We start from the raw sequence: 72,089 nt of genomic DNA, 5'->3' as shown, positions 1-72,089 counted from the left end.
ATCAAGCTAAACTATATTCTCCCACCTGTTATGTCCAAATGAGCACATTTTGTCAAACACATCCAACTAAAGCAGGAAGTGATTTCAGGTTCTTAACTCAAGCAGCAAGATTCCTTGATCAAATTCCCAACTGCCATGCTTTTATAAACTGTGCTGGATCTTTCATTATGAGCCAACCAAAGCACAATTTCTACTGGCCTCAGATAAAATAGGGCAAAAATAGTTGACTTATATTATAGAATTTCAGCTGCAGCTATCCAAGCAGTTATTTTGCCCAACACTGAAGTTTTTATAGAACAGGGTTCTTCAAACTTGGCCCTTTTATGACTTGTGGACTTCAATTCCTAGAATTCCTTAGCCAGGCACGCTGGCTGAGGAATTCTGGGAGTTGAAGTCCACAAGTCATAAAAGGGCCAAGTTTGAAGAACCCTGTTATAGAACATTGTTACACATCCTCCTGTTTCAATATTTTCTTATTTTAAACAGAGATGTTTAAAATTATCTGATGATAATTATTCAATGATGCCGATGATGATGATGATGGCATTCCAACTTTCCACCCAGACACACAAGATGAAGTATATAATTAGCCTCTGTTTCACAATTCTTCCTTACAATAATGAAATATATTCCACTGAATGGTAGTATTAATTTTCATACCAACCTACTAAACTTTAGGTCTTAAGTAGAATTTCAATTCAAATCTCTTCTCTTCAGTTCCATGCCACCCTGCCCCCTACATCTGAAAGAGAAACTATTTTTGTAAACAAGCATAATACAATAGGCCTTGTTATTGTATTTCAAAGTCATACTTACTAAAGATGATATTCAATATTCCAAAAGCAAAACCCAGAAATCTGAGTTCTAAATTCTTTCCTCAAGCCATTTCTTTTTTAAGCAATACGAGTTATGGGCCTGTGGCATAAAAATGGCCCTGGTGCTGGTATATTAATGGTCATTGCCATTTGTGCACTAGCTGGCCTCCAAATCAATAAGCATTCTTAGTTGCCTGTCATTAAAATTGATCTGCACTACCCTTCCAATTGACGTCACATTCAACTGTAAATATCACCAAATAAGCTGTCACCTCATTTCCCTTATCTGTGTTTTTTTCCTTTCAAAAAGATAGATTTCTTCTGTAAGGCTGAACAGTAGAATTCTTCTTAATTATTTTTGACACTTCACCAATGCCATCTTCTGGCTTTTTCCTCGGAGGGAGAAATGTCTGGCCTTTGTCCTGTAAAGGCAAAGGAAAACAAAAACAAAAGGAAAGCAACAACAAAATTTGTGATTGGTTTTTTTTAAAGAAGCATGAATGAACATGAAACAAGAATTATCATAATTAAATAAATATAGAATCATTATAGACTTTGTAATAGCTGTATGTAAATGTTTTTGGAATGACATGTTTGCTCATAGCTGATCCACATCTCTATTTGTATTTAATGACAGAAGAGAAGTGGTTGTGTGAATTGGCCCTTGGCTATCTCCAGGCCAGATAAGGGAAACGCTGCAACTTTGCATGAGAGGAGTCTCAAAGATGCATAAAAAATGAAACATTTTGAATAGCCTGAAACATTTTGAAGATAGTTTTTCCTCAGGGGCGCTGAAGCACACAGCAATAGGGCCTGTGCCAGGTTCCACATAAGAAAATGCCTTTGAGGAGAAATATCTGAGAAATATTTGGGCCATATGAGGCTTATTTTTCTTTGTCTTTTGAATCTCCATTTCTCCCTTTTTCCTTCATAAATTTAGAACGCTATTCAAATATTTTATTTTCTAGATGAGATTAAACTGCTAATCCATTAAAGATTTCAGAGGCTGTCTAGAGGCAAGGCACAGCTCAGTGTAGATTATTAGATACACAAATTTTGTTTTTGTCTCCCATTTTAAAAAATTTTAAGAGATTTCCCTCCCATTTCTGTTTCAACTTTAAATGAAAATGTCTATATGAAAATCTGCAGACATGTCTCGTGGATTTCCCCAAATACATTCATTTTTGCATGGATTCTTTAGAATATGCAGGTTTAATGCAAATTTCTTCAGAGTTCTACATGCTCAGGATGTTTCCTCAAATAGAAATCTTTTGGAAACTATGGACAAAAAAGAGAGAACCTTTCACTTTTAACTCAGGGTAGGTTATTATTAATTCCTGTCAGAGTGACTTAATGAGAATTAATTTTTAAGGTTATTTTCATCCTGTTTTTGTTATTTTTTTTAAAAAAAATTCAAGATGGTGAACATGCCTAATACTCCTTCTTTCTCCTGTTTTCCATACAACAGCAACCCTGTGAGTTGAATTGGGCTGAGCATTAATGCTGGCCTGAAGTCACCCAGCCAGCTTTCATGCCTAAAATAGAACTCAGAATCTCCTGATTTCTAGCCTGGTGCCTTAACTGCTATACTAAACTGGCTTCATGAGAGAGTCTTCTATAAAGACTATTTGTATTGGTCACAATATTATGCTCCAGAACAAGCATGTTATGCCAAAATGCAACTTTTCCTAATTGTATGCCTCTTCCATATTTGCAGTACAATAAAGAAAAATGTTTATATCCTTTTATCTTCTATCTCACTTTTCCTCCAGGGTTTCAAAGAGATATAAATATTTCTTTCTCTAGTTTTCTTTCCAACAACTCTGTGAGGTGATTTGATAAGACAGTAACTGGCCCAAAGTCACCTGGTGATCTTCTGTGGACTACCACCTGGGTGATTTCAATGTTAGTTTAGCACTTTTATTAAACATACTCTGGCTTTCTAGTATACTTTATTCTTTACACCATTGGCCTTTTCCATAGACAGGAAAGCTAGGGAAGCCTTATTTATCTGAGAAAAAATTAAGAATGCAGCTTTGCAGGTACCCGGCAAATGCAGAAATATTATCCACTTTCCCATTGTGAGATCAGCATACCAGCAATTATATGTCTGCTATCTCTTTTGCATAAATGGTCCATTGTTCTTGAATATTTTGTATTTTGCCCATAAATGTGTCAATATTTATATAACTGCAATTACTTGTTTCCAGGGATTTGATAATATTTCTTCTAAAATTATTGCATCATACCTTTGGCACAGCTGCCAATAGAAACTGCTGTTTAAAAAAAAGTAATTGTACAAAGAATCTCTTTTTCTTGTCATGTAAAACAACCCTGCCTAATTTCCTCTAATTTACACAAACCAGTGTAAAGTAATTTATCAAGAGGAAGAGGTGGACATGATGTGTTATTCCAGTACTGTCCAAAATGAAATGCAGACTGTTCTTGCCATAGTAAACTGACAGTCAAAAGAAAAAAGGGCACATATCCACACGCTCCATTCACCAGACATAGATAAAGCTGTCCTGTGGCTTTTTGTAGAGGCAGAATATGGATTCTGTCTGGTTCTTTACTTAGTGCGAGATATATATGCATTATCAAATAGTTAATCTGATGATGAAATAAAGGAAAAAAGAGAAGAAAGAGGTAATTAAGATATGAGCATGGGCCGGAGATTACTATAACAAAAATAAAGTTTGTTTTGTGTTTCTTTTAAAAAAAAAAAGCTGTCTGGAAGATTCAGCCTAACAATGAAATGCATCCACTTAACTTAGTGTTTCATCACACAAGTGATTAATTTGAGCTAATTCATAAGCATATATACTTGCTAGAGCCATAGGACCAGTTCATATAGATATTGTATATAAGATTCAATTTTGTCCTCTGCTTTTCTAATTAAAAATTACCCTGATTCATTTTTAATATTAACTGATAATAAGAGGGCAGCAATGTTGTAACCCCAACACTTGTATCAAATTCAAGCCTAGTGGAAATTTAAACTCCTAAATGTTTAATATCCAAATAAATATTTTGGTCCCTATAGAAAAGGGTGTAAGTCCCGTAATCTGGCTGGATTCTTTGCAGCAACAATGACAATTTCTAAGCTAGCTTCTGAAAAGAGTATTTTTGCAGGATCCAATTTGGGTCGGTCACTGGGACCAGAGGTTTAGTCTTCAAAGTTTTCATTCTCAGGGAATTTCTCTCAACCAGAATGTGCAAGAGTGACCGGGAATGTGTCCCATTGACAGACCCAGATTTGATCCTGCAACATTATCCTGGGACACATATATTTGCCTTCATTCAAGAGTATTTTTATTCAGTGTTGTGTATACAAGCACAGGAAAAAGTTTACTACCAATCTAAATATAATTGGAAATATACTATTCTGCTAAGTCTTACACTTCTGAATAGTTGTTTTTTCTCTTATGAAGGAAGGTAAAGTTCTGAATTTTATATTTTTAGCAACTGTGGGAATTTCAGGGCAGAGGATGTAATATCTCTTGACCAAGCCAACATAAGAATCAACAGTAAAATCAATAAATGGCTTGTTGGAATTAAGAAGCGTGCTTAAGTTACAGAAGAGGAACACATGTGAAATGTTTATATTCCAGATGACAAATTTATTTATGTTTTAAAACAGTGTTTGTCAACTTTGGCATCTTTAAGATGTGTGGACTTCAACTTTCAGAATTCCCCACCTAGCATGCTGGTTGGGCAATTCTGAGAGTTAATGTCCACATACCTTAAGGTTGAGAAACTGTATTTTAAAAATGAATCCATAAAATTACTTTGTTTACTAGATGGTCAGCAATAAAGTCCAAGCTATTCAATTGTAGCAGAACAACAATAATAAATCATCTCCACTAAATTGATAGATGATGGAGATAAAAAAGAGGCATCATCTTAATTCCTCTGCAGCCACAATGAAAACTGAGCAGAGGTATAGGTGGAAGACAGAGAACTGAAATCTGCAGCTCTTTGTTGTTAGCCCACTCATTCATTTCATGGTATTGGTCTAATCAATTGAGGCCACCTTGTTAAATGCAAGGCTGTGCCATCTTATAATAGAAAATAGGATCTCTAAAACTGATCACAAGATGCAAATTATTTCATTTAAATGAGCAGATATTTCAAAAAAATGAATCAGGGCGTTCAAAGCTAGTGCCAGGGCTTTTTTTGTCACAGAACGCTCAGAACAGAGTTCCGGCACCTTTTTTGGATGGAACGTTGTAGGGTAGGCAAGGCAGGTTGTATGACATGTGTGAGTTCTGGCACCTTTTTCTTTTACAAAAAAAGCACTGGCTAGTGCTATAAATTTAAATTATATAAAGAGATGATGGTTGAGATGTGATGATCAACCATCCTCAACTGCTTCCCTAGGTAGAATGCAAGAGGTAGAGTTGTGCTTTGTTTGCTCTTAGGAACACAAATAAATTGAGACAAGTGGATGGGTCAGAATCAGGTAGCATCCCATTACAGAAACTACAATCTGTTCCTCCCCAGTTTTGGAGAACAAAAATGTGCTTTTTCTGACACATTCTTTCTGAAAACACAACCTGAGGCAAAATAATAAAAGGTCCATGGGAGGATTGATTTCCAGCAATGCAAAGAATGAATGAGCTGAAGGCTTCTCTCCCCCCCCCCCCACCCCACAACAACTCAGTAATTTGTATGAGAAAAGAGAATGAAAATCGGAAGCTCCTGTCCATTGTATTTTTATGTAGCTTAGTCTCTGCACACAAAGACAGCAAAACAAGGCAAGGGTTTTTTTAAAAAAAAAAATCAGCTCACTGTGGACTGACTTCAGCAGTCTGAAAGAAGCTATAATTGATTTCAATATTTAATTCCTGCTGACTAAAATAATGTCACACTGTTTATGCATACCTCCCCAAGACCCAGTTAAAAAGAACTTTGAGTCAGGAATGCATAACAGCAACATTACTTTGGGGAACAGAACTCCCCTAACATACTGCAGATTTGGGAAGGGCTTTTTTTGAAAAGGCTCCAGGCTATATAAAAGTTTAGTTATGCTTTCCCATATTGCCTCATGAAAACTCTCTGAATCAAGTTCACAGATTCTAAAAAGCTAAGCTGAAGAAGTAGAACTAGTGCTGACAGCAGAAAAGTCTCATGGTATATCAGTTTGGCTGGAGGAAAAAAGAACTGATGTGAATTTTCAAGGCCTACAAATATGTTTGAAGATCTACAAACACCTGTCCAGAAGTTAGTCCTATTAACGGGATTTACTCAAAAGTTAATGGAAATTTAAAAAGAATTTAATTGCTTAGGTTTTTGTCTGGCAGCAATTTATGCCCTCTCACCAAAAAGTTCAGCTGCCATACTCCAGCAGGTAGAGACAACCATCTATGGAGGTGCCATTATCACTACACAAGCCAATGGTTTACATTCTTGCATTACATTTATTTATTTACTTTATTTATTTAGAGAATTTACTGTATATAGCTGCCCACTCACTCTCAGTAATCTGGGCAGATTACAAAAAATAAAAACCCAATATAGAAACAGTAAAAACAATAATCCTCTACTATCACCTCTGGCAACAACAATCAATCAAACAAGCCACTTGATGGGGCTCCATCCCACTCTGGGTTCCCCAGGCCTGTTGGCAAAACCAGGTCTTCAGGGCCTCATGAAAGAATGTCAAAGTGATATTCTTTGTGACATCACAGGGATGATGTTCCAAAGGGAAGGAGCAACCACAGATAAGGCCCTTCTTCTGGGTCCTGCCAGATGTTCCTCCTTAAGAGTTGAGAGCTGCAACATTTCCTGCCTCCCTACTCTGGTGGATCTGGTAGATGTAACTGGAAAGAGATGGTCCTATAGATAACCTGATCCAAAGCCAGGCAGGGCTTTAAAGGTGACAACAATTTGAATTGTACCTGGAAGTAAATTGGCAGCCAACGCAGTTCCACATGAGAGGTGATATTACATATTATCACACAAGTAGATAAGAGCATGGTTTATGTCATAATTCAATTTGTCTCTATGGTATTTCTTTTGTCATGGACCTATCTGCACATGCATTGTGGGAAGGAAATGATATTATATGTGATTGTATTGATCCTGTGTGGAAAAGCTGGCAGGATCCGTGCCTAATGCAAGAGGCATTCCATCTACAGGAAAGCTGCTAAACATATTGCTTTGTGATAGAAGAAGACTAGAGATTTTTTTTATTATCATTTTTCTAACCCACTGCCTTATAACTGGCTTTATAACTTCCAGAGCTCCTAACTAGCATGAATAAAGGTAATGCTGACTGAGAATGTTGTGGTCCCAACAAAGGTGGAAAGGAGGAAAATAAGGAAGGCAAAAGGCAAGACTTGTTGCCCTGGTGTCCCGTGCATGTAACACATGCTAAAAGACAGCCATAAAAATCATTCCCAAATCTTCACAAGCAAGACATTTGTTTTGAGAATTGACAAATTGAGCACTCTATATAGCACATCTTACATGCAGCTACACCCAAACCTTTTAAAGACTGCATTTAGATGACAAATCAAGTTTCTAAATTGGGTGATACAGTACAATGGTCAACAACATCAACAAAAGAGGATTTTTTTAAGAAAACGCTTGATTTTATGTGTGGGGAAGAAATGTGAAATTGGACCAAAATTGCATGTTTAGGGACATTTGTGACTGTTCCTTATTTTAATGTGGTAATGGTCATACAAACCAATTACTGGATGAATTTGCAATTTTAAAAAATCAACTATTTGTAAGTTGTCCAGAGTTAGTGAAAGTGAATGGGCAACCATATAAAAATAAAATAAAAATAAAACCAACCACTGAATTCTGATTTCAAACATAGCTATCAACAAAGAATGTTGGAGAAAAATATTACATGATCATAAGTGAAATAAAAAGTAAGCAGGAACTTCAAAATAGACCCAGTAAACTACAGACCAATCAGCCTAACATCTATACCTGGAAAGACACTAGAAAAAATAATCAAAAAACAGATCTGCGAACTTCTAAAAACAAAGTTATAATTAAAAGCCAGCATGTGTTTGTTAAAAACAGACCATGCCAAACCAATCTTATTTCATTCTTTGGAAAAGTGACTAAATTAGTAGACCAGCTAAATGCTGTAGACATAATATACTTAGACTTCAGCAAAAGCATTCGACAAAATAGACCACAACCTACTTTTTGATAAGCTACAAAAATGTAGGATAGACAGATTCACCACCAGATGGATTTGCAACTGGCTGACAACCCATACTCAATGAGCTGTCCTTAATGGTACTACATCTACATGGAGGGAAGTAAGCAGTGGGGTGTTACAGGGTTCCGTCTTAGGCCCAGTACTCTTCAGTATCTTCATAAATGACTTAGATGAGGGAATAGAAGGGGAAGTCATGAAATTTGCAGATGACACTAAGCTGGAAGGAATAGCCAATGCCTCAGAAGACAAGCTCAGGATCCAAAAAGATCTCAACAGACTTGAACAATGGGCCCTATCCAACAATATGAAATTTAATCAGGGAGAAAAACAAGGTCTTAGGCAGGAAAAATCAAAGCTACAAGTACAGATTAGGCAAAACGTGGCTCAAAAACATTAACTGTGAGAGGGATCTTGGAGATCACTTAATTATGAGCCAGCAGTGTGCAGCAGCCATCAAAAAAGCTAATATAATCCTTAGTTATATAAACAGGGGCATAGAATCAAAATCAGGTGAAGTATTAGTACCACTTTATAAAGGCTTATAAAGCCTTACTGCATCCAGTTTTGGCTACCACATTTCAAAAAAGATGTTGAGACTTTGGAAAAAGTGTAAAGAGCAACTAAGATGATTAAGACCCTGGAGGCTAAAACATGAACAGTTGCAGGATTTGGGTTTGGCTAGTCTAGAGAAAAGAAGGACTAGGGGTGACATGATAGCAGTATTCCAATATTTGAGAGGTTGCCACAAAGAGGAGGTGATCAATTTATTTACTAAAGCACCTGAAGGCAGGACAAGAAACAATGGATGGAAAGTAATCAAAGAAAGAAGCAACCTGGAACTAAGGAGAAACATCCTAACAGTGAGGACAATTAGCCAGTGGAATAGCTTGCCATCAGAAGTTGTAGGTGCTTCACCACTGGAGTTTATTAAGAAGAGACTAGACAGCCACTTGTCTGAAATGGTGTAGAGTCTCCTGCTTGAGCAGGGGGTTGGAGTAGAAGACTTTCAAAGTTCCTTCCAGCTCTATTCTGATTAAAGTTTAAAGAATATGATAAGTGCATACATTTTATTCAGCTATTTATTAAAGGCTGATGTTCAATTTATATATTTCTCAAAGAGACATTAGTTATGTTCACTTATAAATGGTTGAAAGATTGGAAAACCTGGTATAGCTTGAAACTAATTTTTGCTCATTTATGGATCATAGATTTTATTTGATATAGTTCAAGTATCAACACAGTACATGAACTTAGAAAAATGCTCCTTCTGCTGTTTATCAGCACACAGCTATTCTCTTTACTTGGAGAAACCTATGTGCCCCTTGGAGGGAGGTCTGGATAAGAGTTTAGTAAGTATCCTAGAATTCTCCATTCCCAGCATAATCTCTTCCACTCTACAAGCGAGGGGGCTCATCGGAAGCAATGCTCTGTCTATTCGCATTGAATGTAGCAGGGAAGGACACAAGGGATTCTCTCCTTTAATTGACAACCATTCTACATCCCTGAAAACACTGAACTCCTGAGCAGCTATTGCATGATTTGGCTTATCTCCAAGGAGTGAGCAGCAAAGACAGGCAAATGCCCAGAAGATCTGGTGAAGTTCAGAAGAGCAGGAGAGGGAAGACCCATTCAGAAATTACTAGTTACTAGTCAAGCATTAAGCCAGATACAAGTGAAGTGGACTGTTGTCCTTTCAGAGAGCTGATTTACCCCGGCTACCTGTATAGTGGGAGAATGCCTTCCCTGACACTTTCTTTAGCTTGATACACTTCAAAGGCATTGGGACTGTAGCCTAAGTAACTGACAGACAGCTTGATGTCATGGCCTTTTATTCCCACTGCTTTGAGTTAACTTTGTCCCTGGGGCACATGTGAGTGCAACATTGTCAGGAAGATTTAGGCTTTCTCTTTTATTTCCTTACTTTATTTTATAAAAGCAAAGACAGCAAAACATTTTTCAGCGCCACTCCTCCCACAAATTCAAGATCAGCACAAGGGATTTGTCTCCAATGTTTACAGACAAGGATATCATTATTTTGAACCCAAACTAAGAGTAATAGATAAGAATAACTAAATAAAAAGAACTCAAAACAATCTTAGCTATCAAACTCTTTCGATTACACAAATACAGTTATGTAAACTCTGACTAGTGTGGTGTCAGAAAACTTTGTTCTGATCATTAGTTGAACCGGTCCAGAGGAAAAGTTGCTTCAGTACTCTGCCATTTATTTAAACAAAGAACCTATAGTTTATATATTCTGCAGAGTTTAATGTAACAAAGAAGATTGAAGAGATAAATTTCCTATTATATGCTTTTTAATGTTCTATGAGTTTCAAATCCAATACAAACTTTTATGCCTTTCAAAAATTACATCGCTTCTTCATATCCTTTAATTTTTTGCAATCTTTCCATTAGAGATTCTTTTTTTATTGTGTCAAATAATGGATCCTTTGTGTTCTAAACTTCACTTTTCTCCACACTTTAGCTTCCATACTCACCCTCCCCACAGTCCCACCAAGCCTGTGTTTATTGCAAGTGGCTAGGCGACTGTGATGCTTACCAAGTTTATGAAATAAAATAGAGATTGGCCCCCACTCCTTATAAGGATTTGGTATTAAGAACATGCCACAAAATGTTGACCTTGTCTGACTCCATTCGTCCCATGATGGTGAAGTTCCTGTTAGAAAGAACAGAATAAAAGCTTGACTAGACCAGATGTTTTTCCTATTAAATGGACTAACTCAGCCCAAACCTAAAATTAAGAAAACATACTTTTTCTGATTTACTATCAGTCTATGCACTGTGACTGCAGAGGAAGCGATGGCTTGTCTTAAGCAGTCAACTAGCAATTTATTAAGAAGAGCAAGGGAATTCTGTATCCTCACCCCTGACTGCTCTAAAAATGCTGAACGGAGGACTTTAGCCTGGTGATGAAAGCTGCTGTTTGACCATAAAAGCCGAATAAGAGCAGCGTTGAAATCATTTATAGAAGAACGGGAAATGTCTATTTTTCTCTACGGTTGGGGAGCAAAAATACTTAGTCTCCCACAAAATGGGCCTGTTTCCAAATGGGCCTTAAAAATATAATTTCACTGCCAGTTTATGGCACTTTCTTTCCCAATGGATTTCTTTTTTAAAAAAAGTTTACTTGTGGGTTGTTCTTTTTTGGGGGGGGGTGAGCTAAGAAACAGTAAATTAAATCTCTTTTTTAAAGTAAATATATAAATGAATAAATTCGGCCATATAGGATAATCATTTGTTTTTGTAAGTACCCACCTCAGTTAACCACCCAAGAAAGCCAAACTCTTGAAACAGGCATTGTCTCAAAAGGAAACTTTTATTTGGGGCTAGTGACAGTAGGGAAGTCAAGGCGAGATCTGGGGAAAATCCCACTCAAATGGTATAGTTAAACCAGCAATACTCCTCCTCCCACCAGAGTCATAATGTCCATTTGAAATCCAGCCAATCCAAAGGTGGCACAATGAGTAGGTAACTGGCACAGTTGGCGCACATCTCAAGGTCTTCTCCAGCTTTCATTTCTCCGAAACCATCTCCCTGATAAGGGAGACACATTCCTTTCTCAAGTGGATGAGGTGGAAGAAGGAAAGCAGAAAGTGAAAGTTATCCCAAGAGTAAGCAAATATCCCCACTCTCCCCCACCCCCCGCTAAATGGCTGGCCCCAAAGCAAGGCACAAGAATATATATGGAAGGGAGACAATAAGGATTTGGGGACCTGACAGTTTTATTCAAATATGATTTTTCTTTATTACACTCCCATCTATAGATAGCTGGCAAAGGAAACAGTATAGTTTCCATTCTGAAATAATTAATAATTCTAAAATAATTCTGAAATAATTAATAGACTTAGGACCAAGCAGATTCATTTCCTAACTGCGTAGCCATTTGTGCCACAATATAAGCAGAGCCCCTCTGAATGTTCTCACAAATCTGAGGAAGTGTTTACAGTGCTTCTTCGAATTGTCATAACTGTTTTATAAAGAAGCATATGGAGAAGACATGCAGGGTAGTTAATAATAAACAAAATCCACACGGTAATGGACTGGGTCTCATAAATGAAACCCAAAATCTAGCAAAGAAGCAGATTTCTGTGGCATATTGGCACTGACAAGCACTATTGCTCCATTCCTTCACCTCCATCCCTCTATCACCTTGCATTTTTCACACATTACTACATCCTTTCCCAACTTGGCTGGATGAGGAGAGCTATCTTCTCATGCAGCCTTTCCCTCCATCCACCTCAGCACCTCAGGAAGACACGACACTGCAATGAAATCAAAAGCCCTTTCCTGAACATCTTCAGGCAACAGAGCAAGCTCAGCAGAGTCACCATTTATACAACTCTGGGACTGAAAAATGCTCTCAGGTCTTCAAAAGAGGAGTCAGCTATTTATGGGAGTTTAGTGTTGTTAAAATGTCAGTCCTTTTCTGACAGTGGAAGGAATACTCAAATTGAGGCTCCTTAGTGACTTGATAATCATTACTTGGACAAGACCATCTCATGAAAAATAGGTATTTTGTAAGACCCATAACAAATATTAAATATACTTAGAATAAATAAATCCCAGCTCTGATTCAGCTCCCAAGAACCATTTCCCAGCTACTGTGAGTGGGGAAAAAATGTAATTAAAAAGATTCAGGATTTCCAACAGTAAAATTCCACTCATGGGACATCTTGTAAATATTACATTATATAAACTGTACCCTTAACAGATTCCAAGTTACTAATTTCTAGGGATTTGGTTAAGCTGTAATGTTTTTCTACCTTATACAGTTATAACATTTTTTGAGCAGAATTAAGTGGAAGAAACTCCACTACATAAAGTATTGGTCTCTATCACCAAAATTCAGAGAATGAAGTACCCATTAAGCTTTCGAGAATTTTTAATCCTATTAATATCATTTCTTTTCAGATCTCTCAGTTTTGCATTTAAACAGAGATAAGAACCATTTTCTCTAAGAATGTTTTATCAAAGTTCATTTAGGAAGATTTGCTGGCTGTTAAAGTCCTATTTCCACATCAGAGGAAGACACAAAGTGCCACTCTCAGCTGCGTGAATTTGGCCAGGATCCAAAGCAGCGAAGGCTGACTTAGATCTCTGTGGGTGGTGACCATTATGCATTTGGGAAAAGCTGTTCAAATCTGGCAGGAGAATGTGTTGTAACATACAGAAGGGTAGAGTACAGATACTACAGTCATCTAGTGTCATCAGCCTTCCCTGCTGTGGGTTAGTATATCAAAATTGGGCTCTAAGAAAAAATTGCCGTGCATGAGGATATCAAACAAAGCAAATTGGAGGTAATAGGTTGCTGTTAACATCAGAGAAACCACAGAAAGTACAGGCAAGAAGAAGGGATTATGAAGGACTTCCACTGAGAACAAGCATTTGGTTAAACAATTATACAATTTTCTCTCTCTCTTCTCTCTCTCTCTCTCTCTCTCTCTCTCTCTCTCTCTCTCTCTCTCTCTCTCTCTCTCTCTCTCTCTCTCTCCCCACCTTCCAGACACCCAGCCAAAGTATTTGCCCTCTACAAGGATAAAGAATCATGAATATTTTGATGAACGGTGAAAAGCTAGTAGCATTTTATCTCATACAAGTTTTGAAACTGTAGTAAAACATGTTTCTTTAGAGGGGCAAAATACAATTTCAGGCAATAGGCAAAAACCTACAAATTTAAATTCAAATGATACCTGAAGTTACCTTTTAATAGCAGAAACGGGAGTCTTCATACTTAGATGGAACTAGAGAAGAGTCTCCACAGACACTGAAGCAAAGAGAAAAATACATCAGAGCAATCAGTCTTAATTCTGACTGGCATAGAACATAAAATAATAGGATTGGAAGTGACCTTGCAGATCTTCTAGAACAGGGGTTACCAACCTGAGATGCTCACATGCCTGGGGATGCAAGATGATATTCCAGGGGGTGCAAAAACTTGGCTTTTCAAAATTATAGTGTATATGCATAATTCGTTGCCATTATTTCGAACTTTTGTAAGGGGTGCAAGCAGGGCTTTTTTGTCATAGAACGCTCAGAACAGAGTTCCGGCACCTTTTTTGGATGGAACCTTGTAGGGTAGGCAAGGCGGGCTGTATGACATGTGTGAGTTCCGGCACCTTTTTCTTTTACAAAAACAGCACTGGGTACAAGAATATATCAGAAGCATTCTAGGGGTACGGGGTATAGAAAAGGTTGGGAGCCACTGTTCTAGAACAAGCCCCTGCTCAAGCAGGACACCCTATACCAGACATGTCAAACACAAGGCCCGGGGGCCGGATCTGGCCCGTGAAGTGGTTTCATGCGGCCCGTGAAGCCATCCTGGAAACAGTGAGGGAACAGCCCCCACTGCCATGGCCCTGGGCCAGAGACCCTCCTCCTGCCAGAGACCCTCAGATCTATCCCATTCCTGACCAGGCCCCCATAGGCACCCTTGATGTGAATGATGTAGAGCTGGCCAGGCCCACCCAGTAGGCTACACCCACTCTAGCCACGCCCACCCAGTAGGCCACGCCCACCCTGGCCATACCCACCCGGCCCCCTGAGGGCAACCGCAATGCTGATGCGGCCCTCAATGAAATTGAGTTTGACACCCCTGCCCTATACCGTTCTGGACAGATGGCTGTCCAGTCTCTTCTTGAAATCTTTCAGTGATGGAACACGCAACAACTTCCAAGATAAGCCGTTCCACTGATTATCTGTTCTCACTGTCAGGAAATTTGTTCTTAGTTCTAGATCAGATTACTTTTTAAATGATCTTCCCCCCATTATTTCTTGTCTTATCCTCTGGTGCTTTGGAGAATAAGTTGACCCCCTCTTCTCTATGACAGCCTCTCAAGTACTGGAAGACTGCTATCAATTTCAAGCAACAGGAAACAAGGTGGATATTTAAATTCAAAGGATATCTGAAGTCATCTTTTAATTGCCAGCAGCAAAGAAAGGTGGGCAGGGACAGACACCATTGTTACAAATCTTATACAAATCTTAAGCTCCAGCTAATTGTTCTACACCCCTATTTCTTCTCAGTGTTAAACTAGACATACTGAGTTCCCTCAGTTGTTATCACCTCTGTTGCTCTACTCTTTCTCTTTGTTGCTCTTCTTCTCATAAATGTAAACTTCCAGTTGAATAAAGAGAATATAATGCTGACAATTGACAAAAATAAAAATAACATTACCACACTGCGATAATTTAAAACGTGGCAATGGCAATGCAAGGTCAGTATTTTTTTTAATTATGCCAATATACAAAAACAGTCTAGCAAGTAGCACAGAAAACTAGAGAGGATAAATGAACATCAGAATTCATCCAGAGCACAGCGTATTAAAAATGAAATGGCTGTCATGTGCTTCAATTGTAAAATTAAATTTAACTTCTACAATCAGTCTCAAGTGAAGCCACTAGCAAAATTCTAATGGCGTATAAAAACTTATTCATTTTAGGAATATGTGAACTATTGGGAAAGGAAATTTCATGTTTGCGTAGGTTGAAGAGCAGCCCAGAAGTGGTCAAATTAATATATAATATGTCTCTAAAATAGAATGGAGAAGATATTGTTAAAGAATTTGATGAGGTGTTTAATGAGCTTGGATACATTATAGTTATAATACATCATGTAATATAGATTCAAATGTGCTGGCAAAAATGCATATGCCATGTAAGCCTCATTAACAGTCAGGGGCGGGGGGGGGGGGAGGAGAGGATGAAATCAACTGAAAGCTAAAATTACATGTCACTGAAAAATCTCCACTGTCTAGTTTATTTCTTAAATCATCTTCAGGGAGGAACAATAGTATTTAATTAATGCTTTCAGTTCTTGAGTGTAAGAAAATTATGGAACTTTCCTTCTCACCACGAATGAAAATTCACAGATATGGATGAAAATACCACTGTTCAGTGTTGGTGAATAGGAAGATGCTGCTATATATTCCATTTATCTCGTTCAAGGTATTTCAACTTAATATCTCATTTCTTATGATACATGCAAAAGATAAATGTTCTGATGTTGTCTCCAAAATCACCTTAGGTAACATTTTGAGGTCTTCACTTTTGCTGTTGTTGTTATGTTGTTCTCAAGTAGCAAACAATTTAAGTCAAATATGGAAGCTATGGAAAGGGACAAAATTATACCGTAAGAGTGGCATAGACCTGCTCTATTTAGTAGCCATGTTATTCTGAAAAGCACAGAAGATATTCCACCACAAAATATACCATAATCTAAACTGGAATTTAAGGAGAAGTTAATTTCATATAGTAAGGCCCAACATCTGAACATGTAATTACTGTCCCATGTTGAAATCCAGAAGCAGACATCAACCAAAGGAGAGACTGCAGAAGCGCACACTATGCATATACATAGGAGATGTCTGAAAATCAATTGTATGGATAATGTGTTCCACATAGCAAGCCACAGGTAGCAGGCTAGGGGTTACAGCCTCTCACTCTACTTTCTGTCCTAGGGCTCCACCCAGAGGAGATAAAGGGAAGTATCATGTTTAACTAAATATAAAAATTGTCCTTACTGTTATTTAACTCTACAAAACTTTGATTCCTATTTCTTTTGGGACCCATCTTTATAAAATAGATACATTTTTTTAATCTGTCCCAGTAGATTTTTTTCCCCCATCTTTACACAATGTGGTGGTAATGGAGTTGATATTTAAAAAGCTAGTTGTGTCTGACAGAAGTTCTACTGTGTTCATTCGGATTCACCACCACCAAAGCCTATGTATATTAATGTTAATATTAGTAATGTTACTTCCATTAACTTTAATGAAACATACTTCTGAGTAAATGAATTCAATATGGCTATTAGAAATAATTTTATACCAAATCAGACTTGGCTTGGAACACTTCAACACACATGAAGGTTGCAGACCACTACGAAGAAATCAGGAAGACGTGATCTGTAATGCTGTGACATTTGTTTTGTTTTAGTTTTCTATTCAATTAAAATAAATCTCCACCATGAGAGCACTGGAAGAAAAACATTTAGATCAGCTGAAATGTTTGTTTAGGTCTTTGCAATATTTGGAGGCATGGCAAGAGGAGTAAGAGTGCTAAAAATCCTTCTGCAAAACTTAGATCCTACTGCCTGCTTAATTCTTGCCATTTTTTGTAAAGGAATAGGAAACTGACTTTGGCTCCCAGAAGATAAATCCCTCTTCCAAAAGTAGCTTTGGCCTCCAAAAGTAGAATCCTCCTCTACATCAGATCTACTATGATCCTTTTGATCAGAGGTGTCAAACTCAATTTCATTGAGGGCCGCATCAGCATTGCGGTTGCCCTCAGGGGGCCGGGTGGGTATGGCCAGGGTGGGCGTGGCCTACTGGGTGGGCGTGGCTAGAGTGGGTGTAGCCTACTGGGTGGGCCTGGCCAGCTCTACATCATTCACATCAAGGGTGCCTATGGGGGCCTGGGCAGGAGTGGGACAGATCTGAGGGTCTCTGGCAGGAGGAGGGTCTCTGGGCCAGGGCCATGGCAGTGGGGGCTGTTCCCTCACTGTTTCCAGGATGGCTTCGCGGGCCGCATGAAACCACTTCACGGGCCAGATCCGGCCCCCGGGCCTTGTGTTTGACATGTCTGCTTTTGATTGATAAAAATGCAAACAAACCACGTGTCTATGATTTTAGGAGAAAAATAACAATTATCTACAAGAGCTAAGTATGAATGTAAATGAAGAGAAGTGACTTGGATTCTGAGTTGCTCTTCTGCAAAGTACATGGATTTTTTCCCCTGATATGGAAGTGATTTTTATCAGTTTGTTTTTCTATATCTAATATCAGGGAAATGATCTTGTACTACTGAAATCAAGTTTTGAAGGATATAGGCTTTTAGCACAGTGTGATTGTACTTGACAAGCTTTATTTGGTTCAGACCGAATGTGCAGAATTAACGCAATAGAAATTGTTTTTAAACTGAGATTTCTGGAAAGTCATGGAACAGAAGACCCTCAAGAGTCACACAGTGTACATTGCAAAAGAAATGGCATGTTATTCACCAACTCCTTTGGTTCTACCATAGTGCTACGCAAACTCATACAGAGAGTACTCACTTAGTGTGTGCCTGGATGACTCCTGTTTTTGTATATTTAAAACGCTACACTCAAATAAATTCTAAGTTTGTTTCACTGTGTGTTGCCCTACTCTTCTTAGTCAACAAGCTTTTGCCCTTTAGCACATGTTTGGAAACATGTTATGAGTGCAATTATAGAAGATGCAGACAGTTTTAGCTTATCACAATCTTATATTTCTTCAGATTGTCCCAAAGGTGCTTTTTCAAAAGGCAACTGGACTTTGTTTTTTCTTGAAGATGTTTCATCCAAGAAGCTTCTTCAGTTCTTCAGCTTCTTGGATGAGAAGCAAAATGTCCTCAAGGAAAAACAAAGTCCAACTGCCTTTTGAAAAAGCACCTTTGGGACAACCATGACCTGGATGACTGAGAGTCTCCATAGACATTTCCTCAGATTACAATTATTAAGAAAACTCTCTTGACTTGTAGGCAAGGCAAATGAATAAAATCTATAATTATTTGTTTCTACTGAAACATTCAGTATATTAAATTACAATAATAATACCCAGTGTTATTTCATTTTTATACTCTATATACCTTGACTTTCATAGCTAGATTAGTCAAAAAACAAATAATGTTTTTAATAACATATATTCCATAAATACTATGAGTCATTCCTGTTGCTAAAAACCAGCAAGGCAATGGATCCTTGGTCTGAAGTGCCATGTATGTGTAACTAGTATATTCCTCTTACCTTCCCTACATGATGTTTAAATACTACTTGAACAAATTATGCTTATTTTTTATGGTTGTTGCCCATGCATCTTGGCACATTGCACCTTTATGGATCTTCCAAAGAAGATGCAATGGCCAAATATTTATGATTATTATATTTCTTTATGTTTTGTTTAGTTCATTTTTTAAAAAATTAAAAGCATAAACATTCTGTTTAAAAATCTGTTCTCTACATCCAAGCGACACAGAGCAAAATGCTTTTGGCACTGTTTATACACTGTGCAAAGTGTGTGTTTGTATGTGTTGCTACAGTTGCATCCATAATATATATTAAAACTCTTTGTTTTACTACCTATAGTAAAATTATAAAATGTGCAGTCCCTGTAATTACATTGCCCTTTGCCGTCTGTCTAAAAAAAAAAGACTGCGTTCAAATTTTTCCCCTGTTTTATTTGCACCCTATTAACAACTGTTACTGGAGCTTTAATTATGCCCCTGTGATTGCAGAGATGCGGCTGACTTGTGTCATTTTCTCCCAGGGGATGCTTTATAATTACCAGCATCCATCGTGGCTGCCTGTAAGCTGATGCTTTTTTATTACCAGTTCAATAATCACTGCATCCTTGTGAACATCTGCTCTGCAAGCCATGCATCGGAGGTCCCTGCGCCTGTCACTCGATGCTCCCTTGCTGTGGTGACCCTTTTGCCCTCACCTTCAATTTATATGTAATTTGCTTAGCAGAAGCTCAGTCCAGATTGCCAACGCAGGAATGCAATTAATGCTTTGCATTTGCAAACAAAGAAGTGTGTGTGTGTGTGTGCGCGCGCGCGTGCTTGTTTGTGTGTGTGTGTGTGTGTGTTGATTCCCCCTTTTTCCCCTTTTTGTTTTATTATCATTGTCAAGCCCCATAACTCACATTCACAGCAGGATCGATCAAATCCTGAGGTGAAGAAAAATTATTTTGCCAGGGTTTTAGACAAATAATGAAAAATATGCAGGCTTGGCCGAGAGCGAGGGGGGATGTGGGAGTGGCTTTCATCTGAAAATGCATAAGTTTAAATTAATACTTGTGCATGCAAATTTATTTAAAACAGGGAGATTCCATATTTGTTTGATAGCCTGCATACATGTACTAACAAAGATATTAGCTGTTCCTTGCAAAAGCCATCTACAGCAGACATGTCAAACACAAGGCCTGGGGGCCGGATCCGGCCCGCGAAGTGGTTTCATGCGGCCCGCAAAGCCATCCTGGAAACAGTGAGGGAACGGCCCCCACTGCCTTGGCCCTGGCCCAGAGACCCTCCTTCGGCCAGAGACCCTCAGATCTGTCCCACTCCTGCCCAGGCCCCCATAGGCACCCTTGATGCGAATGATGTACAGCTGGCCACGCCCACCCAGTAGGCCATACACACTCTAGCCACGCCCACCCAGTAGGCCACGCCCACCCAGGCCATACCCACCCGGCCCCCTGAGGGCAACCGCAATGCTGATGCGGCCCTCAATGAAATTGAGTTTGACACCCCTGATCTACAGTATTCCATTCTTCAGAAGACCTTGGGCTCTACTGCAGTTGTTTCTAATCAGGAAAGCTCCACGCTACCACAATGCCAACTCAATCTTTTTGGTGGATTGCTGTGGCTGGCTTCTGATTTTACAGATTACCCAAGGATGGCCATAAAGTCATGCCCTGCATCAGTCTGATTTAAAATTAACAGCATGCTGGACATCCTCTGCTGCCATTCATTCATCCCAGACAATCTTGCAAAAAGAAGAAAATGCTTGTTTGCCCTCCTTGTCCATGGAATTAATTTTCCCCAGCTTAGTTGCTTCAGCACTTCTACAGTGGGAGAAACAAACTTCCCAAACGTAGTCCATTGTTAGGGTAGGAGGCAATCATTACAGGTGGCAGAAGCTGGGAGGGGCCAGGGAAATAATAGAAAAAAATAGTGGTGGGTCTAGAATTGGCTTGACTGCTTTGCTGCAGTGAGGAAAGCTATTTTATTATCAGTGTTTAAGATTCATCTGAAAGTCTAGTTGGCCTCTGTAAACTGAATATGAAGAACCATATCTTTATGCTTCCAAGTACTAACCCAGTGGTGGTGAACCTATGGCATGGGTGCCAGAGGCGGCACTCAGAGCCCTCTCTGTGGACACCCACGCCATGCCCCGGAGGTGGAAACTGTCCCTCTTCAACCAGCCACCTGCTAATTTGCTGAGGTCCCACATGGCTGAATGCATCCCGGCACGGCTGGTTTCCCTCCCCGCCATCCTGTCCATCCTGGCCTCGCATGCTCTCCTTTTCCCAGGCACGACCCACTGCATCACCTCCTCAGCTGTTGGCTGACCATCCATCTCGGAGGCGGCTTCTTTGAACTGCTGGTGATGGGCTGCGGAGCCCCAGAGTGTGCCTGTCGAGGGGCCAGCAGGCTGTGGCTACTGGCAGACACCGTTGGCCCCCATGCGCTCTCTGGCCTCTGTGTGCGGGGGCTGATGGTGTCAGGCAGCAGCTGCCCCAGACCTTGCCTTGCCCCATGGCAATGGCACCCCTGCCCTGCCTCACCTCTCCCCACAGGTCTCCTGCCTACCACCCCACCTGCCAGAGACTTCCTGCAGCTCCCCCAACCCTACACCCCCCACAGGTGTCCCTCCCCACAAGCAACATTGAGGTGACCACACCCACCCAATCTTCCATGACCACCAGAGCCACATCCACCCAGTGGTCCATGCCCACCTGGCACCAAGCAATAAATAAGTGGGTTTTGGGTTGCAGTTTGGGCACTTGGTCTCTAAAAAGTTTGCCACCACTGTACTAACCCAATGCTTGTTGAGTTGCCTTTAATTAAAGATAAATGTTTTCCCTGTTCAGTCATATCCAACTCTAGGCGCAGTGCTCATTCTACATTTCTTAGACAAGGAAGCCAGCATCGTCTAAAGACATTTCCATGGTCATGTGGCCAATATGACTATATGCTGAGGCACAGGGCATGCTGCAAACTTTCCACCGAAGTGATACCTATTTATCTACTCACATTTGTATGCTTTCAAACTGCTAGTTGGGCAGGAGCTGGAACTCACCCCATTGCATGGCACTTGGGTCTCAAACCCAGGCTGTCAGTTTTCCAGCTGACAAGCTAGGCGTCTTTAACCACTGAGTCACCACGCCCCTTTAATTACTCTAATATGAATAATGTGATAGTGAAAATGCAATTTCATACTAAAAACCTAAAAAAAAGATTTTAGGTTTTTGGACCATGATTTAATCCACAAAAATTGGTTTGCTCCCAGGCAGATGTATGCAGATGGTTTAACAATATAAAAATATGCAGTGTGGTTTATCAGATGAGTAGGCAAGACAAGAAGTCATTTATTTTATATGTAACAGAAGATTGGCCAGTCTAATACCATGGCTTGGCTTCTTGAGTAACAACCTGGTAATAGTTGGACAAATTGGAATTTAATTTATTTAATTTAAGACAACTATTATGATCACTGCTTATATATGTATAATGTTCCCCTCTGACACATGAAACATTACAATTTTTTAACAACATGGAGGAATTCTGAGGGTTGCTCAGAACATAGCTCAAATCTGTATTAGGGATGAAATGGGAATTAACTCACATCCCAATCTGCAAATCTGTTCTTTTCAAGCTATTGTAGCAACTTTAGCAAAAAGCTGATATTAAAAAATTCATATTTATTAGTAACCTCTAAAATATAAGAGGAATACCAGGAGTTAGTTTCATCATCATCATCATCATCATCACACATCTTTGCTTTTCTAGTTGAGATTAATCTTCCTGATCGACAATAATAACAATATTTTGCTATCTGAGTTTCTCTTCAGTGGTTTGGATAATAAGTAGGAGAAAGTACACATTTTCATGTGCATAGAATACCGTTCTTTTTTTCAATATTGCAACAATAGCAGACATAAAGACATTCAAGGCACTTTTCTGAGCTGGGCTATACTGACTGGTCAGATGAAACTTTATGGCCATTTTGGGTTAAATAAAGCATATGGAGGAAAATATAAATTCATTTACTTACTTAGCTTGTGAGACATTTAATACTTTTATAGACTCTTAAATACAGGGTTTTGCCAGCTGCTTACTATAGTAGAATGGTTTTTCATCTGCAGATACAATCTGGAATACTTACTATATAGATAATGCATTTTGCTTTTCAGTTTTCATATATCACTGCCTGATATATACATGTTTAAGTAATCTACTACTACTTGCTCTGGATAGCCATTTACAAAGAGGATCATTGTTTTAAAAGCAAAGATGTTAATAATGGAAGTCAAAACATTAATCATTGTTGCAAAGCCATGCAAAAGAAAGGGATGCATATAATCAGGATTGCAAAATTAATCATTATTTTTAAATTATTAAAGTATATATATATATACACCGCCTCATCCTAAGAAGCTATTATGTATAACACAATGTACTGAAATAAAAATGAACATTAAAAAGTAGGAATAACAGAAATTTAATAATAAATAGACCCCCGCCCCTTTTTAAAAAACAACAACAGCAGCAACAAAGCACTATTCTACTTTTTTATCTGGGATTTCATAACCATGGAGTAAACTGTCATATCATTGCCTGGTGCCAATTGTGGAACTTCAAGAAAAAGAAATTCTAAAGTGAAATACTTCTCTTGCATTCCTACATAAAGCATCTTCAAATCTAAATGTCTGAGTAGATAAAAACTAGAAGAGCTTCATCATTGGGTATTATGCTCCTAAATCTTTCCTCTGGGAAGTTGGTAGTTGTGTAACCAGCAGAATAAAGAATATAACCAATGCCTCCTTGGAAGAGGAGTCATGTCTGCTGCCTTGGAAGTGTGCCCCGTTTTAAAGACCTGCTTTCTAGAGCCAGCCATGTTAGACCACAGTGATCATCCAGGCTGCAATCTTCCTTTGGTAAGGGAAATTGTTGAGAGAGTGATGGGGCTCCAATTGCAGAGGGTTCTGATGATACACATAATTTATCACATGCACTATTAAGCACTTGGATGTTGATAATTGATTTGCATAGCTTTGGATTAATTTTGAATCATTAACATGGAGGACTTAAAACAATGATGATGAATTTGAACACCGTTCAAGTTTTTAAGCCAATAAAAGTTGTTTAACACGTTAACTCAATTAACTTAGCAAGAGTGACTGGCAATTATGCAAATTTAGGCATTAAGGGAAAAACAAATATGAAAGACGAGATCAAAAATCTACCAGAAGGGACCAGAGGTGATGGACTGGACAGAGAGCAGTTGCTCAACAAAAAGGAAAGTCTAGTGTTTTTAACAGAATAGACAAAATAGCAATTCTGGAAAATACTGATGGTCTGAGGGAAAATAGCAATTCACAAGCCAAAATCAAAATAATGGACATTGTACTTTGTGTACCTTGACCTTTATAAACTAGCAGGATAACTTAAGTTTCTCGACCAATCAGGATAAGGTAGGATGCACCAGATTAGAATAATAAAAATATATACAAGATCCAACTTCCCCAAAATTAGGCCTCTGAAAGGATCACTGCTGCTGAATCCAAATTCAGTTCTCTCACTATTTTATCTGTCTCACCAATGTTCAGTTCTCTTGGTATATCACCTTCTAGTTACATCAGTGGTCCTCAGACTCTTCAAATCATTGACCCATCATTAAGTTTTGCATGGTTTATCAAATCACAAACATTTATTACCGTATTTTCTGGCGTATAAGACGACCCAGCATATAAGACGACCCCCTACTTTTTCTGTTAAATTATAGGGTTTGGGCTAATAACTCAATATTTCACTTCCTGGCACACAATCTGCATATTAACAACTCGTTTAGCGTTAGTACCCTTTTTTTATAAGTGCCATGATGTTGCTAAAATAAAAGAGGTAAACTTCGTGACCCTCCCAGCCCGTGCATAAAACAGAAATGAAAAGTCTTAAGCCTTTCCGTACCCAAATACCAAGGTTTCCCCCGAGTTTTGCACGGTTAAACAAACGGCATTTGCGTATTAATGTTTCTCCATGGAGCACAAAATTTGCCCGAATTAAGGAAAGTGGGGAGCTAAAGAATCTGGGGCTACAGGGAATACCTCTGGCACGACAGGCAACCCTGGGAAACATGAGGACTGTAGCGGCACCCTCAGTTTGCACAATCCGATCCAAAAAGCGCCCGGAGGCTCCTTCGTTACTTCTAACAGAATGTCTCCACATCCCGCCCGCCTCGCCTTTTAAATCCTGCCCCCTTTTCCCCTGTAACGTTTCCCTGCTCTGCCTGCTCTGTGATTTGCCCAGCTTTGCTCCTTCCCCGCCAAATGGGCGCCTCACCTTCTTTCCTCTGAGCTCTCTCGCTTGGTGCGCTGCTGCTCTCAGTTCCGCACTCCGTGACCGGGCAAGCGATTCTTCTGGTCGGTGCAGGTCAGGCGGTGCCTCAGCGGGAGCAAAGGTGCTCTCTTCCTACTGTTGAGCGGCGCGCCTCTGGCGACTGCCTGCCCCTCCTCTCGTCGGGGACCTGACAGCCAGCATTGGAAGCGCCAGCATGGCCAGTCCTAGAGAGAGCAATGGCGGAGGCTGCAGCAGCCGCTCCATGATCTGATGAGAGTTTGCCCTCCATCACCCATTCGCTGTTGGCCGCTTAACCACGGGTCGCCATCGCCTACCTCCATTCACCCAGCGATCCTGCCGTCCAGCAGAAAAGATCAGAGAGGTGAATAGTATTTTCTGGTGTATAAGACGACTCGGCATATAAGACGACCCCCAACTTTTGAGAAGATTTTCATGGGTTAAAAAGTCATCTTATACGCCGGAAAATACAGTATATGAAAATAATTTAATTAATACTTTTAGTAGTATGGATAACAACAACAACAACAAATTACCCTTGGGTAGTTCCAATAATCTTTGGGGGTCAGTATAGACCACTGGGAAAGCCCTGAGCTAGATCCTTATATCAACTGGATAAAAATAATTGTCAAAACAAAGGAAAGCTTTTCTGAAATAGAAAAAAAAGAGTAAATATTCGGACTAACCTGGGAAATGATAAACTCTGCCTTTAATAATTTAAGTAGGCAGCACTCAATCAAGCTTAATGCCTGATAACGGATGGACAAAGATTTATCAGCATGTCCAGCCCCTAGCAATATCTCATACCTCTTCAAAGGAATGCCTTTAATCTTGCCAATCCACTTTAGGTATTGTCTTCTCCTTCTTTAGTTTCTTAAAGCTTGGCAGGTATAATCTTTTTTCTAGGCCATACATCCTCAAGCACAAAAAATATGAGTTTCTGCTTGCTTCTTAAGGGAGCAGTCAGCTTTCATTTTGTCTGCGACTGACTGGTTTTTCTTGCTGTGCATAGTAGTTTTAGTAACCATCAGACAACCTATAATCTGAAGGCACTATCTTGCTACTGTCAATTTTTCTCTCTATGTCCAGCTTTCAAAGATCATTGTGTTATTTATTCTATCTGTATTGTCATTGAAGTGTTCTTATCCTTCATGAAGTTGTCTACATCTCTCATTCTTTTCAACCTAAGATTAATATCTTCTTTGTTTCTCAAGCACTCTGCTCTTCTTTATATCTACTTGAGACCAAAAACAGCAAAATTACTTACCATTTCCGTTCTGTTTCTTCATTTTCATTTTGTATTAAATAGTATCGCATGGATGATATTTGTGCTAAATCTGGGCTACAAAATTCTGGTCTGGTGTGTTCATGTGACCCACCCATATTTTTATGTGGCAGTCTGGATACTTTACTTGTTTTTTAAAAAATAGCAGAATTGAAACCTTTGAAAAGCAGAGTTTTATTTTCCCCCTTTTTTACAGAGGCTAAGCTAACAATTAAATATTATTAAGAATAAAAAAAACTTTACAAAAATAACTTTGGACTACATACGAGAAATTTGGAATGGAGAACTGGAGTATCCTATTTTTAAAAAATGGTCCCAGGTGTTAATGAACATCACATTTGCTTCCTTTGATGTGAAAACTAGGTTAATTTAACAAGAAATCTATTTCAACTTTACTGGAGTTCTGAAAAAGATGTTTAAAAAGAGTTGATTATTATCCTTTCTCCATTCAAGATATAATATATTTGAAGACACTTTACATTTGGTTTTGTGTATTATAGTTCCTTTTTAGTCATTAAAACTATGCTGAGCCAAGTTCTTGGAAGAAAATTAAGTATTAACAATGCTAATATTTTGTTAAATTATATCCCAAGACATGAAATTAGCCTGTATATAAAAGTTGGCTTTATCTACATGAAAGTTGGCTTTATTAAATTATGTGTATGAAAGTTGGCTTAATTAAATTTATAAACTTTTAGCCTTTGAATTGACTTTATAATGAAAGAAAGGAAAAATTGACCAATATGGTTCTATAGTCTAGATTTAACTTGTTTAAAGTTTAGTTCTATTGCCTTGTATTAATATAGTAACATAGTATAATTTTATTACTAGTATATTTTTATGTTATTTTCCTAACTTTAATTTTGTATTAGTAAAATTACTAATTTTATTAATTTGTCTATTTAATATTTTCCTCTTTTTTTAAATTTGGGGGCAGAGAGAAGGTTTAAGAATAAAGTGAACACTTTAAATACTTTAAATCTTGTAGGTAAAGTTCAACTCCTATAGCAGGGGTATCAAACTGCCAGCCCATGGGCCGGTTGCATCATACAGAGGCTGCGCCCACCCCAACTCCGACAATGCAAAAAAGTTGCGATACATCATGACACGTCACATGATGTGGCAAGTTTGACACCTGTGTCCTATAGTCTTCAACATGATGAACAAAGCGTAGGTCTTACAGAATTGTGCAGCTCTGCTTTAAATAAATCTGGAAATGAAGACATTTAACAGTGAAAAAAATCTTTCCTCACACCCATCTACCGACTCTCAATTATTTAAGCTAGCAAAATTTCTGAGAATTTTTCTTAACCTTTCAATCAATATAAAACATTTTTTAACTTTATGGCATGAAATGAAATAGGAAGAGCAAGGGACAGACTTTGTAAATGCATTCCTTCTTGTAAAATAAATGTTTGTAGTCTTAATTCTGAAGGATAAATATGAAAGCATAATCAACACAATCAGCTATTCAAAAATCAAATCAGCAAAAGTTACAATAGTATGTACAGAATGACTACAGAAGAAGTTGGTAAACAAATAGATGGGAACAGAATGCTTTATATTATACAGGCAAGCTGGCTTATCATACCTTCTAGTTCAGAGGTCCCCGACCTTTAGGGCACCAGGGACTGGTTCTGTGGAGTTTTTTTCACAGACCAGAGGGGGCGTGGTTTTGCATGCTGCCTGCATCCCACAGATGGGGCTTTGCTTGTTTGCATGGACCAGTTTCTGGCATGCCACAGAGCGGTGCCAGTCCATGGATTTGGGGTTGGGGGACCCTTGTTCTCGTTGATCACTGTGAGGGAGGTAGTTGAACATTTGGTCCAATCTGGCAAATATATTATATCGTTACTTAGGGTTTAACACATAAACAAAATAGATTAGATAGCTACTAATCTATTTAGCTGGCTTCACACAATATGCTAAGCTGAACTTAAAAGCACAATATTGCTCAGTGTAATGTGGATACCTAGAGAAGTGTAGTTGCTTGTTTTGGTTGACTTAATGTGAAGTATGGACTCAGACAATTTTGATTTATTCAATATGCCATAGATAAATAAGTTATGATTTCATATGTTGTGCGAACCAAGTATTTATAAAAAGCATATCCATCTATCACTTATAAGTGTTACTCATTAAATCACAGTCTTTTGTTTCAGCTGTTATTTTGGAGTCACTAAACCAAAGTCATGGTTTATAACAGTGGTGGTTAACCTATGGCATGGGTGCCAGAGGCGGCACTCAGAGCCCTCTCTGTGGACACCTGCGCCATGCCCTGGAGGTGGCAACTGTCCCTCTTCAACCAGCCACCTGCTAATTTGCTGAGGTCCCACGTGGCTGAATACATCCTGGCACGGCTGGTTTCCCTCCCCGCCATCCTGTCCATCCTGGCCTCGCATGCTCTCCTTTTCCCAGGCATGACCCACTGCATCACATCCTCAGCTGTTGGCCGACCATCCATCTCAAAGGCGGCTTCTTTGAACTGCTGGCGATGGGCTGCGGAGCCCCAGAGTGTGCCTGTCAAGGGGCCAGCAGGCTGTGGCTACTGACGAACACCGTTGGCCCCCATGCGCTCTCTGGCCTCTTTGTGCGGGGGCTGATGGTGTCAGGCAACAGCTGCCCCAACCCTTGCCTTGCCCCATGGCAATGGCACCCCTGCCCTGCCCTGCCTCACCTCACCCCACAGGATGAGTCTCCTGCCTACCACTCCACCTGCCAGAGACCTCCTGCAGCTCCCCCAACCCTACCCACCCCCCACAGGTGTCCCTCCCAACAAGCAACATTGAGGTGACCACACCCACCTTGGTCACACCCACCCAATCTTCCATAACCACCAGAGCCACACCCACCCAGTGGTCCATGCCCACTGGCACCCAGCAATAAATAAGTGGGTTTTGGGTTGCAGTTTGGGCACTCGGTCTCTAAAAGGTTCGCCACCACTGGTTTATAAGATACAATAGCAGAGTTCACATGTTAAACCAGCATATAAAGTACATTATGGCTAATATAACATAATAAATCTAGCCATGGTATGATTGGCATTACAATTAAGCCATTATGTTACTTGGAGTCTCGCACTGAAATGTTTACTGTATGGCCTGTTCACTCTGCTCATAACTGAGATTCAAGCCGATGATTTTAATTTTTTTAACAAAATCACTGCATAAATGATGATTTTGAGAGAGAGAATATGAAAATCTTCCAATATGTGCATCAGCAAAAGTTCTACATATCATCACCTTTACTCTCCATTATAGAGATCCATTTCCCAGAGGAGAATTTCAGTGGCTATTAAAAGCCAAATCATATGGATTAACTTTACCAGAAAGAGTATTAGCGGTAAAAATGTATAATACAGCAACCAAAGAACGATCCTCATTCTAACACCATTGCAGGAGACTCGTGAGATGAAATGTAGTTCCTCTATATCAAAGGGGAGAGGAGGCGGGGATCTACATACAGTAGGTGAAAAAGAGGCTTTCTGGTTTCCATTCCCTTTGATATGCCAGCTTTTATATGCAAGATTGCGGGGAGGCAGAATGTTGTAAACATCTGACCCATCCATGGTCAGAAATGTTTCAGATCGAACACAAATGTATCCATCTCAATCAAAATCAAAGCTTTAATTGTACCAATTATTTATAAACCAGTGTATTAGATAGATAGGGACTTGGTATGCTAATACATTCAGGGGAAAACTAGACTTACATGCCACTGAAGTCAACAGGATTTGTTTGAACATAATGTAGATTGTAATATAATAGACTTTGCAGTGACCCTGCTCTGTAGTAGAAAAGAAAAGGGGCATCAAGGCCTAGACCTCCAATGCCTCTTCTCTGCTGGATATCTGAACCCAAAATAACAGATTGAAAACGAGATCCTATAAGCTGCTGCTCAGGGCTTTGCTTCCTGTGATTAAGGCGCTATACTGATTGTAAGATCAAGAGATAGCTACACTTATGGAGGAAGACAGCTGAAACGTTACCTTCAGAAAATCCCATTTGAAGAGAATGAAACAGTTTCAAAGTAATTTCCAAAACAGAAGGACAATTGTTATCTTCAAAACAGAATTCTTTTTTTAAAAAAAATGATGATGGTTTAAAAACAGATGGCAAACAAATAATTCCGTGATTTCTAAAGGGAACTAATTCTGCTAATAGTTTTAACAGCCTTCAGCCTTAGTGTCCTGGACAAGTTCCAGTTTGAATTGACATATATACTGCTTAATAACTTTTCCTAGCGATTCTGGCTCTCTTTCCTCTTCCTTTACCTTCTCTGACCTATTGAACAGTGTACAGTTCACATTCATCAAGCTAGTCCATCAAAGAGGTGCCGGGTTAATTCAACAACAAAAGTGTCTACAGTTCAGGGGCAGGTGAAATAATTTTGGTTTGCAACTTGGAGCTTTGGGATTAAAAAAAAAACTGTATCAGCTGCAGTTCCGTCACAATGAATTTTACATTTATTGCTGCTGTTCAAGAATTTTTTTTCTGCCTATTTCAAGAAGAAGTTAATTAGGCTACAAACTAAAGTCGGGAAATGTCAGATTTATAGTAGCTCACACAACCTTAATTCCTGCTTCCCTGTGTGTCCTTCCTGTGCACAGAACAGAGAAGGTATCCCATACAAGACCTAATGCAGCTTGTGTCATGATGTCCTTTGGGATCACATTAATTATAGTGTTTCCTAAATTTTGCAAACTTCATTTCCCTCTAGCATGTCCTCCTATTATGCAGCTATATATATATCCCTCATCCTGTGATGTTTATAAGATAGGTATTGTACAAGCACAATGTTCAAAGGGAAATTATTTTGGTGCATTTTGGTACACTGCATTACATGAGATACAAGCAACTTTTAAAACTTGGTAGCCACTTCATGGTTGATTCAGACAGAAACCCTGAATATTCTTTTTATGCAAGGAAGCAACCATACATTAACTCAATGTTTGCACACCAACTGCATCTTGTAGATCCCAAAGCATGCCTAATACATGCTGAAGCTTTCTCAGTCACATTTTGGGCTGAACCAATAACATCTCCCCTTCTTTCAAAAATCATCTATAATGCAGTGTGTCAGATTCCACAGCCTATATAATTGCCCCTCCCCTCTCACCCAACCAGATTGTTTAGATTAAACAGAGGGATTGTATGGCTTTTGGAGAGGGACAGGAAAAGAACAGGAAACGAACAACATTTTTATTTTCTCTCTGTGGATTTTTTTTTCTTTTGCAAATTACTTGCTGTTCAAGCATACAGTCTCACCTTGCTCAGATAGTAATGGGAACAATCTGTGGAAGGAAGGGCAAGATTTTACATATTGTTTCAGGGTCGCATTCTAAGGTTTGATGGCATCTGTTCAAGGGCCCAAATAAAATATGGGGATAAGGAATCAGAAAGGTAACAATGATACAGATTATCTCCAAAGCAATTGCTTTTCAATTTCTTATAACTAGGACTTGAGAGTGCTAAAAAAATCATGTATGAAAGACCTAAATCATGTTGCCTCATCAAAAGAACAAACCATAGTCTGGTTTAATATTTTGATTACATGTTATCATCAGTCATAAATATTTAATGTTAATAAAATGCAAGCCACGCCCAACAAGGCAGAACATTGATTTGTGTCCTTCCTATGCAAACAAGTAAGCTAATTTCAGTCATGTCTTCAACATCCATCCTTCCCTGGTTGCTGAACAACCTCCTTAGATGCTGCCATAAATATTCATTCTTACCCACTATGACAAAAATGATGAAACATGTGTTGTAGCATTGCAATGCAAGCTCTACCCTTACATACTTGTGTCACAATGTCCCATACAAAGTATGTACAATAAGGGCCAGAGTTTGCAGCGCAAGTTTTGATATTAACTCACTCCTAATCTGCCCAAGAAATTAACTCCACAGGAAGGCCAAAATAATTTTACTAAGATTGACTACAATAGATTGTGCTGTGTACTATTTTGCTTGTTGCTACTGAACCACCTCATTCCAGGGAGGATTTTTCTTAAATCATCTTTGAGTCCACCTAGTATGAAGACTAGTTTAAAAATGCAGAGAGGTTATTTCCTAAGAAAAAGAAATGCAGTTCTATCATTTTTGGTTGCAGAACTAAGTTCTAAGGTCTACTGTGTTTAAAATAAAATAAAAGATATAAGAAGAGTTCTGCTGGATCAGATTTACATACCGGCCACTCAAGTGCCACTGGGAAATACCAATTTTGGCTACAAACCAGTATCACCTTCTTCATCTAAGCATATTTTTGCAGGATCCAATCTGGATCAGGACCAGACATTTAGTCTTCTGAGATTTTGGACTCATGCTGGTCCTGGTGACTAACTCAGATTAGATCCTGCAACATTATTCTGGGACACATATATTCACCTTCATTCATAAGAATATTTTCCACAATCCTTCTCAGCTTTTAAGAACACCTGGAGATAAATTTTCTCATGTGAAAATGATTCATAAATTGCCATTCTTTCTATTGGGCTGTTTTAATATATTACAGAGGGCAAAAGTACAGATTGGAATGCTAATTTTTAGACTGCATTTTGTTATAAACCACACAAAAGCTTTCTATTTACACTTAAACAGTAAAGGATGTTGTTTGTGGCCAAGAGACTGCGGGGAATTTTAAAGAAATCCTTCCATTACTTTACATTTCAGTTTTCCTAATATGGCAAACACATTTTTCAAACTATAGCCATATTTTTGGATCAAAAGAAAAATCATCTACGCCACCATGCTGAAAAAGGGGATTAAATAATAAGGCCCATCTCTCATTTTTATGCATTTCAGTATTTTCTGGCCTTGTTAATAGGAAACAGATGAGCTTCTCTTTGCAAGAGTGTTACTGACATGGCTTGTATCAAGAACTATGAAGTTTCCAGCCCTATTTCCAGCTTAAAGAGGGATGGTTGCATTTCAATAAGCAACAAAACATGTGTTTGTCTGAATTGAAATGAACTTATGAACCTTCAAATTCACAAGCCATTTCTAATCATAGCCAAATATTACCAACATCTGCTTTTTCATCTTGGGCAAGTTATACTGAAAATCCTAGAATCTCATCATCCTGGTTTCAGGAAGAAGGAAAATGGCAGAATGGGAACTGGATATGCAAAGCTCTCTGCAACTTATCTGATCTACAATGACCTTGCTGAGTTGAAAAAAAAAGTGTGCTTCTAGTCAGCAGAGAGTTGTAGGGCTCTCATATGTCAACGATCTAAGCATGCAGGACAGATGAATGGTTTTGCAAATGCAAAGCCCTCAAATGCTATACATTTTGTTGTCATACCACCACTTTCATAAGAATTCCCTAAAACTATTTGATGTCAAATAAAGTCCAGAGAAGACCCCTTTGGCACAATACAGCTTTTCCTAAGAAGGTTCCTTCTATGTATTTTGGATGCCATGACTAAATGGTTGGGGAAGAAGGACCTTCCATCCACCAAGTTCAAGTGTTCACTAAAAATTCTCCAAAGTGAATAAAGAGAAATGTATGTTATCCATTATATACAAGGCAACTTTAGATCGGAATTTGGCACAGCCAATTCACTGTAGCCAACTCACCATGGCCAATTTGTCATGGGACAACTCGCTGCAGGACAATTTAACAATTCTATTTAATTATTTAAAATAAATTTAAAAATATTTTAATTTTTGCCATTCATATTTCATTCTGTCCCGTCTTTTGCATCCTTTCTTTAATTATTCTATTCCACCATTTCTTTCATATTAATGTAAGTCTTGTCCTACAGTGAGTTTTCCCATGGGAAGTTGGCTATGGGAAGTTGGCTATGCCTAGTTGGCCATGCCGAGTTGGCCATGGTAAGATGACCATGACAAATTGTCATAGACTCACTTTAGATAACAAGCTGAAGAAACATAAGCCTGAATTTAAGATAATGCCTGGAAATATGGGCATTTTCACAGGAAAAATGTTATGAACAAACCAAAATTCAGTATACTCCCAGATTCCTTTCTTTGCTAATTAATTAACTAAGGTTGTCAAGTTTTGAGTATCCTCACCCCCCCTCCCATAAAATCTGTGAAAATGTCATCCTTGCACTAGTCAAAGACCATATTCCATAAAGAAAAAAGTAAGGACCAATAAAAAAGTGAATTAAGGATTTCTGATTTAAAATAATGTAAAAACATTATTCTTCATCTATACAGATATGCCCAAACTGCTTTCATATAACCACAAATTCAGAGTAAGAGAGAACATTGCTTATGGAAATGTCAGGTCAAGCAGCATATATGTACTTGCTGACTTTGTATCAAGTCCCATTGATTTCAGTGCCCCTTAGCTGCAATGAAGCATGCATACGTCTCCATATGAAATAAACTTGTTTTAACCAAACTAGGGTGGAAACTGGGGAAGAGATCCTTGGAGAATTGGGCTTTCTTCTTCCCTCTTTTTTCAGAAAGGAAACTGCTCAATAGAGGTCTTTGTGCTGGGCTACAAGCACAAGGAAATCCATGTGTACTAATTATGGAATAGATTCCACTGAGTCCTCTTCAGTCACCATATTAGCCTCATTCTTCTCTTGTTCCCTTCCTAAGAAGAGGGTCAGTGCCTACAATGAAGACCACGTCATCCATAAAGCTTGTGTACCAACTGAGGATTCTGTTTTTCCTGACTCCTGGTTCATATGAAATGCTTCCATGGATAGAAGAAGCTCTCCACTACAGAGACTCCCCCCCACTTTATATATGGGAAAGAAGGGTAGACTTCCCTTGTTTGTTTCTGTCCTTGAAGTGACAGCAGTCATATCTTCCCATCTTTTGTTTCCTCTCTTCCACTGTTTTCAACAGTAAATTACCATACTGTTGCCTTCTCAGCAACAAGAGGAAGGCATGCATGGCTAGTAAGCATCTCCTCATTCCCACCCCTTGAAGAGGAAAAGCAGCTTGTTCACCCTCCTGCTTCTTTGTGGGTGCTACGTCTCTGTCATCACTTGATTTCAACCCTTGCTTTCTTTATTTGCTCTCACTTTTAGCTGTTGTGATTCAGGGTCAGCCTGTGGGTTCGGCAGTTGGGTCGGATGACTCAGAGGAGGAGGGGGGTGTTGAAGAGCTTGCTGAGGGGGTTGGAGAGCTTGCTGATGAGAGCCCTCAGCCAGGCCCCTCCCACCTGGTCACAACGCAGACCCAGCTGTGTGAGCCTGACAGCGTGGATGAAGATGACCCACAGCTGGCCCTGTTCAAGGACGCCCGACGCAGGAGGCAGTCAATCAGGAGTAAACAGAGGAAGGCAATGGGGCACCTCGGAAGGAGGCAGAGAGAAGCCACGCCCTGAACTGTATAAAAGGGGAATGCGTGGGAGGGCTGGTTTGCTGAAGGCAACCGCTTGAATAGCTCCTGTTTCATGGTTCATGTCTTGTTTGCTTTTGTATCCATAAATTTGGCAGGCTTAGTTCCAGCCTCTTGCCTTCTTGTAAAAGGGGTTGTCCTGCCTTTTCTGCAGGGCCGGTAGCAGGCTGGTACAGAACACTAGCAATGTTTGTTCCTGTAACCAGTGCTTTTTTTGTAAAAGAAAAAGGTGCCGGAACTCACACATGTCATACAAACCACCTTGCCTATCCTACAAGGTTCCATCCAAAAAAGGTGCCGGAACTCTGTTCTGAGCGTTCTATGAGAAAAAAAGCCCTGCCTGTAACTATACACAAAATATTACCTGCTTCCCTCCCTGAATTCACAGCGAAGGTAACCAACATCCTCCTTTTGGGCAAATACAGTCATTACTAGGGGTAAAATCCTCTAATGTTATATCGGGCTAACAATAGCTGTTGCTATTATTTTTCTTTTAATTTGTAAACACATGAATATTTAGAAAATGTCCCCAAGCCTCCTAAGCACACATTTAAAGGCCACTTAAAGGATGAGAGTAAAGGAAATTTGTTTTCATTGCATTAGACTTCATTCTTTAAATTAAATAGAGATATAGTAACCATAATAAAATGGTGATCACATGACCCTCCAATGGCATACATCATTGTGCTATTTCAAACCTCCTGTTCTTTCTCTTGATTATTTTTTCTTATTTTTAAATTGGACCTGAATTGCTCAAATGGGAGCAATATTTGAAAAGAGGGCATTCCTTTGTGAAATGAACACACGATCACATAGCTCAGATTTTCTTTTTCTTCCAGCTATCTACCTGCTGTGATAAATTGCAAATATGTCCAACTGTGGTACTAGAAGAGCCTATCACAATCCATCTTCCATTGTCCTAAAATTTGATTTCATCTAATGGATGCTTGTGCTACATATTTATATCCAAACTTATCAACGCCCAAGACTAACCTCCATTTTTTTTAAAAAATGGAGTTGAGATTGTTGACGGAACAATCCATTTGTCACCCTCATCTTTTCCCACCCAGGGAAAAGGATTCAAGAGTTTTTGATCCTTTATTTGCAATTTTGCATTTCAGACCACATTGCCTTTGCTTTGCTTTGAACTATGGGACAGATCTTTGTTTGTTTTGTTTGCCCCTCTCCAGCATTTTCTGAACCCAATTGGAAAATCTGTGTTTTAGGATCTAAGAGCACTGCAGAGAGATTTAAAAATTTAAAAAATGTAGGGAATTCTCACCCGAGGATTTCTCTTTTCTGTTCTTTGATAATATTTCAATTTCTTTAATTTCCTAAGTTAACTATCAGAGGGTCCATAGGGTTCTTATGAAACTCCAAAATGCCTGTTATTGGGCTGGAATCTAACTGAGGGGGGAATCTTATGTGAAAAATAAACTGCAACTTTGGAGATTATTCTGAACGCAAACTATCATTTGTTTGATATTTGGTTGCAAGTCGTGTAAGCTTAGCAAGACAGAAGTAGGTCCTGGTACATGTCTGAAAAGTAATATTTGCTGCCATATTCTGAAACCTGTGGACAGGAACTCCTACTACCAATATTTTCTGAACTGTGGTCACAAGGGAAATTCAACTATTTTAAACTCCAGACATTTCTACTATGTCCCTGCTCTCTTTCTAATAGAACAAGAGATAGGTAATAGTGCAACCAGGAGAGGCAGATGCCTTCTAAAGAAATCTGCTGAAACTGGCTGAATCACTGTTTCAAAGCAGTTTCACCAGCCGATGTAAAAACATAATCTTTGATCATAAAGAAGCTCAAACTAAAAAAAATCATTTGGTATAAACAGTAAATGTTCCCAAGTGGCCACATGTGATACAAGGTGCAACAGATTTTCAAGGTGTAAATCACATAACCGATCATTTGGACTGAAGTGTTTTAGTTCTTCTAAAACATAACTTAACAATATAGCATTAATCGTATGGTTATTGCTGTGATTAAATAATGCAATAGCTTCTGATGGTAAAGTATTAAAAAACATCACTTCTTGTGTTATTCAGCTTTGGAAAGGGAGGGGCAATGGAGGGGAAGTTGCCTGTGTGAAAAGAAACCCAAATATTGCTAATATCCAAAAATAAAACAAACTAAAACAGCACTGGAGAAAAGTGTTTGAAATGAGCAAAATGTTGATCTGCCTTTTATTAATTTCATTTTTATCTTCTTATATTCAGATGTTTGACAGCTATGACATTCACGCGCAATGCATTTGAAAAAGAAGACATAAATATTCAGAGACATATTAGAATGCTGTTCAATGTAAGCACCTGTCTACTTAGTGTTGACAGAAAATCATTTACTTTGCTTTATGTGCCTTCTCTCTGGAGACCAGTGAGGTCCTATTTTATTTAAAGAGCTGGTCCCAATATCGATACCGCTTCTTGAATTTGAACAGTTTTGTCTATTCCTTGCTTCAGAATTGGATTTCCAAAAGGCATATAACTTCAAGAGGTCTTTATTTACAATAGCACAACAAAGCCAATAAAATTTATTATAGCACTCTAGCATAGATACATAGGAGTACAGGTACAGATAATCTTTGTCTTACAGCCAGTCTTTTCAAGTTACAACATTACTGAAGAAAATGACTTACGGCAGTCCTCATGCTTACAATCATTGTAGTATCCCCATGGTCACATGATCAAAATTCAGGCACAGGGCAACCGGTATGTATTTATGATGATTGCAGAGTCCCAGGGTCATGTGATCACTATTGTGACCCATGGCAAAAAAAGGTTGTAGAATAGAGCACAATTCACTTAACAGCTGCCGTGCTTAGCAATGAAAATTCTGGTCCCAGTTGTGGTTGTAAGTTGATGCCTATCTGTAATAAACATTTACTTACTCATAGAATATTCCTTTTTTGGAATATTCAGAAGTCACTGTTTAATCCTAAAGATGCTACATTTACCCACCATAAATGAAATGGCTTCTCATCCTAAATAATCAGAAGAACAATTTATTTCCAAAACTAAAGGCATTCAAAATTTGTTCATTTCTTTTGGACAATTCATACCACACCAAGTATATTTCTTGATTAAGAGGCTTTGCCATAGTGAAAAATTAATCTTCATGGGCAAATAGGATATTGCATATAGGATTAAATATAAAGGCTTTTGCACCAAGTTCTTCAGCTCACCTAGAGCGGTGGCCCCATACAGCACTGCAGTAGACAATTGTGTTAGTTTATGGAGCACAAAATCACAGTGACGTGACTAATAGGGCAGGAGAGGAGAAAGATTTAGTTTAAAGCAGAGTTTTTCAACCTGGGCAACTTTAAGATATCTTGACTTCATTCTCCCAGCTAGCATGACTGAAGTCTATACATCTTAAAGTAGCCAAGGTTGAGTAACACTGGTTTAAAGCCTTATGCCTATCGCTGATTGTGAGTTTATATAGTTTTTTAATTCTTCCTTTTAAATTTACCATGCTAGAACTCTCCAACTATACAATCTTCCATTGAGATCATCCCCAGAGTTTAATGTAACTTCAAATATTGCCCTGACAAAAGTTGAGGGGGAGGCAGGAATAACCCTCTTCTGGTGGCAGCTCTCGCTGACCTTTAAAAAGCTGAGGCAAACCATATTTAGCCCTAGTTAATACTTGGCTGGAATTTCTCCAAGCATACTATGTGTTTAAATAGTCAAAGACCAACCTTTATGTATAAAATACTTAATATACATAGCACAGACTAGACTAAGAAATCGAAAACGTTTTGGTAAGAAAATAATAACAAATCACTTTGTGGTAAGGTGAGGCAGTCAAGAGTCTTAGAAAGGATTAAGTTCTACAGTTTCACCGCTGCCCTGCCTCACCTGCAGACTCAATTAAATATCATACCTTTTCAGTAGAAAAAGTGAATTTTAGTCCTATAAGAATCTGCCACCAAAGGAGGGTATGGGGTGATTTCTAGAGCCACTCCATCTTGCTTGTTCTCTCCAAACTTTGATTTCTCCTGCTGTGGTTTCCAGATCTGTTTTGAAGATTATTTTTTGTGTTCACCCTTTGGAAGTAAGTATTTGGAAATAAATATTCAGACCAGCTATGCAACATTGCAGCTCAAGTTAAAGACAACAGAAATTAATTTGAGGTGAGGGTAATGTCAGGACCCACCCCAAACCACGTCTTAGGAAGACAAAAACTCTTGGAGTCAGTTCTAGTCCAAAAGGAATCTTTACTAGGACATGCTTGGTTGTGGGAATACAAGACGGGACTTAGTATTGTTTTACAAATTGAAATTTTATAAAGGGTACCCGGTTCAACCCCCCTTCCCTCAACCCCATTTGGTCAGCCCCCATCCTTCTACTTCGTGTCATCCCTTTCGTGGGGAAAAAAAGGAACTTCGAATCTTTAGGGTTATTGCCTTCTTCCTCTCCAGAATTAAAAGAAAACACAAGCCAGATACCTTCTTCTCTAACCCTCCCTTTTGATTCCCCCCAGTTCAAAAGGTTTCCTTGGTCTTTGAAATAACCTAAGGCAGGCTGAATCCACATATGCTCCTCCTTCCTCGGGAGATGGCAGAATCCATATGGGGAGGGATAATGTTTTAAACATACATTTATGAATGTAATATAAATGGATTCTGACAGGTAAGGGGTATATTTTAATACCTTTCATGCTATTTGACAGATATGTAATGATATTAGCTAAGTCCTGATGATGTAGGAACAAGAAAGAGAGACTTGTAGAAGTGCAGAAAATTGTTTTCAATTACAAAACCTTACAATGATGCCACCTGTAGGTTTATCCTTATAATCACAGCAGTACATAAATTAGCCTTCCATTTTTTTAAGAGACACAAAGCATAGTTCTTTTTTTTTTAAAGCAGAGTTGCTATCAAAAATGCAGGTGGCTTGCTTGCAAACAGTTAATTCAATGGGTGAAATGAAGCAGTTTCCCTTTCTGTCTTGTGAATTTGATGCTCTTCTGTAATTTAATTAAGACCGTGAAGAAGCAAGCAGGCAGCCTGTAGAAATTATGAGCTATGTGATTCCAGATCACACATGGACCCTTTGTTCAAGTAACCAATCTTTTTATAGAACAGTGCCTATATCTTTTACATACCTACTGCTTCTTTCTCTGACTCCTTGTTCCAGAGCACTTCTGTGGCATTCCTATTCATGGTTTGAGGATAATAAAATTAAACATATGGTGCCAGCACTGAGATCCAGATGATTATAAAAAAAAGATACCTACACAGGTATGATAAAGTTAATATACATTTTAAAAATCATTATATGAGGAATGCCACAATACATATAGGAAATACATGCAAATTCACTCTATGCCCCAAACTATGCCCTATCTTTTCAGTTTCAGATCAAGAATCATTTTATTTTTTTAAAAAAACATGCCTAACGTAGACAAAAAGTGGTTAACTTATGAAAATTTGGTAGTACACTAAAACTAGAAGCTTACAATGAAATAAAGAAAACAATTAACTGCAGAAGGGTTTAGTTTCAATGATTCTGATATGCACAATTAAGAAAAACATTTGATGTAGATAAAAAGTACCAGAAGTAGAATGTGATAGAATTTGAAAATGATGTATTCATAAATTATGAATATGTGATTGCGCAAATGTGTAAACTTTTGTTGCAATTTGAAGAACAAGTTAAAGAATGTATGGTAAAAATGGGCCAAGTGTTAAGAGTGTACACAGTCTTATTATGCAAGATAACCCAGGAGTAAACACAGTAAACAGTGGTTTATATTAAATGTTGATTTATCTTACACTTATGTACAATATCATACACCAGGAACAATATACATATGCGTACTAATACAGCAGGATCCAACAAACTGCAGTTATAGCAGGAAACAGAAGAGAGAGAACACATCAACGGAGACTTCTTTTTATACAAAGGCTCTTAAAGAGACACAGACCCTGCTGAGTCATTCCCATCAGTACATCTTAAATCTTACATTACATAAGCTGGTTAGCTGTTAAATCAATACCTTGACACCAAGAATTTTAGTTATAATATTCAAATGGATCAATGTGAGGGAATCTGGCTGAAAGGTATAAAATTCACACTGTCTTACATTTTTTAAAAGAAAAGTTTTAAAATGATATACCATTGTTGTATGACACCAGATGAATTATCTAAGGTATAAAGATACTTCTAATCACTGTTTTAAAATTGAAAAACATGAAGGAACATTTGATTACACAAGGTGAGACTTGTGAAAAAGTGAAAAAACCACTGGACACAAATACATATGGGGATATAGAGTATTTTTAAAAAATTAACATTCAGGTGAAACTGCAATTTTTCTTATTAGACTTATTGACACTCAACTGGAAAAGGTTTGTGAATGATTGGTTTTATATATAGTAACTGCAGCAAAGCTATTATATGCACAAAGATGGAAGACTACAGGCATACCAATAATGGATGAATGGATTGTGAAGATGGCTGAGGTTGCAGAAATGGCTAAATTGACTTGTTTGATTAAGGAGAGAACTACAACTATTTTGTAAAAGACTGGAAACTCTTTATAGACTTTTTGCTGAAAAATGGATAAAAATGAACTGATGATGCTGGGATTTATTGATTAAAAGGGTTTGTTTATGGGAAGAAGGGAAAGATGATTTGCAACATGAGAAGTTAAAAATGGTAATTGCTATGTTTCCAAAGAAGTTAAGAAGTTACTTCTTTAAATATATTTATTTTTCTTGCTTTGTTGTTATACTTCACTATTTCTTTTACATGTTATAATTTTTTATTTTAATAAATATTATTTATCAAAAAAGAAAAATGAATACTATGCAGATAAGTAGGGCAGGAGGATTTCTCTTTCCAAAGTGCATTATTACTTCAAATAATATAATTCACAGATAATCACTTTCTTCAGTCAAGAAACTTGTTCTTTGGTTGGCCCATGTAAGTCCTCACTTTATGACTACAATTGAGTCCAAAATTTCCATTGTAAGTGAGACAGTTACAGTATTAAGTGAGTTTTGCCCCATTTTATGACCATTCTTGCCACAGTTCTTGAGTGAATCATTGAAGTTGTTAAGTTAGTAACATAGTTGTTAAGTGAATCTGACTTTACTACTGACTTTGCTTGTCAGAAAGTTGCAGAGTTGACCCTGGGAAACTGCAACCATCATAAATACAGGCCAGTGGCCAAGCAACCAAATTTTGATCAGGTGGTCACAGGTATTGTGTAGTGGGCTTCAGTAGGCAAGGAGCAGACCAGCATAGTTGCAACGTTATTTACTGAGTCAAACTAGAACTGGAGAACTGCAGACAATTGCCTGTAATTTATACTCAGCCCACAGGGCCTTAACCAATCACAATACTTGAAAAAACCGCCCAAATATGAATGTTCAGTTTCCCTCCAAAACAGTTGGAGTTAACAGTCAGGCTCATCTAAAGGTTAGTTTCATTTTAGCTTCACAAGCAGTTGGAGTTAAGTTAGTTTCACTTTAGCAGGGATTAACACAACTTTATATACAGTATATTCAGTACGTAACACCAGGGATGCTGCAACAGTTTTAAGTGTGAGGAACGGTCATAATTCACTTTTTTTCAGTGCTGTTGTAAGTTTGAACAGTCACTAAACAAATGGTTGTAAATCGAGGACAACCTATACTCCAAAAGCAGATGGGCCCAAAACACACATACACACACACACACACACACACACACACAAATCTAGGGAGGGGAAAAATGAAATTATTAAATATATTTAACATTTAATTAAATAGATTAAATTAATTACTGTTGTATTATTAAAAACTTTCCCTTCTTTTACATGTATATTTCCATTCCCTCACAGACACTTAAAACAAAATTGTGCCCTTCCATTTGTATACTGTTCTTGCAGATAGCAGATGCAATCATGCAATTCCCCAAACCTTGGGTACAGACTTGACTTCCCCTAATTATTTTATGTGGCAAAAGAAAAAAAATGCTGATTATGTTGAAATTAATCTTTACTCCACATTTAAATATGCATTACTTTTTTGTCCTATGCCATCCTCTGGAAGAAATGACAGCCTCCATTGATCCCCTCTTGCTCTCAAGATGCTACAAGCTGACTAAATTCTATTCACTCAACCCTCACTCTCTGAACCATATACAGGACCACTGCATCATAGAAAGTAATCACAAAATTCAGGACTTGAAAATGACTACTCGTGATCAGCTTCATTGTGAGCTGGAGCTACACCGGGATGAATACTCATCTGGCTTTTTTGCTGGTTGCCATAAGTAGTTTTAACCTTATTTTAAATGAGTACCTTGCTATGCTTGAGTTCATCAATATACTCAAATCATCAATATCTAGACAAAACCCTCTTTGTGGCCTACAACCAGCTTAAGGTAAAGGTAAAGTAAAGTTTCCCCCGCACATGCGTGCTAGTCGTTTCCGACTCTAGGGGCCGGTGCTCATCTCCGTTTCAAAGCCGAAGAGCCAGCGCTTGTCCGAGGACATCTCCGTGGTCATGTGGCCGGCATGACTAGATGCCAAAGGCGCACGGAACGCTGTTACCTTCCCACCGTAGCGGTCCCTATTTTTCTACTTGCATTTTTACGTGCTTTCGAACTGCTAGGTTGGCAGAAGCTGGGACGAGTAACAGGCACTCACTCTGCTACGCGGCACTCGGGATTCGACCTGCCAAACTGCCGACCTTCTGATCGACAAGCTCAGCGTCCTAACCCACTGAGCCACCACGTCCCTTACAACCAGCTTAGCAGAGACAAAAATCCAGAAAAAGCTTCCTTAGGGTTGATGGAAGACTTTGAGGAATTTGAAAGCAGAGAGGATCTATGGAAAGCTACAAAGGACCGACACTGGATGGAACCAACGAAGGAGCTGGAACCTGGGTCTGAGTAAAGCTGGGAAGTATCACTCAATAGACTGCATACAGGTATAAGATCCAGAGACACTCTGAACAAATTGGACTATCCAGTGGGTTTATTCTTTGCGCTTGCGGTGACATGCAGACTACAACACAAGTGTATACCTGTCCTTTGTGTCCCAATCAGTGGACACTTGAGGATCTCATGGCAGCACGACAGAACACAATTAATATTGCTAGTCTCTGGGCAAGATCTATTTAATATGTACATATTTTAATCTTGAATTTTATATTTTAAATTTTATGTCATATAGTATGTCTTATTTATTTATTTTTTATTGAAAAGTTTTACAATACATTTTATCTTTAGCAAAACAAAACCCCTCCCAACCCCCTCCCCTCCCACCCTCTTCCCACTCCCCAACCCTCCCCAACCCCTCCCTCCCTTTCCCCTCCCCCCCACGACTTCCCAGAGCTGAGTACAGGGTATAAAAATACAAACAATAATAATCTAACTTATGCAAACAATCCTAAACTATTTAAACTATTGCACTTTAACTCATATAGATAAACTCCAAACGTATATATATCATAACAATAATTATTCAAATGCAAAATAATACTTTTTAGTCCCATATTTGCTCCGTAGTATCTCTTTGTTGCAAATAGTCTTTCAGGTGCACTAAGATCTTTACCATATCCTTGAAATTAAAAACTTTACAGTCCATTCTTCTGTCATATAGTATGTCTTATTTTAATTGTGAGGCTTCTGATATGAATAAACAAGCAAACAAATCTTATTTTAAACACAAAGACATGAGGATGAAGGGGCACTAGAGTGCCATATTGTGCTGTGTTTGCTTTTCCAGTTTATTATTTTCTACAAGTTCCTAAAGAAAGGATTAATAGAAAGAAATCCAATACATTCCTTCTTTTTAACATAATGTAGTTGTAATAATTTACAGCAATTTTCCACAATTGAATACCATCCAGATGTGTTGAACCACAACAGTCAGAATGTCCAGCATTTTGGCCAATGGTAGTTTTACAAGACTGTCATCTTTCACCTATAATATACAAAATCATGATTTTAAAACTGGTTCTTTCTAAATATCCATGTGCCAAGTTGTTAGTGGTTAATTTTTTCTTGCATTCATCTCCTGCTTTTTCAAAGAGTAACAATTCTTTTAAATACCAGTTAGATTTAGCTGTAATAAGCATGCCAATGTAAATACAATAGGACATTCCTAAGGGGAATGCAATTTTAAAAAAGATTTACCATATTTACTACAATAAATGTTCTGCCAAGAATTTTTATTGCTAACAGAAACACAGAATATGCTATATCCTAAGCTAGGAAACAGTTCCAGTACAACGCATGTCTAATATATAGCCTCCCAAATATACAGCTATCCCTAGAAAAGTTGTAAATTATGGTTGCAAATGAGATCACAAACAAAAATTTTGCTCAAGGCATGAATCATAAATTCAAACAATAATCATCTCATATGTGAGGCTCAGCTACTTTGTTTACTTATCATGCCCTGTTTCTAAACATATAGATGAAAGTAGGTCAAATAGATTTAGCATCTTTTTCTCATGAAATATGTTATGATATTGGGTGGCATTGCTTAATTTACAATTACATAAATCCTTTGAATATTAAATTCTGTTTTCACTGTGCTGTATCATTATCCATATTGACATTTTACCTCACAATGATATAGTATCATAGAAAGCTGAAGAAACACACATTTATCAAAACAGCAGCCTGCAGCATAAAATATGGAGGAAGGAAAAACAGATAGCAAAAAATTATTAAGTGGGCAAATAATCTTTTTCACGTTGAAATCATAAATATAGGAAGGTGATGATGACTATTATTATTTGGTATTATGTTGCGACACCTCTGTGCAAGTTTATCTATGAACCTACAATGAACAGAACTTGAAATCCAGAACTGAAACTGATCCATTGGAACAGCAAAGTTTGTCCAGAACTAAACCTGCTCTAGTCCCAAAGCAGCAAAGGAAATGTGAATTTGAGGTAATAAGCATAACTACAACATGAGAGAAAACTTCAGGCTCTGTTCCTTGTGCATCACAACGGTGTGTCATGATAGGAGACTCAGATGGGCCATGTGAATCTTGAAAGCAATCACTAGCTGAAAGACTGGCTATTGGTTAGACGTTTGTCTTAATGATAAGTAAGATGTCCCCCAGCATCATGATAGTAGACGGAGCAGGCATATGAGTCACCTGTATTTCTCCTTAAATTACAGTAGTTATTACTCTATTCGCAACTCTATATATAAGACCTTAGTATGCGAGTTATATGAAAATCTATGCCCTTGTTTTTATCTGTATATTTTGGTCCCCAGTTTAGGTCTTGTCCCTAACTCTACCTCAGTTTGGATTTGGGTTTAGATGCTGAGCCCTCAGAAATACAAAATCATCATCATCATCATCATCATCATCATCATCATCATCATCATCATCTTTCCTAAATCTATATCCCGTGTTATTTTTTTTCTCTCTGAATTTTTCTCTGCATTAATCCTGGCATATACCCAGGATTCTCTTGTCTGATAATTTCTGGTTTGTGGTTAGTACTCAGCATTTTAACTTTTCAACACAGATGCCCTACAGCCTGCAACCACAGAGCATTTTTATAGCCAGCAGTTTATAGTTTAACTGCATGAATTTAATCTCACTTTTAATACATATTGTTCCTTAATAACTGTTTAATATCCTGTTCATTCCCACGTCTTCCTTTTTTATTGACTATACATTATCCATTTCCTATGCCTTATGTTTGTCTATGATCATAATAGTTAGATTTGATTTGATTTGACTGTTTGATTTGATTTAACACAAGTTCCAGGATTTTCCCATTTGTCAACAAATTCTGAAGCTAAACTATGGTAAGTCTAATCTGAATGCAAATACATCTTTCTGTGGGTATGTGTATAAAGACTATCCATCCAGCACTAGACCTCAGCTGAACCTCAATCTATAAAACATAGATTCCAAAACTATCTCTATCTACCAATTTCCATTCATGACAGAGGATCAAGCTATTACTTTCCTACTATATTATATTCTTGCTATAAAATGTCAGTGTGACAAGGAGTTTCATTCTAACTGGGTTTTATTATGATTTATGATACCATTTGATTATGACAACACTATCTCTATGTTTGAAATATCATACAAAATTTTACTCCTTGGCTGAGACTTTGTCTTCAGAATTTCACCCTGAAGCCATTTTCCCTCTCTCTACAGACAATAATAACCCCGGAAAATAGAAAGTTATAATAGAAAACACAAGTTTTGCTGTTGTTAAAAAAAAGAAACCAAACGATTTTTCTCAGCTTGATCAGATGAACTACAAACCATATATGAGAAATGTAACCATATGTTTATCTTGTTTACAACTATAAATGTGCCAAACAGTACAAAAATGAAAATGAGAAAAGGAGCTAGTTTTCCTCAGGCTAATACACGCTCTCAATTATAGAAATAAATTGTAGGCATAATAAGTCATATATGGGTTATTGTTTACACAATTGTTCATCTTTCTAGTTATCCATTAGCTAGGAAAGCACTGCTTTGATTCTCCTGTTGTCCTTCAGTTCAGTTAAGCTGACAAAGACCTAGGTGTATAAACCTTTCTCCCCACCCCCCAAAAAAAAATATACATAGGAATACTGTCCTGTCAATGAGACAAATGTGGAAGGTGATTTCTATGAGCTTTGTACTATAATTCAGAAGATTCACTCATGTGGTTTCATAGGTAGGTTATGAAAAATGTTATGTCTCAAGCATTTTGTGACTCACTTGCTGAATTTCATGAAGATGTTAAAATGTCAGTCAAAATAGCAATAGATGCATTCTTTTTCTTATCAAGCACTTTTGTTCCTCACATTGATGATGCAGAGGAAAAAATATATGGAAACCAACTTTCCTTCCTTCCTTCCTTCCTTCCTTCCTTCCTTCCTTCCTTCCTTCCTTCCTTCCTTCCTTCCTTCCCATCAAAACACCACAGGGACTATTGATTCTTGCTAGTGCCTGGACTAATCACATGCAGAGGTCTTTTTGAAAACAGTCTACTGCTTACCCACTCTTGCTATATAAGCAAAGCTTTCCTGGTGTGTTTTGTTTTTTAATCAAAAGATCTGCAAGAATAGGAGAGAAAGTTACAAAAATCGCAAGAGTCTGGATTTTCTATTGCAGAATAATTGTTCCTTAGCTGTATTACTGTGCCAGAATCAAAAATACTTTAACCTTTTTATTAAATTGACCTGGTTATACATATGGTTTGAGTATGACGACAGTGAAAAACAGAATGCTAGTAACATTACCCTTTTATATGAATCTAAATGGAACAAGATACTTTGTAAAACATGAAAAGGAGGCCAGGGCTCCAAGCTAAGTAGGAAGATCTAGTGTAAAGTATCAAGGCACACGGTGGCTCAGTGGGTTAGGACGCTGAGCTTGTCAATCAGAAGATCAGCAGTTTGGCGGGTCGAATCCCGAGTGCCGCATAACAGAGTGAGCACCTGTTACTCGTCCCAGCTTCTGCCAACCTAGCAGTTCGAAAGCACATAAAAATGCAAGTAGAAAAATAGGGACCACTACGGTGGGAAGGTAACAGCGTTCCGTGCGCCTTTGGCGTCTAGTCATGCTGGCCACATGACCACGGAAAAGTCCTCAGACAAACGCTGGCTCTTCGGCTTTGAAACAGAGATGAGCACCGGCCCCTAGAGTCAGAAACGACTAGCACGCATGTGTGGGGGAACCTTTACCTTTACCTATCAAGGCACAAATATTCAAAAAATGTGGACTAATTCAAGATTTTAGATACTATAAAACAGAAAGGGAAGTAAAGCTAATTAAGAGGAGGCTACAACATCTTACAAGAGAAAAATGACTGAGACACATGCTGAATTGAAATACTTTCCACAAGATATTTATCACTGCTAGGGAATGTTGAAAACCATGTAGAGACTGAATTCAATGAAGAAGAATTCTTCAATCACAACATAGATCAGTAAAGCTATTTTTCAAGATATTCACAGTGATCCCATAGTTTGCAATGGTGGAAGCATAGATTTTCTCAACCCTGTAATTATATTGGTTATTCCAATGAAAATGAAAGTGGAGAATCCTGAGATGGTCATGTCACTAACTTTATATACAAATTAATAATCTTATTTCATCTTATTATTGTTCTTTAAGCATCAGTTACCAACTCACTTCATGAAATTATCATCAAAGTAATTGTAAACGTCTCACTCCCAGATGGTTATTAACCTTCTTATCAAAAGATACAATTCCATGTGGCACCCTTAGCATTTTTGTCTAGTTCAGCTTCAATATTCTAAATTACAGTTATCCTAGTGAAGCTTCCAGATGATTGTATAAAAAGTATTTAAGATTCTGTGCTTTTTAAATTCATAGGGGACATTTAAAACCAGGGACAGTGAGGTGTTCAATGGTTTCCTATATGTCCCACAACATTTTATAAGCATTTCCATCCTTAGGCCCAGATATATATGAAGGGGAGAAAGGCAGAATCTGAAGAGAGTTTTCCATTCTCCTCATGTATCATTCCACATCTTTTCCCCCTCCTCATTTAATTTCTTTTTTTTCTTCTAAATCCTTCTAGTATCAAAGTAATCCAAGGAAGAAATGTTTGCCAGGGCTAGAAGTTAAGGCAACTAAAAGTCTTTCCATTCATTTCTCTGAAAGGTCTGGCAATCCTTTCTTTTAATTGCATTTGCTTTAACTGAATTAAGTCTGCTGTTTCTACCAGTGGATGAAGAACTGAAAATTCTTAATAGGGCGTCTGTGATTTGTTGAAATCTTTATATACTGTCTGGCATTCTCAGTCCATAGAAACAAGGAAACATTAGTGTTAAATACTTGCCAATAAAATTTCTCCTTGGCTTTTGAATATGCTAGGATAGAAGACAAACAGTGCCTGAGTCATAATTGCCAAAGGGAGCAGGGAAGTTGGAAGGTATATGTTTTAATATGGAAACTGCTCCTAGCTCCATTAGGTGAACTGGAAGGAATCACTGCTGGTTTCATTTCAATGTTGCTTTGAAAAGGACCAGTACATGCCACTAGGTAGGAGAAGTTGCCAACTGTTTTAAACATGCTAAATAACTAAGCAACCAAAAGTTATTTTGAATAAGAGAACTTTCTTCTTTCTACACTGATGTTTTTGAACAATCCATTCCTGCAGTTTACATTTGACTAGCCAAAAGGATTGGCTATCAAATGATCTGTATGTTTAATTCTTATTGGGTTATGCATTTTTCCTGCACACATTTTTCTAATACACCATACAGAGTACAGAGAGGATGAACAGTATATAGAATAATCTTAAGAGTAGCATATTATATAATATGCACAGTGACTCAGTGGCTTAATGACTCTGGAATTGGTCTTTGCTCTGGCGGTTTGAATCCTAGAACTGCATGGCAGGGTGAACTCCTGTAATTCACCTCAGCTTCTGCCCACCTAGCAGTTCAAAAGCATATTACATGTGAGTAGATAAATAGGTACCACTCCAGTGGGGAGATGAGCCAATGCTTCATGCAGACAGTTAGAATCCTGCTGGCACTGGACCTTCCCAGTTGCAATGCCTGTTTGCAAGGCACCTCCAGTAGAGGGAGAGGGCCCCGAACGATGCTGCAGGAAAGCTGCTCATCTTTCTTTCTGGTGCAAAGCTAGCTAACCCCTTGTGGCACACCAACAGGGCTAGCAATCTGAGGCAGCTGAACTATTACTATGCATTAGCATTGTAGTGTCCTGGTTAAAGTAACATGATTCTACAAATAAATAAAATTATATATAAAATCTGATCCCTGCAATGTGGAGTATTGGATTAGAACTATGGAGACACGAGCAAATCTTCATTAACTCATGAACCATAGTTGATGACTTTGACCAAACTTTCCTCTTGCCTTATACCACTGAATTAAATTAAAGGAAGTATCTTATATACATGCTTTCCTGAAAGAAAAGCTTCCTCAAGTTGAGCTGGTCTCCCAATGAATCCCAATGTTTCCTCAGTAACAGTACAGAAATAGTTTGCTATTAACTTCTTATTTTTTGATATTTTTTCAACTTCTCAATTTAATTTACAGTCCTGAAAATTCTTGATCATTTCTCATCCAAGAAGTCTATTATCATAAAAGGATATAATCCAAATAAATTGTCCAGCTGCTAATGTTTATGTATTGAAGTGTTTGGGTTTTTTTATTACCAGCTGGTTTCCACAGCATCAGTTTTGTCATGACCTTAACATTATAGATCATTAAACAGGCTCACAAATTCTGGAACTCCCAAGATAAAATTGTAACTATTACCTAATCAATATATTTTACTAAATAATAGGTTAGCCTAATGTATGTAAGGTATTCAAATACCATACAGTTGGCAATTTAGGGAGATGAATGAAGGCAAATATATATGTCCCAAGATAATATTGCAGGATCCCATCTGTGTTGATTACTGTCACCAGACGTTTAGTCTTCCAAGCTTTTGGACTCATGCTGGAGCCTATCCTCAGGAAACTTCTTTTTCACCAGAATGTGTGCTTTGACCTATTTTGTGCATAGCATTTATGTGATGCCTGATTGTGTGTGGCTTTTTAGTTATTGACTGTTGTTTCCTTGTGCTGTGAAGTCCTAAGCACCTGATAAGGTAGTGGTAAATAAACACTCTGTTGACTGACAAGGGGCCCACAGAGGTTGCTTGCTTGGGATGAGCAGAAAATTGTCTTTCACCAGCCATCGGCCCCATCTTCATGGGTCATTCCAACATCTGGTGAGAGATATCTCAGTGTCATCCTCTGTCTGGATCAGAGACTCTGGAACAAATGCAGAGAAGAGCAGCAAAAATGATTAGGGAGCTGGAGGCTAAGACATGAGAAGAATAGTTACAGGAATTAGGTATGTCTAGTCTAATGAAAAGAAGGACTGGGATGACATGATAGCACTGTTTCAATATTTGAGGAACGAGGGGGTCAAATTATTTTCCAAAGCAGCAAAAGGCAAGATAAGAAACAATAATTGGAAACTAACCAAGGAGAGAAGCTAAGGAGAAATTTGTAACAGTGAGAACAATCACCCAGTGGAAAAGCTTGCCTTCAAAATGTGCAGGTGCTCCATCAATGGAGGCTTTCAAAAAGAGACTGAACAACCATTTATCTGAAATGGTATAGGGTCTCCTGCTTAAGCTGCAGGTTGGACTAAAAGACCTCCAAGATCCCTTCCAACTCTATTATTCTATGTTCTAATTTGATGAATCCCCATGGGAAGTTTTCTTCAAAAAGATCCTTCCTTTAGCTTTCATCACAGAGCAGCCTGAGATTATGTCTGAGAAAATAAGCTAGAAATTATGTCTGCACTTGCCCTAGTTTTGTCATATATACTATAGTGTAAGCTAAATCCTAAAATATTTTTTTAATTGTAAGAGCAAACAGTATCCCAAACCTTAGAAAAGAAAAAAGGAAAATCTCAGTCCACCTAGTTTGTCTTTTGAAAAAAAAGCAATATGTTTATTATTGTTATTTAGATTTTCAGTACTTTTGGATTTATGTCTTCAGAGATACTAGGGAAACAACATCAGTTTTACCACTATCAAGATAATGTAGAATATCAAAGAAGATTTTGTTCGCTAAAACACACACAAAGAACATACAGTCCTTTGCACTTTTCAGAAACCCCATTCAGCTGTGTTGGATGGTGAAACATGGTGAGAATTATAGCTCTGCAGTCTCTGGGAAAAGCATTATTTGGTTACCCTTACTTAAAATCATGGCAGGTAAGTTTACTGCTACATATACATACATTTGTGTATACATACATATGATACATATGTATCATACTTATCATTAATTTTCTCCAAGCCTCATATCTCTGTTTACAATATATTAGCTCCTTGTAAAACAAAACAAAACCAGACCAAAACCATCAGAAGCAAGCTCTGACAAAAACTTGTTTTATAAACTCTTGAGGAATACTGACGTAGACTGCAGACCTATCCACAATGTCTTCCTCTTTGTAAATGATTTGCTTCCCTTCTCTTCCTGTGTAAATAAACAGAAACGTGTCTGTATATTTGCTGTTTCTCTGTTTTCCTCCCCTTTGGTCATGATAATCAAGGACTATTACTGCAATAGATCTTATCTGCAGAATAGCAGTCCCTCTGCACCTTCAGTTCAGATTTTTGTTTATGCTTGGTTGCAATTGTGGCTGTTTTTGATAGTTTTAGGTCAGCCATGACAGACTATGGGTGACACTAAATAAACAAGCTTGGAGACTGGGACCAGTCAGGAAGGAATGAAACTGGTGCTCACAGTCTGAATTTCCTTCATTAATCAACAGTTTTTAAACATATTTATTTAAAGGTCTGTAGTGTGCTAAGAGACTTGGCTAAGTATGTTGTACTTAGAATAAGTTGTAACCATCTCAGAATCTTTCAGTAGGGAAGATATAGGAACAGGTTTGACAAATAGTGATGTGTCTTTTTTAATGAACAAACAAAAGACTATAGTCAAAAATAGATTTTTCTATTGCTTACTTTATTAAAATATCTGGAAGAATTAATATCAGTGAGCCCACAAGAATTACTACACATATGGAGGTAATTAAGCAGTATTTACTAAATCATAGACATTCTTAATCTTCTAATAAAAATAATAACCTACTACAACATAGCTCAATATAACCAAGATATAAACCTGTCTTCTTATAAATTTAGGAGTTGTAGTTTTTTCAGCTCACCCACAAAAAGAAATCTCTAAATATCTTATAGTAAAGGTGAGTGCAGATTAATCATCACTTTTGGACACATCTATTTGTCTTGAGTACTTTTTATTCAATTCAGTTTGATTATTAGACATGATCTAAGAACAATATTACTGATGAATGGTATGATATTGAATGGTATGATATTCCATTCTTTTCCAGGAATGCCTAAAACTGTTACACCATAAATTATGATCTATTGTCAGTCTTTCATTGTCTCACAAAAAGTTGTCTCAATACATCTATGGCATGCACAGTGTTGCTGAAGTCACTAAAACACCTCTGGTCCCTTTGAACCTGCATTTACCACAGATAAAAAGGTTGTGTTTCCAAATAGTTTTGCAAAGTCTGTATGATTTTTTTTTACCATGACAAGGCCATTTTCGTAGATGAAGTGCCATTCTTGCAACTTTTGAATATGCTATGTGAGCTTGAGTCAGCATAAAATCTCTCTGACTTTCTCCTTGCCCCATCTCAGCTGTGAAGGAAAATCTATCAGTATCAAAGAGAAAATGGACCAAAGAAATCTTAATCTTATGTGGATATTTTTTCACTATGTACCCTCTAGAGGTAAATAAGATAATACTGTACACTTCTGTTTGGGCAGTTGTGAACTTTCTGAATTATTTCCAGATTTGGGTCCTCCAAGGAACAATGACCAAAGCTGCATTTGAAGAGCATAAGAAGAATTCCTTTATAGGGGTTGAAGAATGACAGTCACTTATGACCAGTGATGAGAGTAAACTCCATTCCATATAGATACTGGTTAGAGTATTTAATTCCCCAAGCTTACTGTGAGCTTCTTATTTCTATGTAATTTGTCTCCACAGGTATAAATGAGTATGAAAGCTCCCATTTTTCATGATGTGTGCCATAAGTGTGCCATGCCATATGATGAAGATTCACAAACCAGTGTTACTAAGAAGTGTGGGATATACAGTAATAAGTGAGCACAATGTCTTATGTCACCATTTTGTTTGCTTCTGCCAAGTCTTGTTTATTGTGTTGTGTTCATGGCCATCTTCTCCCATCATGTAGTAAAACATTCAAAGTGTCTGCATTTAGCAGGAATCTGTTATAATAATTAATGGATTTTAAAATGAAGATAGATCTGATACATCTTAGGACCTTGAGGCATTTACAACTTCTTGATTATTTTCTGCACAGTTGTGTAACAAAGAAATCACTGCAGTATGTAATACTAGGTTTAAAGAGTCAAATTTGTTGCCTCATGCTAGTCCATCAATTTTGTCTTGAGGTTTTCTAAATGCATTTAACTATTTTTTTCCAGAGACCAAGATGTAATCATTAGGAATCTGGACAACTTCACAGCTCCCTGACCAAGTGCTGGTACAGATTTTGCCCCCAAAATTTATTTGTTATAACCCTTTGGGAATATTTATGGTGAGAAACACCTTAGAGTTTATCCATCTGTAAATAAAACTATAGGTAGGACTATTTTGATGAAATGACCTCCAGTGAGATTAAAATGTGTTTAATTATGGTTAAAGTTGTTTTTTTTAATAATTCATATACAACATTGCAATAAAGGTAACCTTAAAATCATCATAGATTCTGCTGTTCCTTCTTTTTAGCTATTGAAACCACAGGTATGGTCAACATCTGAAAGAATTCCCTCAACTTCCATCCAAATTCAGTTAGTTTTCACACAGGGGTATCACATTTTCTTTTAACACAATTTTGCATTGAAGTGACTTGCGGCTGGCGTGAGCCATGTGTTGTTGGTCCAATTTTTATTTATCTATTTATTTATCTATCACTTGTATACCATCTCTAAGCAAATTTCACTTTTTATTCTATAGGTGTATTGTATAGGTGTAAAAATCTAACCTGTTTCACTTTCATGATCATGTTTTTATCCATAGCACTCAGGACCATACTCCTTTTAAAGTTATGTCTTGTTTATCTTTAACAAATGGTTTACTTTCCTAAGTGACAAGCACTCTGAATATGCTCCTCTTTATAGCATGTTTGTTGTGTAGTGAGTTCTTTGGAGGCAGTAAGCGAGGTTAGAGGTTGCAAACAGGAACATTGCTTTATTGAGGCAAACAGGAACAGAACTGAAACAGAGGCTTCTGTGCAGCTACTTATATGGTTGGCCACTAGGCGGCAACCAATAGGTTTAAAGGAACCAATTCCCGCCTCAAATCCTCCAATGATCTTCTTGGAGACAGCTTGTCTGGCAAGTCAGTGACCATTACACAGACACCCCAATTGAGCAACCTTAAGCAGCATTCAAAAGACACATGAAAACAGTTCAAGTAAATCCCAATACATTACAGAGTTCTTCAAGTTTATCCTTTAAATATGCATTTAATTGGTCTGCCACAATGGTAGTGCTGTTCACTTTGGCCTGGTCTCTGATACAATTGCAAGCTTTTTCATGTTTGCTTTTCCTCCTGACTGTTCTAATGTATCTCTAGTAGACATTTCTATGTAGATACAGCCATTTCAAATTCTGTTTTAAAGTTGTTTCTGTTAAATCTTTTTTTTCATTCTTTTCTTTCAGAATTCCAAAATTAGGTAATCCTCAAGATGCCATTTAGCCCTTTACTAAATTTGCAAGCTTTAAAGTTCAGTTCTGCATGCTGCAATGGATTTTCCCTCTCTCTGTTTTCATGAATGAAATTTGAAACGCTCTGTAATCAAGCAAGGGTTTAGGTATCAACTGTCCTTTTTATTAGTTTATTATTAAAGTTAACTTATGTAGGGTTTTGTTGGGCAATTGAGCTTTTTAATAGCTATATGTGTTGTCACCCAAACCTTAGTAAAATAAGCATATTTTTTTCAGCAACTATCTTATGTGTCTCAAAACATTCTTCACTTCTCTCTTTCCATAATGTGCACTTACGTGTGGCACAATTAAACACATTTATCTCACCAAGGAAAGCCAACTGTCCTTCTATGCTTTTTCCATTTGTTTTTACATATTGCAATAAGTTATTCTTTTGTTCTTTTACCACCCTTCCTCTTGCTGTAGCTTGAGAAGTTTTTTTTTTTTAAAAAATCTGTCACCTCTGCTGTGCCTTTTCTACCCATCTAACAAGAATCAGGAAGAAGCTTTTCTGCTATTTGTTTTAACTGAAACTTCTATCTTCATTAAATCCTGCAAAAAATACCATATACACAACTGATCCAAGGTAATCAAGCAATGATTCCAGATCATTTGGCATGTGCTTAATCAACCAATAACATTATTTTACATTTTTAAAAAGAAGATATATTTTTCTATAACATTTTCTCTTTGTTATAGAAATCCAAATAAATAGCTTAATCCATCCTCCTGATCATGAACACTGTCTCTTCTGTAATCTGCAAAACTTTCTAACTTCTACTGGTATTTTATTTATTCTTTCTTTCTTTGGTCCTTACTTTCATTCTCCTTTTTCTCTTTCTGCTATACTAATTGTTCCAAAATATTTCTCGCATCTGCACCATTTGAATACAGGAAGAGGGAGAGGGGATGGAAACATGCAAAGCAAGTAAAATTACACAGTTTCTCCAAAGTTTTTAAAAGTAATATTTTCTTCATACATTCATTCCATTCCTTTTCCTCTTCACTTCATCACCCATATCCTGACAGGTGTTCTGTACAATATAGAAGGCAAAGTTGAATGGCATCAGATCTATAGAAAGACCTGAATCATTACTATTGATTGATTGATTTTAGATCACCCATCACTAAAGTCCCTAGATGGTATGTACGAAATAATCCCACAGCAGTTGTATGTGGAGTTGATTGGACTATGTTAGACCTAGTGAATAATAAATATATAGTCTGATCTATGTTAAAAAAAACTATTATCAGAAAAAAATATTTTTGAAAATGTTCATATGTCCTTGGAGGCCAGAAGCCAAGGCAACCAAATCCTAGCCACCCTGGCTGACACTGCTAGCATTTAATTAGCTTCACATTTGTTTCTTAGCCAGGTCCAATAAATATGCATGCATTGGCACAGCTGTATCTCAGCATGTGTGCCTTGAAATTGAAAATGTTTCCTCTGAGGCTCTTGCAGTTTTGCCACCACTTCCCTTTGCCAGGAGCTGCATTAGTTAACAAACTGCTTGTCTGTTCATAATCACAGTATAGGTAGATGCTTGCTAGTTGCTTGAAAATGTGAGGAGGGGCAGAAAAAAGTTGCTCAGCTACATACTAAGTAGCAGTAAAGGCTTTCTGCAATAGTTTAGTGTGGGACTTCCACAACATGGTACCTTCAGGTATGAAAGAGATCAGTTCACGCAGGCCTCAGCCACTAGGTGCAATGAAGCCGAACACATCTGGAGAACATCAGGTTGGGAAAGCTATGACAGAGCTACACATATGGGTATATCATAGTTCCTTTGAGCAATAAGCAAATGTGCCATGTGATACATTGTCTCCATTGCCTAGCTCACAAAAACAAATAGGCCATTCCCAACTTCTTTTTTTAAGTCATATGAAACAGCACTGTACAATTAGTTTCTTCTCTTCTTTCTGCTTTGCTAAAATTCCAACATTTACTTCCCAGAAAGTTACTCTTTGCTTTTTTTTTCCTGGAATGCTTCAGCTCAAACTGTGAGGCTGAAGCAATCACTGTCTTCCAATCACCAGGTATGACTTAGATAGGCCCATAGTTTGATTTGCAATAAAGTGGGGCAAGAAACTCATTAAGTATAAATCTAATTTTGTAGCATGAAACAAACTGTTTTACCTTAGATCCTCATTAGGATTCAATGGCTTTGAAGGCTGTATTGCTGCCTAAAATTTGTTGCATCAAACTACCTCTCTCAAGAAGCCTTAAACTATGTTCATAGTTGGTATAAAGTGTGTTTGAATTACAGCTTTCTTAATTTGAGTAATCAGCTTTCCTGACTTAGCTAGCTGTCTGTCTGTCACACTAGTCCACACTAGCATGAAATATAAAAGAAATCACCTGTACAGTTACAACAGTCCATTCAGCAGTTATCCCTATCAGAAAACAATAATCAGCTTCAATATTAGCTGACAGGTGTGTTGACTTTCTCAATGACAAACTTGCTGGCCTTTTCAGAACTCTACACTGACACAAACCCTGTCTCTAATGTGAGAAAATGGCATATGGAAGGATTACCATGGAGAATTTTGTGTGTAGTCATATGTAACACCCACAGAAAAGGCTGCTGCCTCCCAGGTTATAATTAATGCTCCATCCATCACTTTCAATGCATGCATTTTAAACACAGTTTCTTTGGGCATGTTGGTGAAGATAGTAATTGTAACTTATTTTGGTCAAAAGGCTTGTTCTAGAAGGAAAAGTTAGGAAGGATCTGAATTTCTACCTTAGTAAACAATTCATAAAAAATTTCACACCCCCATTCCAAATAGCCAACCCTAGATCAGATCATAAATTACTCTGGAAGCTATTTTCTTCTTAGAATGTATTAAGTCCCAACGTGAACAGCTATCTTCTTATTCTTGAACATGCCAAAAACTGAGTAGAAAAAGGCAGAAGCAATTTTCATTATGCAAGAAAGAAATCCTCATTATTATAATATATTTGCTTTCTTTTATATTTCGCCTTTCCATTCTAGACTTACAAGCCAATTCACAATAAACCTTATGGTAGAAGTGAAATCAAAATTACGGGGAATACTGTAGCAACAGAAAGCTGCCCCCATAGAGTGGAAAACTGGAAGACTCTTTCCAAAGCCCTCTAGAATAGCCTACCTTTGGCCCCACATTTCTGGCATGATGCAGCTGCTTCCAGCTGGTAGTTGCGCTACCACTAAGTGCTTAAAGGATGCCCTTAACTTAATCTGCTAAATTTGCACTGCACCAGGCTAGAAACTGGGAAATCAAGAAGGTCAAAGCTACCTTTTTGACATTGGGCCAGTCATTTTCTCTCAGCCCTGGAAAGGAGGCAATGGCAAACCATTTCTGAAAATCTTGTCAACCAAAAGGTAGGGGCTAGTCCAGTCACTTGGAATCAACACAGATTTGAAAGCACAAACCCATTCTCCTTCCCTCCACCACTGCAGTTATCAAAGACAGACTAATAAGCAGTAAACCCTGACAAACCATTCTTTTAACCCTATTCCTTATTTCAATGGTTACCTGCTAGTCAATTTCTTGTGGGACTCCAATTTAATCAGAGGCTGGAGGAGGTCTGATTCTTTTTCACGACTGAATGGTCTAAACAGTGTATTCTATACTGTATACACCACAGAAGTGCCATAAATTGTACCAAGTGCTTATAGGGACATTGTGGGATTGGAAGTGAGGTCTAGTATTTCAAAAAGATAATGAATTACAGTAGGATTCAGAGGGCCAAGGAGCCAAGGCATCAGGTATCATCAATATGTTGATGATATCCCATTACATATCACAACTCAAGCTGACCAAATGACAGTGTTGAAGTTCTGGCCTGGTGCCTTGAGGCTTGCAGTTCTAAATGAGAAGGAACAAAATCAAGTCAATCTTGATGAGACTGAGGGGTTCTGTTTGGTTTTTCCTGTTCTGAAGATATTCCAACTTTACTCTTCAGTGAGACTAATGTGCCATTTTGGAGTCTTCCTGGACATACTGGAAGAGCAGGTGGCTGCTGTGGCCTAGAGGGCCTTTGCACCCATTCTTGAACGTGGCCCTTTGTACAAGGCCTTTGTTATCTTACAGTTAGATCACTATAATAGATTCTACATAAGGCTGCCCTTAAAGACCATGTAGAAGCCAGTGCTGATCAAGAATGCAGAATATATAGAATATTGAAGTATGTACATTTGTACCCACTGCTTCACAAGCTGCCCTGTTACCAGTTGTCTTTTGGATTTAATTCAAGGTACAGGTTATCTCCTGTAAAGTCCTCCTTGGCACAGGCTTGGCTACTTGAAGGATCATTTGTCTCCATATATTTGTGCCTGTTGGGTCTAGTACAGTTAGCAAATTCCAGGTCCCATAAAACAATGACATGTTGAAGTACTCAGGAAGTATAACTTCTTGCTGGTGGTCTCTGGCCTCTAAAATGAAAACCCTCCAGAGATTTTTACTGCATCACCTTAAGGTTTTTTCCCAAATTATTAAAACCTGGTTATTCTCCAAGGCCTTTGGACAAGTTCATGGTCCTGTCCCTTTGGTTTTTGGTTTATCTATATTGTTTTCTTATTAAAAATGCCCAAGATCATTGAAGAGTCAGACAACCGAAACTGAATTAAATAGTAGATAGATGATTGATAGATAGATAGATAGATAGATAGATAGATAGATAGATAGATAGATAATTTTCATGATACCTAAGAGCAAGTGACTCCTACATTTAACTCAAAATGTTTTCCCATACCAGAGAAGGATGATTAGGCAGAAAATTCTACCTCAGTTACAGTACTATAAACTTAAAAAACCTAAGATAAATCACCCTTTTAAAAAGTAAATTAATTTGAGGGGAAGGGAAAGTGTTCTTCCTGCCAGATAATATAATATTGAAAGTATAAGAGAACTTATATTACATTAGTAAAAGTTATGTGAACTTTTTATGTGAGAGTAAATCAAGCCAAAGTCTTGCAAACTAGCTCTTGTTAGGAGCCCAGTCAAACAATACCTACAGCCTGGGTATGTATGTCTCTCTCTCTCTCTCTCTTGGTATGTTTTTCCTCAATCAAGTTCATTTTTTTGTTTCTAAAGCAGGATATAGTAAAAAAAAAATTGTCAACAGATTTCATCAATAGATTTTCAGAGTGTATTGTATCACTGCTATAACAATCCATACTGAAATAGTTAGCAATTCTAAAGCTATTAATAGCCTGATACTGAACTTGTCAGTTGGAAAGCTGACAGTCCAGGTTCGAGACCTGAGCGCCACATTGATGGGTGAGCTCCCATTACTTGCTCCAGCTTCTGCCCATCTTATCAGTTTGAAAGCACCCAAATGTGAGTAGATAAATACGTACCACTTTGGTGGGAAGGTAACAGCATTCCATACACTTCAGCATATAGTCATGATAGCCAGATGACCAAGGAAGTGTCTTTAGACAACACTGGCTCCCTTGCCTAAGAAACAGAGATGAGCACTGCCCCTTAGAATTGCACACGACTGGACAGGGGAAACTTTTACCTTTATCTATCAGCCTTTTAGTCAGGAAAAAAAATGAATGAAGAAGCTTTTAGTGATTTTTGCTCCTGTTCAAGTTTAATTAGCCCAAGTTGACCTAATATTTGATGCAACAGTGCATTCCAGAAATGACTGAGTAAAGAACAAAGTGAGAAACTTTCCAAGCAAAGGTATTATATTTTCTCTACCTTAGAATAGAATAATAGGGCTATGAGGATTTTAAATGCTTTCCCACAAAGTATTCTTGTAATTGCTAATGTCACCTATGGGATTGAAAAGCTTTGTATTTAATTGATGTCAAAGTGTATCACTTTGACAAGGTCAATTTTGCAAGTAGAGCTGTGTACTGAAGTTTTGATTCTTTCCAAATTAACTCTGATCACCAAAGATTATCAATAAAGAATAATATCTCTGCCATCAAATATTAACATATTTATGATTGGAATATTCTCCCTTTAATGTACATAAAAATTGTGGGTGGAAAGGAACTATTGTGGAAAGTCTGTTATGCAAATTACTTTAACCGAGAATGTGATAGATGCAGCGGAAAGTTAGGGCTGTCAGTGGAAGCTCAAAAAATTCACTTCTGTGTAGAACTATACATTTTGCTAAGGAATAGGAAAGGTGCAGTCATTGATAATGCCATCTAATAGCACAAACTCAGGGTGAGTATAGGAAGGTTCTCTGTCTAATGCATTGTGAAAGTTTTTTATAATTTTTATTAAAGTGTTTTGTCTTGATATAAAATACAGGGAAGTAAAGGCAATGGGAGACAAGAGAAGTAGAATAGAGTGAGGGAAAGAGAAAGAAAAAAACCCATCAGTGTTCCAACTTTTTTGGGTCAGCTAATTACATAATTAAATTATAATCTCAACTTTTACTTATATAAATATAGTAAGTATTAGCTATGTGTATAACAACCTATTTAATCACCCAAACCCCAAATCATAATTTTATTTTTGAGCAGAAAATCTAGAAGTGGTTTCCAAGTGGAAACAAAGGTGGGTGTGCAACAAAGCATTGTGAAAGTTTTAACATTGATTTGGTGTGGCTTGCCTTAAGGCTTAAGCTCTCAGAAGGAAAAAAAATGTAAACCAGTGTGTTGAAAAGAATCAATAGAATAGCATAGGTGAGGAAGCTATGGCTAGAGAATCAATATAATCTTTTCTGAATTGAGAAATGACATCAGAATGACTTTTTCCATGGCTTCATATTATGACACTGAACTAGAACTTATGCATCTGTGGAGGTCCTTTTCATCCAATCATTATTTTTCAGCTGAGCTGAGAGCTTGGTTCTTTGGGTCAAGGATCCAAATAATTGTGTTCTGCTTTAAATATACAAATATATGCACAGGAAAGTGAAATGTTAAATGTCTGGTGAAGCCTCCTCTCCTAGCTTTAATTTTCATTAAAAAATAGTAATTTGTCAGTCTAATAATCAGTGAAACAACAGTGAAACACAGCACTTTGTTGCTATGTGCCTACTAAAACTTTTCCTACTTTTCTGGATTGTTCCAAGTGAATAAAACCATCGGTTGATGCTTTAGAATAGCAGAAATGTACAGTATTTGTTGTTTAAAAAAAATAAGAAATTCAATCTTAGCCTTTTCTATAACTGTGGCTATTTTATGGAAGAGCCCCCATCCTGAGACATATATGGGACCTCTTGGGATTTTTGTGGGTCATTTTAACTAAGCAGAATGGGATTCTCTTCATCTTCTATCTAGAAGTTAAGATCTGACTTTTCCCTCAGGTGTTGGGCCAGGATGAGAGTGATCATAGTATTTTGTGTGTTTTTGAGAAGATACCTTTTTGGCGTTTGGTAGTATGGTGGGTGAGAAGGATTGTTTTAACAATGTTCAACATCTATATGAAGCCGCTGGGAGAGATCATCCGTGGCTTCGGGGTGAAATATCATCAATATGCTGATGATACCCAGCTATTCATCTCCACCCCGAACCAACCCAGTGATGCCCTCGATGTGATGTCCCGTTCCCTGGAAGCGGTACAGATTTGGATGGGAAAAAACAGGCTTCGACTCAACCCGGCCAAGACTGAGTGGCTCTACATACCGTCATCTCGTTTAGTCCAAGAGGTTCCATCTTTGGCTATAGGAGGAGAGATGTTACTGTTGTGACTCAGGGCCAGCCTGTGGGTCCGACAGCCGGCTCCGATGTATCGGATGACTCAGACGAGGGGGAGGAGGGAAACGAACCGGCTGATGACGGTTTGGAGGCTTTGCAGAGCCCTCAGCCTGGGACCTCTTCTCAGCTGCGTGAGCCCGAGAGTGCGGAGGAAGATGACCCACAGCTGGCCCTGTTCAAGGACGCCCGACGCAGGAGGCAGTCGAGCAGGAACAAACAAAGAAAGGCTGCGGGACTCCTCAGGAGGAGGCACAGGGAGACCACGCCCTGAGCTCTCTATAAAAGGAGTGTTTGGGGAGGGGCTGGTTGCTGAAAGCAACTTTTCCGCTTGAGAAGACAAGCTCTAGTGTTTTTGTTAACTGCGTAATAAATCTTGGCAGATGCCTTTTAGCCTTGGACGCTCTCCAGTCTCTTCTTTCTGAATAGGGGTTTGCCTTATTACAAGGCCAGAAGAGGGCTGGTTCAGAACAGTTACCTCCCATTGATAGAGCATGCAATCTGGGCGTCCTCCTAGATCCACGACTCAGTTTTGAAGATCATATTGGAATCGTGGCTAGGGGGGCATTTGCCCAGAATCGCCTAATATACCAATTGCGCCCCTTTCTGGACCGAGATGCCCTACGTACAGTCACCCACGCACTCGTTACCTCCCGTATAGACTACTGTAATGCTCTCTACATGGGGCTGCCCTTGAAGACCACCCGGAGGCTTCAGCTGGTGCAGAGTGCAGTTGCACGGGTAGTGATGGGAGCACCCTGATACTCCCATATTACACCCCTCCTGCATGAGCTGCATTGGCTACCAGTTGCCCTCCGGGTGAGATTTAAGGTGCTGGTACTTACCTTTAAAGCCCTACATGGCTTAGGCCCGGGATACTTGCAGGACCATCTGCTGCCGGGAACGAATTCCCATCGCCCAGTACGCTCACACAGAGAAGGCCTCCTCATCAGCTAGGCAATGTCGGCTGGCGACCCCCAGGGGGAGGGCCTTCTCTGTGGGAGCGCCAGTCCTATGGAATCAGCTCCCCCCTGAGCTTCGGATGGCCCAAAATCTCCAATCCTTTCGCCGCGGCCTCAAAACACTCCTATTCCACCAGGCTGACCTGGACTGACAGGCATTTTAATTATATTTACAATTTTTAATTTATTTTTAGTTTTTAATTTTAATTTTTTGCACAGATGATTTTAATTTTATTTTTATCTTAATTTCTGTACTTATTATATGTTTTGTTGTTAGCCGCCCTGAATCCTTCGGGAGATAGGGCGGGATATAAATCCCATTAATAAATAAATTATATATATATATATATATATATATATATATATATATATATATATATATATATATATACTATATTATATTATTTCTACACCTGCTTCTCAATATTTGACTTCGTTAATATTGACCTGCTTGTCAATATTTGAGGAGTTGCCACAAAGAAGAGGAAGTCAATCTATTTTCCAAAGCACCAGAAGGCAAGACAAGAAGCAATGAATTCAAACTGAACAACGAGAGAAGCAACCTAAAACTAAAGAGACATTTCCTGACAGTAAGAACAATCAACCGGTGGAAAAGCTTGCTTTTAGAAGTTGTGGGTGCTCCAAAACTGGAGGCTTTTAAGAAAGGACTGGACAATCATTTGTCTGAAATGGTATATGTTCTTCTGTCCAGAATACATGTGAGTAATCTCATGGTCCTTCTTTCTCCAAAAATATTTTGTCAGCTATGATCCAGCATCTGGCCACTAAATTTTGCCAATAATATTATTCCTTGATCCTTCAGGGATGTTTAGCTCATCAAGTCCTAACCGGAAGTCCAAGTTGAGATAGACCTAAATTGTTCTGCTTTCCCTAAAACTCCCTATGCAATTTTACACCTTATTCTTTTCAATTCTGTAAAAACATTTAGGTCTTTAGGGGTGGCTTAATAAGGGAACATTTCTTCTACTTTTTATTTTGCAGGTTAAAAACAAGAAAGCTATTTAAGGGAGAAGATTTTGGTAAGCTTTTCATATTATTCTTTCTAAGCATTGGCCCTCAGTCAGCAAACAGCTGTAGCAACTCTAGCTGTGTATCTTTTCAGTGCTCTTGATGTAAAATAATATTTCAGCAGATTATGTTACAGGATGAGATGCATCATTGCAAATTAAAGCAACTCTGCACATTTACATAATTTGCACAACATAATTTTATTTGCACGAAATGAACAATTCAGAAGATCCTTTGTTAGAAATATGACAAAAGGAGAAAAGAGAGACCCCGGCAGAAAGAAAATAAATGAATAGAAAGGAAGAATATGGATGGATACATGGATGGATGGATGGAAGGACGGATGGATGGATGGATGGATGGATGGATGGATGGATGGATGGATGGATGGACAAGCAAGCAACAAGCAAGCAAGCACAAAATCCAGGGATAAGTGAAAGTGCTGTTTGACCAAAGGAACTATGAGAGACAGAATAATTTTGAAGAGATCATAGCTATCTTGGAGCCTCAGAGGAACAAGAGAGGTAACCTGTTTATTCATTGTTCAATATATAGGTAAAACAATAGAAGTGGCAGCCATGTGTTTTCAGTTAATCAAGAACTCTTATATCAGCAAAACCATTTAAATTATGAGGATAGGTAGAGATAGACAACAGACAGACAGACAGATTTAGAATCTCATCCAGGTAATGTGATTCCAACAGTACTTAATCTGTTTTAGCTGCATTTGCAGTCATTTTGTGTTACTTCAAACACAATATTCTTCCTACTCAATTTGGGAGGCAGGGTTGGTGAGAAAAAAAATCAATAAACTTGCAACATGACATGGACACAAAGATTTCCACTTTGCATCCCTCTACTGAACACTCTTAACATGCCTTGGATATGCCTTGGTGCTTCTACTGAAATGTCAAGGTATATTTGAGAGCATGAAAGTGGATGATGCCAATGAATACAGTACTAGTTATTTATTTGGTGAATAAAGAACACACGAATGCTTGTTCTAAATATGTGATTTTACATGCTACATTTGTTGACTACTAAGGATACAGATAGTCCTCAGCGTAAAACTACAATTAAGACTGGAGCTTCTATCGCTCAATAACGTGGTCATTAAGTGATACGGCACAATTTTACAATGTTGTGTAGGTTTTTTTGCCACAGTCATTAAGTGAATCCAGTTTCCCCCATTGTCTGTGCTTGAAGGAAGCCCCTAGAAAGGCCACAAATGGCAAACATGTGACCCTGGGACACTGCAAGTATTGTAACTACATCCCAGTTGCCAAGCACCTAAATTCTGATCACATGATCATGGGGATACTGCATGGTCCAATTGTGAGTTTCCTTTTTTCAGTACCTTTGTAAGTTTGCTAGGTAGTTAAAGAAATGCTTGTACGTCAAGGACTACTTGCATTGTGACGCTATCTGCATACTGGCCAAAATAACTAAGAACTAGCACATGATTAGTGCAAGATAATTATTTTTATTTTTATTTTTATTTTCTTACATAATGATGTATTGGACTTAGCTGCAGGGAAAATTCAGCAGAAATTTGTGAATGATAAAGATTATAGTTTGAATTGTACATTGTGTGATGTTGAAACCTGCATCTTCAATAAACAATTTGTTGTTGTTTTTTAAAAAAGGAAGTCCATATGTTCTCATACAGCAAAAAAAAAGATAAAAGAGAATAGGTTCTGAAATGAACCACTTCTTTCTCTCTTTATTCAATCTATCTGAAACAGAAAGTGGGTGGTTATAAGTAACACTTCAATAACTCATTCTTCTACACATTAAGTCAGAGTTACTATTTTTGTAACTCTAAGATAGGAAAGCTCTGACTTTTGTAATGGGTGCAAATTATATAGAATATGCATCCTTGCTTACTTTCAGCTTCACTTTTTTCACATGTTTATAACAGAGTGAGCGCCTGTTACTCGTCCCAGCTTCTGCCAACCTAGCAGTTCGAAAGCACATAAAAATGCAAGTAGAAAAATAGGGACCACTGCGGTGGGAAGGTAACAGCGTTCCGCGTGCCTTTGGCGTCTAGTCATGCCGGCCACATGACCACGGAGACGTCCTCAGACAAGCGCTGGCTCTTCGGCTTTGAAACGGAGATGAGCACCGGCCCCTAGAGTAGGAAACGACTAGCACGTATGTGGGGGGGAAACTTTACCTTTTACCTTAGGATAAAACATGTTTTCTCATATGCAGATATATCGGTTTCATTATGTCATCAAGCAAAACCAGGGAAAGATGGGAAGCCAACTACCTCAAACACCTTCTAAGAAATCCTTCTCTCCCTGACTTTTTGTTTTTTGTTCTAGATGGATATTAAAAGGACTATTTATTATTTAACCTGAACTGGAACATACTAGAATAAAACATAGTTGGAACATGAGAGCGCTATTCCAATATCTGAGGGGCTGTCATAAAGAAGGTGGGGTCAACTTATTTTCAAAAGCACCAGAGGGCAGACAAGAAACAAGGATTGGAAACCAATAAAGGAAGGAAGCAACCTGGAATTAAGGAGAAACTTCCTAACAGTGAGAACAATTAACTAGTGGAATGGCTGGCTTCATCACTGGAGGTTTTTAAGAAGAGACTGGACAGCCACTTGGTATAGGCCAGGGTCTCTTGCTTCAGCAGGGGATTGGACTAGAAGACTTCCAAAATCCCTTCTAGCTCTATTGAAAAGGAACTTGAATTTGCTTCTTCTTCACTTTTTTTCCTTTTCTCTCTTCAACATACTTTGGCATTCAGTCAATTTACGTATAGCATTGAGTCTATTATATTATAAGCTTAGAGAAAGGCCAGCCTTCTTGACCGTACAAAAAACTTTGTAGAAGCTTTGATATTGTTGTTGCAGTGGTTTGAATGAACCTTTGTTGTCAAAGTACAACCATGTACAGTATACACTGAGATTGGCTGAGCCTCCCTTCGTGCCCCCACCCCCAACTTACAGTGACACAAACCATCTTATTACACCACGTGAGCTAATTGCACAACACACCGGCCTCGCAAGTCAATCATGCATAAAGTTTATAAAATTATATCCCATTCAAAAGCCTAACAGCCCATGGATAAAAGCTGTTCTTCAGCCTGTTGGTGCGGCTGGCTATACTCCTATATCTCCTACCCGATGGTAGTAGAGTAAAAAGATACCGTCCAGGGTGTGAGTCATCCCTGAGAATTTTCCTCACTCTTCCAAGGCAGCGAGCCCTGGCGATGTCATCCAGTGGTGTCAGGGGAGAGCCCACAATGTCTTGTGCTGTGCTCACCAGCCTCTGTAATGCCTTCCTATCTGCGGCTGTCAGACCAGCATACCAAACCACAATACAGTACGAGAGGACGCTCTCTATAGTAGACCGGTAAAAAAGGGTCATTAGCCATTGTTCTACCCTGTTCTTCTGCAAGACCCTGAGAAAGTGAAGTCTCTGTTGAGCCTTTCTGGCCACCTGGGTTGTATTAACTTTCCAGGTAAGATCTTCGCAGAGATAGACGATGTTGTGGAGAAACATAGTTTAATCCAGGGATGGTGAACCTATGACACGCGTGCCACAGGCGGCATGTGGAGCCATCCCTGTTGGCATGCATGTCATCACCCAAGAGGTAGGCGGGGCCAGGCTGCCCCGCCCCCTCTGCACATGCTCCTGAGCTCTTGCTCTCTTTCTCTCTGCACTGAGAAGGCAAACAGCTGCCTTGCATGTCACGGCAAATGTCCGGTTCAGCCTGGTGTGGCTGTTTGGCTCCGGCCGGAGGCGAAAGGCCGCCTCATGCATTGTGGCAAAGGGCCGGTTTCAGGCACATAGTGGCCGCTTGCCATTCTCCAGAGGAGAATGCCTGCCTGGCATGTTGTGGCAGAGGGCTGTTTTTGGGCGTGTAGCAGCTGCTCACCATTCTACAGAGGAGAATGCCTGCCTGGTGAATTGTGGCAGAGGGCCAGGTTTGGGCACGTGGTGGCCACTCACCATTCTACAGAGGAGAATGCCTGCCTGGTGTGTTGTGGCAGAGGGCCGGTTTCAGGTGTGTAGGGGCTGCTTGCCTCCCTCCAAATCGGCCGGGGGGGAAGATAAATTGCTCTGCAGCTGTAGATCTGGGTGGCAGAAGCATTTTTCATGCCTCCAATGCCCGGATCAGGCCACTGGAGTATCGTAAAATTGCCCAATGGCCATGGATGTAAGCTCCAGAGGCTTCAAAAATGCTTCTGCCACACCAGCAGCAGCAGGGCAATCTGTGCACAGGGTGGGGGGTGGGGAATGGGAGCCATCACATGGATTGCCATTTTTCCACCACACGGATACCCCTGCTGCTGCTGCCAAAGTTTCCCACCCCCCCATCCTGCGCACAGATCACCCTGCTGGCACTGCTGCTTGGAAAAGGCCTCTGTCCCATGGATCTAGGGCTGCACAGTGATTTCACTCCCCTCCCATGGCCGATCCAGCTGGCAGAGGCCTTTTTGAAGCCTCTGGAGTTTGCATCCAGGGCTGAGGGACCGAGGCGGGTGGCACTTCAGCAGCTCCACATCGCGCAAGGCAGGAAACTCCCGGTTTTGGGAGTGGCATGGCACAGATCTTTGCCTCCAGCCATTTAAAACTGGCCATTTCCCACCATGCGTGTCACAGCAAATTGCCGATTTCGGGAGAATGGCCACGAGCCAGCCAGCTAGTGAGAGCAGGGTTGGGTGGGGGGATTGGGATCTGGCCCCTTTTACCTCGTCCAGGAGCCAGGGAGAAGTTGCCTGCCAAGCCATGTGTGTGGCAGTGGCGCAGGAGGCAGTGGCCACCCAGGCAGGATCTGGTAAGCCAAGCAGCCAGCAAGAGCAGGGTATATGACCCTTTTTACCTCATGCAGGGGCCAGGGAGAAGTTGCCTGCCAAGCCTTTTGTGCACGGTGGCGGCAGCCCGGGCAGGCTCTGGTAAGCAAGGCAGGGCCAAGGAGCCAGCCAGCCAGCCAGCAAGTGAGAGAGAGCAGGGGATCTGGCCCCTTTTACCTTGTCCAGGGACTGGGGAGAAGTTGCCTGCCAAGCATTCCTGCCCGCCTGCCCACACTCTTCTCCCTGTCCCTGTCCGAGGCTTTCATTGTTGTGAGCATTTCTGTTGAGGATTGGGGGGGGATGTTTGGTCTTTATTCCCTTCCCATCTGCTGGGTGGTTGCAGCAGGTTTTGGTCTCTTCTGTCGTGCTTTGAGGTTACCCACGAAGCACATTTGTTTTGGGGGGGAATCCCCACTCCAGTTGCTAAGCTTGCTTAAAGCCTTTTCCTTCTTCTCACCGGAGCCACCCTTTGTCTGCAACCAGCCCCAGCCCCTGCCTCACCTTGCCTTGCCCCATGGCAATGGCACCCTTGCCCTGCCCCCTCCCTTGCCTCACCTCACCCTGCAGGATGAGCCTCCCACTGCCCCACTCACCAGAGAAGCCCTGGATCTCCTCCAATCCTGCCCTGCCCCCACAGG

This window comes from Vipera berus, assembly GCF_964194415.1.
Source record: "Vipera berus genome assembly, chromosome: 1".
In the NCBI taxonomy this organism is placed as follows: Eukaryota; Metazoa; Chordata; class Lepidosauria; order Squamata; family Viperidae; genus Vipera; species Vipera berus.
The sequence above is the reverse complement of the archived record's forward strand: the minus strand, read 5'-3'. Positions refer to the sequence as shown.